This window comes from Ylistrum balloti, unplaced genomic scaffold, assembly GCF_031769215.1.
Source record: "Ylistrum balloti isolate Yb309-2 unplaced genomic scaffold, AGI_CSIRO_Ybal_v1 Utg370110, whole genome shotgun sequence".
In the NCBI taxonomy this organism is placed as follows: domain Eukaryota; kingdom Metazoa; phylum Mollusca; class Bivalvia; order Pectinida; family Pectinidae; genus Ylistrum; species Ylistrum balloti.
The window spans coordinates 1216075-1281733 of record NW_026782132.1 but is presented as its reverse complement, the minus strand read 5'-3'; the positions used below and the strand labels follow the sequence as shown (position 1 = coordinate 1281733).

Here is a 65659-nt window from a genome sequence, read left to right as displayed (position 1 = left end):
TTGACATTTGTACCACTACCAATGTGTGGAGGCTAATTTGTGATACACCGAGAAGATCACAGCCGTATACACATCGTGATGAAATGAAACATATCCTTTTGGTACGGCACACCACTAGAAGTTCGTGGTAATGAAAAGTGCATTTCCCAATCGATTTGGAAATGGTTTGATTAAATTTCGTTGTCAAGTACATTTATATATTACAAAAAGAAACCAAAATTATAAGACATTGTATGAAATGCAATACTTAACAGAATCTGTGATGTTATGTTTCAATCAATCGATATTGACATGTATGGAAAAATATTAGTACGAGGATGTTTTCACAAATCGATTTCATATCTCTTTGCTGCATACCAAGTTAGTTACTTTCCAGCTAGAATAAAATTCCTTTCACCAAACGTTTTGAAATGTATTCTTTTGACATGAGAAAGAGACTTATTTTATGGTATCTAATAACATACATTAAACGTTACGTAAATAAAAATGTTCAGGTTTTTTTTGTATCACTCCTTCTATATGGAACGCTCTCTTTAGTATCGAACCATCGAAACTAAACAGCATACATGAATGGTAATATCAATTTATTATCAAGGTAAATGAATTTCTGCGTGTTCATTATTCATTTAAGTTTAACTTTTTATAACATTTCTGTGTTTTCACGTTAACATGGAACGTGATGTTTGTCAGAGATGATCAAGCTTTGTGATCTTCTTTCAAATATTGATATACTTTTAACCACGTGGTTGATCAGAATAGACATGTCAATTAATGTGACTTATTGATGATCTGACAGGCATTCGATCGAATGATGCAATGAATTTTTCATATTTCACCGAAAAGATAGCCAATTACAAAACCAGCCTTTTAGCACAGCACGGAAAATGGGAAGTGCTTCAATGACAAATGTAGATGTCCTAGCAATAAAGCCAATCATTGCGGATAACAATTAGCTTTTAAACGAAAAATATCAGCTTATAATGTTATCTTTAATTCTTCTTCTCGTTGTCATTACAAGCGTATAAAAAACAGTGTTGGAAACCATTCACATCCTCTACGTTACCTGTAGAAGCTGACCAGGTAAGTACTTCATTTTCCATACCACAACATGAAAATCTTTATTATTCCTTGTTGTATACATATATGTATAAATGGTATATTCGTAAAAAACTCTTACAACATGCCTTGCACATAATCCGTGATCTCTATGTTAAATTTGGTTTAGTTCCGTTGCTGGTCTACAACTACATAACATGGCAGCCTAACCTTGTTGCCTTCTTAGATATATATTCTTATTATTATCAGTATTACAAGTTAACCAGTACTAAGTATTTATTTATAACTGTATAGTATAAGGTTCTTGTGACAGTGGTCGGGGTGAAACATTTTATAAAAAGAAACAAATCTGAAAACGTTTTGTGTGCTAGGAAACAATTTTTGGTATATGACTTATGTATTCATCAGTTTTATACGTGAAAATAAATGTGAATTGTGTTTTCATTATGTTTTTACCTACCGCAGAAAAACTGATATATTTGGGATATACAATCATTTCTTTTAAGAATAAGATAGAGTGATAAAGCAAAACAAGAGTACTGAACAGTCGACATATTGGATTACAGTGATTTTTGTTTTGAAGCTTTGCAATAATGATTCTTTCAAAGTTGAAACGTAACAGACAACCAAGATCGATAGATGGAACCAGACTTCATATGATTTGAAATTAAATAATTTATATTTCGACAAGTTAGCTTTGTTCAATGTCTCCTTGTGGTCAGATCATTTGATTTAGTCACGGTGCATTCAGCTCAGTCATTGTTTAGTCGCTTAGGTCATTAACATAAAAAATGAAATATTTGGATTATTATATATAGTTATAGAAATTTTATTTACAAGGTAACAGAATTTATATATTGATGCATTTAACGTTTACTTTTACATCTGCGTTTATAATTGGCTGAAAACTGCTGGCCGGGAAACAATACAAGTGCCATTGATAAAGATACTGCCAAACCTAGATACAGATGGATTGACTTCTTGTTAGTCTTTACTTATATCATATCAACAACAGTTCACATACAAGATCAAAAGCTGTGGCACAGTTTGTTACTTGAAACTGTATAGCAACGCCACCATGATGTTACCGACAGCTTGCTTAACAGTACCTCGAATAGTCAACCTGTAAATAATCCGGTCAGGAAAAGGTAGCCAGTTATTTGTAAAGTTGTTCAACATTGTACAAAAGACACTTAAGTGAATAACTCTTTTATAAAAATTAGAGTGATACATTAGAGCCAAACAACGAATCAAACTGCAACATGCAGCTGTTTCCTCCTTTCCAGACTCGTCGGTGATGCTTAGGACTTAAAATTTGGAGGTGACTGAGGAAAAATCCAATGTGATCGAAAAAAGTGAACGTTTTGGCGAAGAAGTGCACTAGTCAATGAAATTAATTTCTTAATTTTTTATATAGCCGACAATTTTCTTGTGTAAATTCTGAAGCGGGGATATAGAATTATTTTAATCTTTTCAATTATTGTTCGAGGAAAATCCATAAAAGTTCCGGAACAATAGAAACGAGACCGATTCAACAGAAACGTGTTATAGTTTGTTGTACTTATGAAGTCCATCTCGGGCATATGTTAAAAGAAATGAAATAAGAATTCATTGCATGCATTGTGAACTCCTTAAGTCGTAGTCACGAACCTAACCAAGGGTTTGTTTAATTGGCCTGAAAAAGTAATAAATATATGTTATTTTCTAACTATGTATTGCAGGTTTTAACCCCGAATATTTGGACAAGCATTTTACACTGATGACGATACATATTAAGTTTTAAACAGATGCATTTTCATACACTGAAATGTTAGATTTTAATAGCAATAATGGGAAAACTTTCTACTACTCATTTGTCTATCTATAATGGAAGTTAAATGCAATATGCAATTTTAATTGATTAATTTTCTATAAAGAAAAAAACGCATATTATGTTATATAGTTATATAATCCTTAGATCAGATTGCAGGTGGTAGACACCTGAACTATTTAATTCATTCGAATAGAGGCACCTGACGTTCTTTGTTATTTTGATATAATCTAATACATATATTTGAAAATTACGGTTCTTCAGATTTTTAATGTCAATCGAACACAATCTTTTTAAACCACCAATAAAAGAATTAAGTGTGACGTTTCGATGACACTGTCATCTTCCTCAGACAAATGACCACTGTGGAGTGGACTTATGTAGTGTAAGACCCCTTGCGCGCTTACATCCGGGCCAACAAGAGTGATAAGTAAAAGTTGAAATAACTTGTTTCGCAACTTTTGTAAAATAAATAAAGTTTACAGTTATGTAGTGTACGAAATGGTAAAGAATCAACCAACATTTTCGGCTGTACTGAATAATTCTATGTTCGCTAAAGAAGAGAACTGTGTTATAAAACTTTGATTCTATGCACCTATGTACTTTTATTTTAGTTGCATTACTGTAATCATTTTTACAGCACTGATATCCAACCCCTTTTCCGATAAAAAGAAGAAAATATCAGTGTCCCTTGCTTGACCCTAAAACATTCTTTTAGTTTGCAATGGCCTATGTTGTACCAAGAAGCATTTATCATTTTTATTAGTATAATTTCACATCAATTTCCATGCAAGCGTATAGACTATTTAACTTGAGAGTCATTTTAATTGCCACATTTGTGCAAAACTTTTTTTTACTCCTTTAAACTTTGTACAGTACTGTAACTGTACCTGGAAATTGTCACTTAAATCTACTTTTGGAGTGTGGTACAGCTCAATCTGTATAGATGAAAATTAATACAGGCAATCGGTATATTCATGGTCGACATCATGAACACATGTGCAAATACTCTGTAATGCAGGTTGATTTAAAACATTTAAAGTTTTACGGCCATTACTGTGATCTATTTCTTTATGCGAAAACAATCTGTACTTTTTTGATGCTCATTAGTCTACCTGTTGGTACCGTTGCTGTAAACGTTGTTTGCATTTGAGTACATAACATTAATTACTTGAATTGCACGAGATCTATACATGGCAAGTACTTGTATTCGATGACGCATAATGCAATTACTCTTCCGGAACAACTGGTCTTATCCTCCTATCTTTGTTGACATTGCCTGATAGACGTTTGATGTTTCGTCTGGTAACTACATTTGCAAGCCTGCTGAGAGCTTGATCAAGCATTTTCTAGGTACGATAACGACTCTCATAGTGAGTTTGATTATTACCATGCCATCTCCAAAACAAGTGTCTCATTGCCTGCGTTTATATTGCCCGATTATTTTTCCATTCCCCGATGTTTTCTAAGTATTACTGATACATTATTTATAGATAAAGCAGTCACCTCATTAATCGCCATGGAGATGTTCTGCCTTGTCGTCCTCTTGGCTGCTGCTCCGCAGATATTTCCAGACGTAAAAGCAGCGGATGCAAGAGATATCATTGGTAAGGGTCCGGTATGGTAATAGATAAACATATTTTATTTATTTCAGATAGTTTAGATTATTGCTTATTGCGAGAGTTTTCTTCAATACTTATTGATCCGGGCAGGAATGGCCTTATGTGTATTACATTCGTTATTCTAAGTACTGTCAAATTTTTGCTAAAAGTTTTATTATGTATCTGTTTTCTCAAGAATCGTAATAAATAGCATGTGGATTTTGAAGAACGCCAAAGAGCTTTGGTCAATCTTCTTCACACTCTTTTTAAAAGTATTTCTGCTATAAGAACATTTGATTTTTCCACCGTGTACACCACCATTCTAAACTGAAAAAACACCTTCGTTCTCTTGTTATGAGAGCTTTCTAGATCGAAGAAAGATGAACGACATTGTGCATGTATGGTTGTGAACTACACGTTCAAATCAAAGAAGAAATATACTACGGAGGACGAAATCATGAAAATGTTCGAGTTTCTAGTTGACAACATCTTCAACGAGTTTGGTGGTAAAATCTTCATACAGACTATTGGCATACCTATGGAAACGCACTGCGCCCCTCTGTTGACTAAGTTCTTTTTGTTTTATACGAGGCTGAATTTATGGAAGGGTTTATCAACGAAATGTTGTTTTAGATATAATGATGACGTCTTTTTTTTAAATAACAAGACATTTATTGACCACGCCCATTGGATATTCCCACCAGAATTGGAAGCCAATGACACGACATACAGCTGCATATCTCGATCTTTTCCTACAACGAAACCAACATGGACAGCTTTCCACCAAGCTTTATGATAAATGTAATCCCTGCCTATGGTTTTACATATCGCACCGTGGTGATCTCATTGAGAAATATTCTATTTCTTTGTGCGACATGAAGCTGGACGTGTTTGATGCTCGTTGATTCGCCTTTTGCTTCCATTGCTGTATACCTTGTTCTCATTTTGAGAACGTGACATTACTTGATTCGGTTGACTAAGCTTTACATAGCAGGTATCGTCGACGAAGCAGAAGACGCTTACTCTTCCAGAGCACCTGGTCTTATTCTCTTTGTACATGAGTTCATATTATGTCATAATGTTTTTTATTTGAACTTGATTTATTATTATGTTGGGTATTTTCTTGATGTTTTATGCTGTTTAAATGTATATCACATGACTTCCCATTTCATTCGAAATTATCGAAGGAGTTTCCGATTATATCGAGCCCTTGGCGACGTTTAATGAATTATTAGTGATGAGATTGATCATTGCAATATGAAAATAAAACACAAGTTTTACGTTTGCAAATATTCGTGAAAATAGCATTTTATACAACCAATATGAAATATATTCTTACACCATATCAGTTTCTTTCACTCGTAGCCATTACACTGTTGGTTTTATTGGGTTTATTTCACTGATACCAGAGTAGTTATGTCATAAACACAATAATCTCATTAACTTTACTGACAATGCATAAAAAAATAAAATCAATCGCTAAACATACAAAACAATCAAGTCGTCATTAAATAGTCAAGGATACATTGATAGTATTTACATTGATGCATGTAGCATGCCGTTTAGGAGCACCAAAATAATGTGCTTCATTCGCTAGGGTAATATATAATTTCGGTCACAAGTTAGGGATCATCAATTTCAGTATGCAAAAATAAAGATTTATCTTTCCTTTTGTGAAAAAAACCCCACCTTGTACTCCTTGCAATATCTCCTTTTGTGTTTAGTGCCGTATGCCATCAAGCAATACTCTCGTATCAAAGTAAGGTACCTCATAACATAACAAAGTTTGCATTGTAACCTGGAGCAGTGTTTGCAGTTGTAAAACAGGGGCATCATACACATACTAATACTGTATTGGCAAAAACGTTTCTCGAACGGTTTATGTGGTTTGACATACAAACAAGTTGCTGCATGTTTGAATGTCAGCAAGTCTCTTATTTCTTGGATGGTGCAGCGTCTGAACCACACTGGGCATATGTTTCCTCGGTTATACGTGGTATTGACATTTGCATACAGAACGGAACTCGTTGATAAATTATTCTTCTAAATCAAGGAACAAAATTTGGTAATTTAATTTGATGACGAACATCATTTTTAAATGATACAGAAAGTCCCCTTCAGTAAACTTCTTTTCCTGTCGAGTGTGTGTTTCTTTAGATTCCTATCTACTCTGTTGTGCTGTCATTTAATGTTGTTCTTAAAATGCATCGGACAAAATCAATCCCATATATAAGATTATTATTCATATGTGAAAATGTGACAATGGAATAAGTTAACATCATTCTATGTCACGATCGAAAATAATACTAGATCGTCTATAACTATACTTCACGGTTTTTTACAGATTTGTATCCGCTTGGTTTGAAATACTATGGTTTTCTCGACAAAAAAAGCCGACTCATTTACATGGTATCGACATATTCGAATAAGAAGAATTGGTACAAGTCTGTGGAAGAATGTAGAAAAGTTGATGCAGAAATGTTTAATTTAACACATGCGATCACCAATCTCAACAGTGTTGGTGAGTAGAATATACAATGTTACGTTTGCGTAAGGATGTAGAGTGGTTATATTTTGCCGGGAGTAGCGCATGCTTCAATATAAAACGAATTAAAAGTAGAAGTACTTCGTTACCTATCTATTTAGTGAAGGAAGAGCTCAATGTATGATTTTTAGTTAAAGTATGTGTTTGTTAACAGCGTAGTAGCCAACGTTATTCCATTAACTGCGTCACCAATTTCAAAGTTTGTTTTTCTTTTACGTTAATGTGTTTTTTTTTCTTGAGTTTACGTCTGGAAGTCTCGGGTCGTGTTGTAGTTTTCAACCAAATTTTGCATGAACAATCCAAATATGTTTGACATACGTGATTCTTAGCTTGGTGGATTATTTTTCTGGATCAGGTAGTGTCTTAATTCTGAAAAAAAAACGGGTAGTTTGGTGAAGAAGAATACATCGTAACACTTTTTACTTCTGAAAAAAAGTGTGTAAAATTGGGAAAATTAATTAAGACAAGGTTAATTTCAGAACGTTATCAAATTAGAATTTCAGTTATTTTTAAGCATTTTCATTATATTATGTGCAAATACACATCAACAAAAAAGTACATTTTGACCACTTGATCTTTATACATCTTTAAGGTATATTGGTAAAACTCCGATAAGCACTCGAAAAAAACCTGATATTGAATTTACCCATTTGTGAATCATCACATTTCAATCTTTATTTCATTCGAGCTTCTTTTGACTTTTTATATTAATTGACGCTTGCACTAATCAAAGAGTTTCCTGTATTTCTTTTTATATTTTTGAGATAAAGTAAATGAGTACGTCACCTTCTGCAGTCACAAACCTTTATAACATTTTTATCTGTCAGGACACCATTCACTGAGAGAAATTTGGTTCCTGTAGAAAAGCAACCTAATTAAATTTCGATGTTCAACTTACGTCAACTTAGAATGAACGGAGATATTTTGAAAATCGAATTTTAATTTAATTTTAATCAGATTGGCAGACCAATTGACTTTCGACACAAAATTTCATAAATTAAATCTACATTCCGGTGGTCAAAAACTAACAACACCATATGTGACGGTGTTCTGAATTCTGAAAAGAAATTGTATTATTTTGATTCCCGAATTTATTGAAAAACAATGATTGAAATTAAAATTCATATAATATCAAATGTATCTGAATCGTGCGCTCAGTTTTAGGTTCAGCGGTACATTAATGTATTTTACAGCATAGGAATTTCATTATTCGACAGTGTCTGTCGGTGTCCAATATATCAATTAGGTATGAATTCATCTTTACAACGTTGATTGAATGAAATTAATTATATTACATATCTGTTTTTATTTTAGTGAAGGGACACTACTATATAGATGGAATGCGGAAACCTGGTAGGTTAACTTTACTTTCTTTATTCGATACTAATGTTTTATTAAAGACTATATCATAAAAAGCAGAACATGTTACTCTAATTAAATCATCTGATTAATTATTATGAAAAATACTTCACCACACATTAAAAATACAATAAAAGGGAACATTTACCATAGGAATGCATGAAGTTCTTTTAACGGACCGGATACTATCATTGTTTGATTTGTAGGAGCACCAAATAAATATAGCATAAAAAACGGAATATGATGAAAATAGTATCCATTCCAATGTAGAAAATAAACAACATTAGGAAGCCTTGAATATGATGGTATTAAACCGTAGGTAAGAAAATTCCTACATCGAGAAGCCTAGATAGGTATAGATTGAAGACAGTATCAAACCAAATATAGGAAAATTCCTACATCGAGAAGCCTAGATAGGTATAGATTGAAGACAGTATCAAACCAAATATAGGAAAATTCCTACATCGAGAAGCCTAGATAGGTATAGATTGAAGACAGTATCAAACCAAATATAGGAAAATTCCTACATCGAGAAGCCTAGATAGGTATAGATTGAAGTTTCCCTGTAAATCTTTGTTAGGACGTGGGTTCACTCTGGTTATATTGATATATACTGAGAGGAAAAAGAAACGCAATTAGGAATTTCCAGGTCAACTAAGTATAACGACAATGAATCTCTGATGTCAGCAGTATCCGTGACATAATCAAAATCAAGTTAATATCCACCATACACTCCAATTCCTCACCAGATTCCAAATATGAAATAAGATTTATATATTGAGGGATAGAAAATTAAATATCATATTGGGAGGAAATAATGACAGTCACCTCAATAATGATCTAGGAGATAACTCTACCAGCTCAAGATAAATTTAATAATATAAATTGTTTATTACATGGCGTTCCTAACAAAATATCAACAGATTAATACGTCAGGAGTTTGATATCAAGTAATAACTTCACATGTAGAGCCTTCTTAACTCTCAACTCTTATATGCTCATATAAATGTAGTTGTGTTCGTTATACCATAATGTACAAAGTACAATTTTCGTATCTTAAAAAATCAACTACACCAACATGTTATATCAATTTTGTTCTACTATACAGGGCTACTAATATGATTGCACATAGTACATAAGGCAAATTTAGATACTTATAAATTTGAAGTAGTTGCATCATTAATTTGGTAATGATATGTATAATTACGTGTATAGCACCAGTGTATGTATATCTGTTCATGTAAGCATGTATATGATGAATAATTGGATGGATGTGTTGTTATTATTAAAATAAATTTCACAAGTTGATTATACAATGTTTGCATGATAATTGCTTTGTGTTCCGTCACCAGCTCCACCATTGCTGAGATTGCTATCTAGTCATCACATTATGGGGACTGGAGAAATACACACCCGCTTCACAATGAACCATATAATAGGCTTTAATCTACAATGTAGTTGCATTACTCAAACCTCCAGTATCAGAAATGTCCACGTGGCCTTTCAAGATATTGATTTCCCCCAATAAAATCCCTGTGAAATAAAATGAAAAAAGCCAGCAAAGTGCTTCATTACATGCATGTGCATATTATATATCAGATGACAGTCTGCATCTGAACATAATACATGTATTTAACCTGCGTTGCGCATCTTTCCAACGTTATTGGATATCTATTGAAAATTTTTGATACTTCTCTTTTCCTGATCGTATTTAAAATATCTTGTTGAAAAAACTCAAATTACAAAATATTTCGAAAATAATGTATCTGTAATTAGATATATCATCATGTATAGTATTAACATATATCTTTTCAATTAGATCTTTTGTTCTTTATTTACAGAAGGAAACTGGGTTTCACACACTGGCAAGAATCTGACATTCGATCTTACCTTATGGGGTCCAGGTAGGCACCTGTAACTATTGGTTTTATTTCATTTGGAAAACATTTGATCGTATTCGTATAAATTTTATCTGATTGATACAAGTATCATTTACTCTATAAAAGAACAAGAATATACCGACACGTCACACAATCATAATACAAATTCAAAACTATGACAAAACATGAACTGAAGGAAGAAATTTACAAGGAGATTCCTGAAACAATACAAGGATGATAAGATGAAGTGTTCCGAAAGAGTAAGCGTCTTCTGTTTAATCGATTACGCCTTCCTTGAATATCTTGGTCATTCCGAAAACCACCAAGAAATACTGTTAACAACTTGTATTCGCATGGTAGTTATTTTTGAATGAATATAATCATGGCATGCAGGTTACAGCAAACCTCGGGGATTAAAACTTTCACCAGCAATGATTGCCATCTGCAGTCTTGAAGATTAGGAAAATAAAAGGAACAAAAAAGCAAGCGCCTTTCAATTTAAATCAGTATTGATATAAAGCAGATCCATATAATGATTCACACAGCATCTGACAACTGTGTCGTTCTTATAGGACTCGTCTGTGATGTGCATCTTGTCCAACACAGTGCAGTTGTGATCGAAACTTCACAGGTTCAACAGCTTATGATTTTTTTATTCATGAATTGTTTTTGATATTACAATATATTTTTTCCTTTTCATTTTAACCAAATTAATTCCTTTTGCCTAGCCAGTCAGCCTTTGGGGGCAGACAATGTCAATATGTGCAAAAGTATAACACATTCAGTGAGGGACAAAATAGTTAAAATCGATCAACCTAGCATAACATTTGTTATTCTTATAAACTATTGTTGTAGGTATGTTCTATATCTCAGGTAAAAACATTTACTATGTCAGGTAAGACACATACTTTATATATATTAAAAGTACTTTTAAGTTAATAATGATGGGGTAGTATGAAAAGTGACCTAACAGCATTTCTCATCGGCTTTAGGTAATGCAAAAATAATCCATTAAGATACGTTCAACGGTTTCAATGATATGGCTCTGACAAGAAATCATTAGAAAAACAGAAGAAGCGTTGCTAATGCAAAATGTTTTCTTTCATTCGAAGGGAGGCATAACTACTTGTATGGCTTAAATAACCGTTTATCTTATTATCTCAAAATATTGCACCGTTACTTCATTCCCTGAAAAATGATTACTTCGACTGGAGTTCTATACTGGACACAAACTGTAAGAGATCATAGCTATATGTGATTGTTTCTGCCATTAAAACAGAATAAGCTTCTTATTGGGGTCAATGGATGGCTTGTTATTGGGCCAATGGAGGACACACCCACTATTGATAATGTTGTTTAACCCACTCTAACTTTGTTTAAGAGGGTTATAATTTTTTTTATATAATATACACAAGCTAGAAAGAAATTGTTTCAAAGTAGGCCAAAATTGCTTACTTATTGTTTGACTTCACTCTTGTATTTCATAGTCCAAAGGCTTTTACATTTTGATGCAAATATAGTTATCTTAAAAAAACTTTTTGTGTCCTATAAGGTTTGCTTGAGCTACTCTTCGACATTACAACTGTATTAAGTACTTTATTAAAATGATTTGTTTCCCAGTCGAAAACATAACAAGCTTTCACTATATCCCACAGTAAATCCCAAAGGATGGGGAACACGTATATTTATGCCAATGCCATGTTTGTTTTGAATAGGTTCAGTAGTTCTTGAGAAGATAAGAAAAAATGAACTGACACGGAATGACTGCCAAAGTCTCAGTGTGTGATGTGATTTCGTAAATAGATCCATTATAATATCTCAATGTTATAGGAAAATTGGATACTGAAAGATATTTTCCACATTGTCATTCATAGATTGTGGACAACACATTTCATAAATGTTATACTCAATTTAATGTAATCAAAACACTTATTTATCGCCAATATAGTCTAATGCTAAGTGTCAGTAGATTAATAAATGAATAATCTTTGTGATATAATTAATATGTGATGTCTATTCCAAATATTAAGCTACGTGTACATCATTTCGGATAATACATTTTTATCCTTGTAACTTACTATTTTCTGCTTTAATTGATGTTTGAACTCTTTGTTTTGTATAATATTTACAACACATCCAGCATCACATCAATCACTTTTCTGTCGTTTGGTCCCTAGGTACTAACAGTACTCCGATTATCGTTTCGTTAGCTAATGCTGATGTTACACATTTTTGTATCGTATCCAGATGAATGTGACAGCAAAACTTCAAAAAAGTGTAATTTTTTGTTACAAACACGTAAGATATTTAGAAATGACTGCTAAGACTTATGGTGTGTTCTATTCACTTCAGGTTTAATTTAACATTGAACTGTGAAACATAAGACGAGTTTTCCTCTCCCTCCAAGGAAATATCCTATCTTAGGGGGAAATGACGTAATTGACTGAATTTTGATGGTAATCAAGTGAATTTTGATGGTTACCATGTGAATTTCAATGGTTACCATGTGAATTTTGTTTTATAGAAAAAAGCGACATTATTTTGTGTGTTTCAGATCAACCGAATTGTGCAGGCAGAAATTGCTGTATGACACTCCGAAATATGAAGATATATGATTACTATTGTGCCGAAACAAACAGATTCATATGCCAAAGAAATAGTAAGTTTACAGGTTCTTTAAAACTGTAACTTCATCAAAGACAGAGGGAAAGTTGAACCTTGCGAGTAAATGGGAATATCATACAACAACATCCTGTCTATTGCTTACTAACGACTGTATGCTAACTGCCTACTACGTTCTGTACTATTTTCATTGCCTACGTCTTACCATTTGCTCTATTTTTACTGATGATTATTTACTGTCTGCTATATCATTTCTCCTTACTTCTTACTACTTACTGCCCACTGCTGACAGCCTTCTACCTACTGGATACTGTCTACTGGTTACTGCCTTTTGCCTACTGGTTACTGCTACAGTCTACCGCATACTGCTTACTGGTTACTGTAAATTGTCTACTACCTAGTCACATCTTCTTTACTGAGTTAAGCCTTAATGTGCAATGAGTAGGTAAGGATCAACTTTCTACATTGGTTAGATATCGGGAATCACTGAAATGGAACAACTGAATAGCTGTAGTTTTACTATAATTATAATGATACTAAACACCACAAAAGTTACAGACTCAATTACAAGTAGCAGTAGAAGTAGTTTGTTAGTAATAAGCAGCGAGCTGTTGGCAGTTAGCATTAGATAGTTGTTTCTTAGTAACAGGCATTGAAATGTAGGCAGTTAGCAGTAGAAAGTAGTTTGTGAGTAATAGGCATTGAGTTGTAGGCAGTTAGCAGTAGATAGTAGCTTATTAGTAAAAGGCAGCGAGCTGTTGGCAGTTAGCAGTAGAAAGTAGTTTGTGAGTAATAGGCATTGAGTTGTAGGCAGTTAGCAGTAGATAGTAATTTGTAAGTTATAGGCAGCGAGCTGTTGGCAGTTAGCAGTAGATAGTTGTTTATTAGTATTAGGCAGCGAGCTGTTGGCAGTTAGCAGTAGAAAGTAGTTTGTCAGTAACAGGCATTGAGTTGTAGGCAGTTAGCAGTAGAAAGTAGTTTATTAGTAACAGGCATTGAGTTGTAGGCAGTTAGCAGCAGATAGTAGTTTATTAGTAACAGGCATTGAGTTGTAGGCAGTTAGCAGCAGATAGTAGTTTATTAGTAATAGGCAGCGAGCTGTTGGCAGTTAGCAGCAGATAGTAGTTTATTAGTAACAGGCATTGAGTTGTAGGCAGTTAGCAGCAGATAGTAGTTTATTAGTAATAGGCAGCGAGCTGTTGGCAGTTAGCAGTAGAAAGTAGTTTGTTAGTAATAGGCAGCGAGCTGTTGGCAGTTAGCAGCAGATAGTAGTTTATTAGTAACAGGCAGCGAGCTGTTGGCAGTTAGCAGTAGAAAGTAGTTTATCAGTAACAGGCATTGAGTTGTAGGCAGTTAGCAGCAGATAGTAGTTTATTAGTAACAGGCATTGAGTTGTAGGCAGTTAGCAGCAGATAGTAGTTTATTAGTAATAGGCAGCGAGCTGTTGGCAGTTAGCAGCAGATAGTAGTTTATTAGTAACAGGCATTGAGTTGTAGGCAGTTAGCAGCAGATAGTAGTTTATTAGTAATAGGCAGCGAGCTGTTGGCAGTTAGCAGTAGAAAGTAATTTGTTAGTAATAGGCAGCGAGCTGTTGGCAGTTAGCAGCAGATAGTAGTTTATTAGTAACAGGCAGCGAGCTGTTGGCAGTTAGCAGTAGAAAGTAGTTTATCAGTAACAGGCATTGAGTTGTAGGCAGTTAGCAGTAGAAAGTAGTTTGTTAGTAATAGGCATTGAGTTGTAGGCAGTTAGCAGTAGAAAGTAGTTTGTTAGTAATATGCAGCGAGCTGTTGGCAGTTAGCAGTAGAAAGTAGTTTGTTAGTAATAGGCAGCGAGCTGTTGGCAGTTAGCAGCGAGCTGTTGGCAGTTAGCAGTAGATAGTTGTTTATTAGTAACAGGCATTGAGTTGTAGGCAGTTAGCAGTAGAAAGTAGTTTGTTAGTAATAGGCAGCGAGCTGTTGGCAGTTAGCAGTAGAAAGTAGTTTGTTAGTAATAGGCAGCGAGCTGTTGGCAGTTAGCAGTAGATAGTTGTTTGTTAGTAACAGGCATTGAGTTGTAGGCAGTTAGCAGCAGATAGTAGTTTATTAGTATTAGGCAGCGAGCTGTTGGCAGTTAGCAGCAGATAGTAGTTTATTAGTAACAGGCAGCGAGCTGTTGGCAGTTAGCAGTAGAAAGTAGTTTATCAGTAACAGGCATTGAGTTGTAGGCAGTTAGCAGTAGAAAGTAGTTTGTTAGTAATAGGCATTGAGTTGTAGGCAGTTAGCAGTAGAAAGTAGTTTGTTAGTAATAGGCAGCGAGCTGTTGGCAGTTAGCAGTAGAAAGTAGTTTGTTAGTAATAGGCAGCGAGCTGTTGGCAGTTAGCAGCGAGCTGTTGGCAGTTAGCAGTAGATAGTAGTTTATTAGTAACAGGCATTGAGTTGTAGGCAGTTAGCAGTAGAAAGTAGTTTGTTAGTAATAGGCAGCGAGCTGTTGGCAGTTAGCAGTAGAAAGTAGTTTGTTAGTAATAGGCAGCGAGCTGTTGGCAGTTAGCAGTAGATAGTTGTTTATTAGTAACAGGCATTGAGTTGTAGGCAGTTAGCAATAGGCTATATGTAGCTAGCAGTAGATAGTAGTTTGTGAGTAATAGGCAGTGGGCTGTCGACCGTAAGCAGTACATAACAGACAGTGAGCAATAACCAGTGAACATTTAAGATAAAGCAAGCATTAGGCAGGACGCTTTCTGAAACGGTATTTCATAGGATTGCCCCTTTAGAATTAACAACTGAAGTACCATTGAGAGGTAGTCTTATATTATTTTAAGTTGGGAGATATGATTCTTAAACGTTATCAGCATACTTTCATACCATTATAGTATGAATCAATATCCTGAATTAGCCTCCCCTATAATCAAATCAAAATCGTCCCGTTACAACATTCACAAAACCCAATATTAAACATCAAGGTACTGATCAATAACATTTGCTTGATTAATTTTTTTTGTCAGTTCTTCCCTTTCTGAGACTACCCAAGCAGAAAGGTAAAATAGAACTGCAGTATCAAGGTATATGGGGAAGCTTGTGTTTTGATCTTGGACTGTCAACAGACGAAACAGGACAAATCTGCCAGAGACAGTACAAGCTACTTTATACAACCTATAGGTAGGTCAGCCTCCATAACGACTTTTTGTATAGACATTTTGTATATTCACAGTTTTACAAATAACTGAAACAATTTACAGATTTTGTATTAACGTATCCCATGGTTCCAAATATAACGCCATGGGCTATAGCTATTGTTAATGTACATGCGAGTGTGCTGCTGTTTACAAACCATACACGTGTTCACTTTTCAGGAACGCCTACATCTATCCCATGACTGCTTATAGAGGAAATTTGTACGACAATTATCATTACATCTGTCATTCCACTGAATTACATTGTAAAGGTAAATATAATCAGGAAGAGTAGGAGGGTCTCGCCATATGTATCCACTGTATTCTTTATTATGTACTACTCAAACAATCGCATAACGAGGAGAAATGGAAATCGCAGGTGCGCGCTATCCAGTGATAGATGTTTCTATTTCGTTACGTTTGTCTTATACATTCAACTTTTGGCTCATTGCAACGTCATGTGTATAATGACGTTGTAGCTAGTCTCTCTTCTGATTTTATAATCGATCAAAAGTTAGTTGAATTGCAGAAAGTTTGTTATGCTACTACGTAAGATAAGAAACTTCATCGAATATGTTTGAATTATATCATCCAAGGACTGATATTCCATAACCAACACTTTGACGTAAGACACAAAGCTATTCTTAAAACTCTACGGTACATCTGGCACGTGCCATTATGATTTTTTGCTGTGCTTTTTACGTAAACCATTTTAATTTTTATGGTCGAAAATCCCGAAAACATGTATAAATATTCAATCAAAAATCATAATTTCATCCATATTTTACAAATACAACAGATGTAAGACCCAGTTTCACAATGAAATAGAGCACCGTATGGGACACCGGATAATTGAATATCGAATTTCTTCAATTTATCCAATTTTTCTGTTCTTGAAATGATGGTAACAACAGCAGAAATTTCTGATACTATGTAAAATGGTATTTTAGAACAAACTAGAGGGACGAAACAGCTGTATGATGCAGTTTTATTAATTATTTGGCATAATCTAATCTTACATTGTAATGAAAAATGCTTTCACTAGCGTGTCCTTTTAACGATCATCTAGAATACATTTCTGTACAACCTGCATAACTAACTTTGTTATTGAAACTGTGTAGATTCTTGTTTTGATGCAGTAGTATGGCACCTATTTATAAAATCTGACCAAAATTACCCTCCTATCCCATTATAATACTCTATTGCTGATCACTTTAAATTTCTGAAGCGCAAAGTAGATTGATCTCAAATAGAACAGAATATTAGAAATGTTAATTTCTGTAACTGAAGCAGTTAAGTGTGTGTAGATAATAAATCAGACAAGCCCAAAAATCAAGACATTTTATAAGTAAAACGATACTTCAACACAGGTGATCCGCCAGAAGAACCCGTTTTTACCATAATAACAACTAGTGATAAGATATATGCCGGAGAAGACATCATCCTTTCTTGCTCAGTTGACGGTGGAATACCTGAACCAGTCATTAGTTTGGAGAAAAATGGTCAGTATATGAAAACAGAGGAAACATGGCAGCATTCCCGCGATACAGTTGTGTTCGTGAGAAATACGTCCTTCACCTTATCATATGACGACAACAACGCCACAGTAAAGTGTATAGTTAATTACAATGGAGACGTCCTTTACCAGCAGAATGCCACTTTAAATGTGATGTGTAAGTAAGCGCGGGTGTCAGTCATTGTCAAAATTTTATCAATTTGTTTTTCAACGGATGTTTAACATTTATACATCAATATCTATAACAATAACATACCTGTTACCCCCATAGTAGTACTCCATTAAATGTTATTGAAATAGATCAATTTCAATTAATTTATTTTCATACTTTTTTTTATTACAAATTTGTTTTCGTCCGTATTTTTAATGATAAATTTCGAACCATAGGCAAACTGATATATTTGTTTCGATATATTTCGATATATATTTGTTTCGATATATATTTGTTTATTTAAAATTTTCTATTATGCCGGGATATTATATTTCAATATGATCATTCAAATTCTAGTCAATCAACAATGAACTTGCTTCAGATCCACCAATAATTACGGTACAAGACTATGTCGAGGTCAACGAAACAGACGACGTCGTCATCAAATGCACTGTTACTTCTAACCCCGCATCGCCTGTATGGTGGACAAGACCAAACTACACTGACAAATCAAACGATGGGACATTGAACTTGACAAGTATATACCGTAACGCAATTGGCAGTTACATATGCAATGCTGAGAATGAGATCGACTCAGTGCAGAATACAACCGTGATATATATAAATGGTAATCAATTATATGAAAATAAAAACTTAAATAGTGCTATTATATGTTTAGTGTTAAACATATATATTATAATGATGTGTAAAAATTGCTATATTGTTTGTTTATGTTAAACATTCCGTAGTATATCTGATTTGGTCCTTCTTCATTTTTCGGTTTTACATAATGTTTTTCTGGAGAGGGATGTCTGCTTTTGTGTCAGCCACGACAGTCCATATTGACTTCGCTCTAATGTTTATTTCTGGTGGTTGTTTATTCTTTGCGGTGTATCGATAGACCACCGACAACGTAGTGACACAAAAGTTACCTGTTAGTAGATAATATGGGAACCACTGAATCACTTTTCGGTAATGCGAATGTACAATCTTGGAAATATTCCAAATTTTTTTGTTCATATTTTGGCAAAAATTGTAAATAGTTTATGGTTATTTCAAAACGGTGAATCAAAATGAATTAACAACATTTGTATATATAAAAAAAACGATAAAAAAAACTTATATTATACATACACAACATTGATATGGTCCTCTACTAAGAAATACAATATATATCTCAATACATTGGTAACAATTGTTAAATCACATGGAAGTGGAAAACATGTTTTTGTTTTAACTCTTCCGAAGTTATGTCTGTATCAATGTAATTAATTTTAACTCCGACGAATCTAGGTATAACAATAATCACATAACTGTTTTAACTTCCTTGAAATTGTGGCAGGAACAAAAAACACATGTAATTAACTACGATAAAGTTATGTCTATAACAACAGATATGTCAATGCTTTAGCTCCACCGAAGTTGTGTCGGAAAAAATATATACCTAATTGTTTTAGCTCCACAGAAGTTGTGTCAGTAAAATATATAACTAATTGTTTTAGCTCTGCCGAAGTTGTGTCAGTAAAATATATACCTAATTGTTTTAGCTCTGCCGAAGTTGTGTCAGTAAAATATATACCTAATTGTTTTAGCTCTGCCGAAGTTGTGTCAGTAAAATATATACCTAATTGTTTTAGCTCCACCGAAGTTGTGTCAGTAAAATATATACTTAATTGTTTTAGCTCCACAGAAGTTGTGTCAGTAAAATATATACCTAATTATTTTAGCTCTGCCGAAGTTGTGTCAGTAAAATATATACCTAATTGTTTTAGCTCTGCCGAAGTTGTGTCAGTAAAATATATACCTAATTGTTTTAGCTCTGCCGAAGTTGTGTCAGTAAAATATATACCTAATTGTTTTGGCTCTGCCGAAGTTGTGTCAGTAAAATATATACCTAATTGTTTTAGCTCCACCGAAGTTGTGTCAGTAAAATATATACCTAATTGTTTTAGCTCTGCCGAAGTTGTGTCATTAAAATATATACCTAATTGTTTTAGCTCTGCCGAAGTTGTGTCAGTAAAATATATACCTAATTGTTTTAGCTCTGCCGAAGATGTGTCAGTAAAATATATACCTAATTGTTTTAGCTCCACCGAAGTTGTGTTAGTAAAATATATACCTAATTGTTTTAGCTCTGCCGAAGTTGTGTTAGTAAAATATATATCTAATTGTTTTAGCTCTGCCGAAGATGTGTCAGTAAAATATATACCTAATTGTTTTAGCTCCACAGAAGTTGTGTTAGTAAAATATATACCTAATTGTTTAGCTCTGCCGAAGTTGTGTCAGTAAAATATATAACTAATTGTTTTAGCTCCACCGAAGTTGTGTTAGTAAAATATATACTTAATTGTTTTAGCTCTGCCGAAGATGTGTCAGTAAAATATATACCTAATTGTTTTAGCTCTGCCGAAGTTGTGTCAGTAAAATATATACCTAATTGTTTTAGCTCTGCCGAAGTTGTGTCAGTAAAATATATACCTAATTGTTTTAGCTCCACCGAAGTTGTGTCAGTAAAATATATACCTAATTGTTTTAGCTCTGCCGAAGTTGTGTCAGTAAAATGTTTGTACTTAATTGTTTTAGCTCCACCGAAGTTGTGTCTGTATCAGTATGAAGCTACTGAGGAAAACCAGACAGTCCAGATAAAATGTTCGGGTACCGGAATTCCAACTCCGAACATTACATGGCATAACTCCTCTGAACTAATAACTGACATGGTTATTCAGACTGGTATCGATCCCAGCAACTCGTATTTAGTGGTCAGTGAGTTGAAAGTTTCTGTCTCTGGGAATGATGATATCGTTGGATATAGATGTATGATCACCAATGAACATGGCAAAGCACAGAAAACATTCAGAATCCGTGAGTATACAAGTTTTTTTGTTTTCCTCCAATATATCAGACTTCTGTATTAGACGTTTCTGGTGGTTGTTTTAACACCTAATAAATGTATTAGTAAAGTTGAACTTAACGTCTATTAGAGAAATATTGAACTTATGTTACTTTGATTTATAACGTAATTCCCGATAGATAGACATTATCTTGGTTTGAGCTTGAACTTAAAGAATCTATGTTGCACTTTTATACAGGTAGGAAGCTGAAATGCAGATGTCGTTCTAGGATTCTAAAGAACTGCGCACCATTGGAGTTTACACCAGTCGAACTAAAAGTGGAAATGGAAGACACTGAAAAGATACTTATGGTGAAAAAAGAAAAATTAACAGTTCATAAAATGAAAATGATCTCCGGGCATGATGGCCGATCTTCCTCTTTCCTGATTGGCACAGTGGGAGTTATTGTCCTGGTTACCCTTGGTGTCATATTGATTGTCTTTGATTTGTGTGGATACTTCGTCATCAACCGAAAAATCAAACCTGCATAAGAAAGGAACTCATGTTACATCAAGTCTAGCGTTTACACTTACAATGACAGGCTGATGGGGCCAACATTTACTGATGGAATCTACAGTGACTAGGATAGCGAATTAGTATCTTCAAAGAAAAACAAATATATATATATATATCTACAGTTACAATTGCCTACAAAGTTTTGATTGTTGGTTGGCAATGTTTGGTAATATAATCTTATTGTTATATATTTGTCTTTGAGTGGATCCAGGACAGGATTATGAATCGATGACAAGCTTTTGTTTAGAAACCTATTAAAACTTTGTGGAGTTACGAAAAAATTAAAAATGTGAGAACTGAGATTTGAAACAGGACATATGAATCGAAACTTGTGATTGCTTTGTTTATTGGGTGTTCAGGAACCTTTAACCCTTCAGTATCCGGGCCAATTGGGGTTTTCTCAACTAAAGAACAATCCTATAAGCATGATTTATTGTAAGTAAGAAGGAGAGTGCATGTGATGGCGTGAAAAAGAGTGAAAAGTGTTGTTGATTTTAAACTCGTTGGAGACACAAGATAATGTATCTAAAATATGCAATATCAAGGATATTTGACATACAGAGGTTTATAAGTGTGTCTTTAACACTGGTCTTTGTTGGGGTTTCGTCGACATGAAGAATCTTACTACAATCCAAAGGAAGGAGGACAATACAACAACCCAAAATCTAGGCTAAAGCATAGTTGTCTTATTAAGTGAAAGCTGAACTTTTCAAACATCTGCAATTCGTACAATTTGCTCTCAAGATACAATTTAAGTACTAGGTCCTTGGTTTCTTGTTAATAGTTGTTTTCCATTTGATCAATATGAATGTTTTATATTTTGTGAACTTAGTTTGTTTTGTGTAAATAAAAAATAATGGTAAAACATATCAACGACAGCTTTGTTGTTCTCGCTAACAAAATAAAAATGGAATTCAACGCTGATTTCTCAATGAATAAAAAGTAAAATCTGTTCTTTACAATGTATGTAACATTTGTAAGAAAGAAACATTTAAAATTAAAAAGAAAAAAAATTACACAAAAAATTGATTAAGCCTTGCATTGACGAATAAAATTCTATCCATACAGCCAATATTTACATATTGTAAAACGCAGTATTATATTAGTGATAAGATAAGCTGTCAAGGAATTCTACATTTATCACAAAGAAAAGACATTTTATTATATACCATGTGTGTCAAATAGATCTCTATAATAATGATCGTTGTTTTTTCAACAGAGACTAAACAGCACTGTCGTTGTAATCGACGATGTACTTATTTGAAGAATATACTAAATATTACTATGGAGCAAGCTAGAAATGCCATGGAACAAATAAAGAAGGAGCTAACAGTGGAACCAACGACGCTTACGAGTTACATCATAAAGAAATTATCCATGAAAAATTCCAATACCTCCTCCATTGGCTTTGGGGTCATAGCTATTATGATTATTATACTCGTTTTTGGGTTTCTGGTTGGAGGCGATATCATTAAACTCGCTAAATACCTTCATGATCGTAGGAGACTTGAATTAAAGGAAGTAAAAACCGTGAACAACACGCCGGAAAGCAAAGAGATTCGAGCTAAAACAAATAAACAGAGGAAAAAACGGAAACTAAAGAAATGCAAAGGAGACAAAGAGAACGTAGGTTTGAATCCCAAATATAGAACATTGAAAAAACTTTAGAAAATCATGCCGAAATCATGATATGGGACACAAACATTTTTTTCAAACCAGCACTTTACAATTACTGATGTCATAAGAAGATTGATATTTTGTCGGAAACTGCAAAGAAAAACAAGAAGGGGATTATCTGAAAGCAACTAACGTTTAAATCGATGTAATACCACCTTATGCTTTTTGTGTTGAATGCGAACTTCAGTGTTCTTCTTCATTACTCGTTTGTTCCAGGAGACTTCCATCGCGGTGCTACCTGATGCTTTTGTGAACAAATGAATATTCGGGAGAAAGCATCGGGCTGCATATATGTGTTTGATATTATGTTTGCAGTTGATTGTAATGTCCGAAAGAATAATATATGTTATAGAATGTTACAAATAGTTGAAAAGAGACTTTCCGTAGCCCATTGTGTATGAATATGTAAAAAGGAGCCGATCTTATTTATGAAATTATACTTATGTTCATTGATCTTGGGCCCATTAGGGTCTTGTAAGTTTGTTGTAGATGAAGATGTTTCATTAAACAAAATACATGTAAATTCAAGTGTGATTCAATGTTGTAACATGTTAATGAATTACTCTCGAACACATTTACACCACTTCACCATATATAACTACAACTTTATATTCACAACGCTATTAACTACCTGACTGTGGCGACATAAAAATGAATCAAAATTTATCAATAGTTCAACCACACTGTGCTTCTTTTTTGAAATATATAGTAATCGCATTGTTATTAAAAAAAATAAACTAATTTTGGATGCTTTTAAAATAGCGATTTGAAAGATCGCGGCATTATTTACGCAGAAAATTGCCGCTAGAGGGCTCAAACTCTTTTCGATATTTCAGCCAATGAGAAGGCCAGGATGGGTAAATTTTGTCTGAAAGGCCGTAGCAATAGGCTATGCGTACTGAGTACGTTCAGCCTAACTAGTAGTTTTACGAAGGGTTGTGTCCCTTTAATGGCTGATGTTATTCTGCAAGTCAAAACTTCGGTCTAAGTGACTTTCATACCTTTGAACTGTCATTTATTGAGTACAGAGATGCAACACCTTGACTTACTAGGAGAAAGTGTCAGTTCCTCAGTCTGAAAATTGTTCGAGAGAGTAACATATAGAGTGAAATATGCACCACTTTAATATTTAATTTGTATGGCAACCATTTGTTACAAGCTTTAGAGTGTAATAGTGATCAATTAAATCGAAACTTGAACAATTATGTAACCAGTCTGTTGTTTAATGGTGCGGCCCATGCAAAACTCGTACATTCAAATGAATTGAAACATGACATGCAGTTTATGTTATGATGTTGATACTCAGTAATCATTGACATTATCGCCGGGTTGAAAATTGAATATCGTCTTTACGTTTGCATTCACTAATAACCAGTTCGGGCGATATCCGTCACAGCAATTAACACAACGATCAAGTTGGTGAGTATCACTTTTAATTTTCATTGATTTATTTTCATTATTTGTCCGTTCTACAGTATAAGTCGTTCGCAGACAAAGATTTCAGGTCAGTTCGCCTTTGTTGGTCATACATCATTAAAAGTAATTTCCGTTTGTCTCTTTTATGATTGTCATTTGGATTGCATGGATATAAGTTCCGATGGTGATATTTTAGTCCCCGTATATACGAAACAGGTACCAATCCTATATTTTAATGACATATGATACAGGAGATTTACCAACATTATAGTTAAATGGTATAATGAACGGGATATGTACCAACATTATAGTTAAATGGTATAATGAACGGGATATGTACCAACATTATAGTTAAATGGTATAATGAACGGGATATGTACCAACATTATAGTTAAATGGTATAATGAACGGGATATGTACCAACATTATATTTAAATGGTATAATGAACGGGATATGTACCAACATTATAATCAAATGGCATATTGACATTATGACCTACAAGCGTAAAGAACAGAAAATGTATCAGACTTATAATTTAACGACATAAAGGACGGGAGATGTATCAGACTTATAATTTAACGAAATAAAGGACGGGAGATGTATCAGCCTTATAATTTAACGAAATAAAGGACGGGAGATGTATCAGCCTTATAATTTAACGACATAAAGGACGGGAGATGTATCAGACTTATAATTTAACGACATAAAGGACGGGAGATGTATCAGCCTTATAATTTAACGACATAAAGGACGGGACGGACATAAAGGAGAGATGTATCAGCCTTATAATTTAACGACATAAAGGACGGGAGATGTATCAGCCTTATAATTTAACGACATAAAGGACGGGAGATGTATCAGCCTTATAATTTAACGACATAAAGGACGGGAGATGTATCAGACTTATAATTTAACGACATAAAGGACGGGAGATGTATCAGCCTTATAATTTAACGACATAAAGGACGGGAGATGTATCAGCCTTATAATTTAACGACATAAAGGACGGGAGATGTACCAATCATATAACTCAATGACATAAAGAACAGGACATGTATCAATGTAATAATTCAATTACATAAAGCACTGGGGATAGGCCAAACATATGATTTTATATATAGAACGGAAGATATAGAGGATATATAATAATGTCTTCAGTAAAATATATAGCTTAAGGCACACGAGTATAATATATTTGTTTATTTCTGAAGGCTATATCAAATATTCTATTTATTACATTTTCACAAGCAAAATAGCTATATTACTGACATGTTAAAAACAAATATAAAATTAGGAAATTGGCTAAGTTCTCCGCGGACACTACTCACTCATTATAACTTCGCAGTACGACAAAATATAGTTCGGATTTTAAAAAAATCATTAAAATATGTAAACACAAAGATAAAATTCAATGTCATTTTATTTCTATATTAGAAATTATACTTATCAGGACATGTAACAAAGATGTAGAGGTATAGTGTAGGACATGTAACTTAGATGTAGAGGTACAGTGTAGGATATGTAACAAAGATGTAGAGGTATAGTGTAGGACATGTAACTTAGATGTAGAGGTACAGTGTAGGATATGTAACAAAGATGTAGAGGTATAGTGTAGGACATGTAACATAGATGTAGTGGTATAATGTAGGACATGTTATGTAACAAAGATGTAGAGGTACAGTGTAGGACATGTAACAAAGATGTAGAGGTATAGTGTGGGACATGTAATGTAACAAAGATGTAGAGGTATAGTGCAGGACATGTAACAAAGATGTAAAGGTATAGTATAGGACATGTAACAAAGATGTAGAGGTATAGTGTAGGACATGTAACTTAGATGTAGTGGTATAATGTAGGACATGTAACATAGATGTAGAGGTACAGTGTAGGATATGTAACAAAGATGTAGAGGTATAGTGTAGGACATGTTATGTAACAAAAATGTAGAGGTATAGTGTAGGACATGTAACAAAGATGTAGAGGTATAGTGTAGGACATGTAACATAGATGTAGAGGTACAGTGTAGGACATGTAACATAGATGTAGAGGTATAGTGTAGGACATGTTATGTAACAAAAATGTAGAGGTATAGTGTAGGACATGTAACAAAGATGTAGAGATATAGTGTAGGACATGTAATGTAACAAAGATGTATAGGTACAATGTAGGACATGTAACAAAGATGTAGGGGTATAGTGTAGGACATGTAACAAAGATGTAGGGGTATAGTGTAGGACATGTAACAAAGATGTAGGGGTATAGTGTAGGACATGTAACAATGATATAGGGGTATAGGGTAGGACATGTAACGAAGATGTAGTGGTATCGTGTAGGACATGTAATGTAACAAAGATGTAGAGGTATAGTGTAGGACATGTAACAAAGATGTAGAGATATAGTGTAGGACATGTAATGTAACAAAGATGTATAGGTGCAATGTAGGACATGTAACAAAGATATAGTGGTATAGTGTAGGATAAGTAACAAAGATGTAGAGGTATAGTGTAGGACATGTAACAAAGATGTAGAGACATAGTACAGGACATGTAACAAAGATGTAGTGGTATAGTGTAGGACATGTAATGTAACAAAGATGTAGAGGTATAGTGTAGGACATGTAACAAAGATGTAGAGACATAGTGCAGGACATGTAACAAAGATGTAATGTTATAATGTAGGACATGTAACAAAGATGTAGTGGTATAGTGTAGGACATGTAACAAAGATGTAGTGGTATAGTGTAGGACATGTAATGTAACAAAGATGTAGTGGTATAGTGTAGGACATGTAACAAAGATGTAGTGGTATAGTGTAGGACATGTAAGGTATAGTGTAGGACATGTAACAAAGATGTAGAGGTATAGTGTATGTAATGTAGTGTATATAATGACATGTAACAAAGATGTAGAGATATAGTGTAGGACATGTAACAAAGATGTAATGTTATAATGTAGGACATGTAACAAAGATGTAGTGGTATAGTGTAGGACATGTAACAAAGATGTAGAGGTATAGTGTAGGACATGTAACAAAGATGTAGAGGTATAATGTAGGACATGTAACAAAGATGTAGAGATATAGTGTAGGACATGTAACAAAGATTTAGAGATATAGTGTAGGACATGTAACAAAGATGTAGAGGTATAATGTAGGACATGTAACAAAGATGTAGGGGTATAATGTAGGACATGTAACAAAGATGTAGAGACATAGTGCAGGACATGTAACAAAGATGTAGGGGTATAGTGTGGGACATGTAATGTAACAAAGATGTAGAGGTATAGTGCAGGACATGTAACAAAGATGTAAAGGTATAGTAGGACATGTAACAAAGATGTAGAGGTATAGTGTGGGACATGTAACAAAGATGTAGTGGTATAGTGTAGGACATGTAATGTAACAAAGATGTAGTGGTATAGTGTAGGACATGTAACAAAGATGTAGAGGTATAGTGTAGGACATGTAACAAAGATGTAGAGGTATAGTGTGGGACATGTAACTAACAAAGATGTAGTGGTATAGTGTAGGACATGTAATGTAACAAAGATGTAGAGGTATAGTGTAGGACATGTAATGTAACAAAGATGTAGAGGTATAGTGTAGGACATGTAACAAAGATGTAGAGGTATAGTGTGGGACATGTAATGTAACAAAGATGTAGAGGTATAGTATAGGACATGTAACAAAGATGTAGAGGTATAGTGTGGGACATGTAACAAAGATGTAGTGGTATAGTATAGGACATGTAACAAAGATGTAGAGGTATAGTGTGGGACATGTAACAAAGATGTAGTGGTATAGTGTAGGACATGTAATGTAACAAAGATATAGAGGTATAGTGTAGGATATGTAACAAAGATGTAGAGACATAGTACAGGACATGTAACAAAGATGTAGTGGTATAGTGTAGGTATGTAACAAAGATGTAGGGTACATGTAATGTAACAAAGATGTAGTGGTATAGTGTAGGACATGTAACAAAGATGTAGTGGTATAGTGTAGGACATGTAATGTAACAAAGATGTAACAAAGATGTAGGTATAGTGTAGGACATGTAACAAAGATGTAGAGGTATAGTGTGGACATGTACATGTAACAAAGATGTAATGTTATAGTGTAGGACATGTAACAAAGATGTAGAGGTATAGTGTAGGACATGTAACAAAGATGTAGAGGTATAGTGTAGGACATGTAACAAAGATGTAGAGGTATAGTGTAGGACATGTAACATAGATGTAGAGGTACAGTGTAGGACATGTAACAAAGATGTAGTGGTATAGTGTAGGACATGTAAGATGTAGAGAGGTATAGTGTAGGACATGTAACAAAGATGTAGAGGTATAGGTAGGACATGTAGATGTAGAGACAGGACATGTAACAAAGATGTAGAGGTATAGTGTAGGACATGTAATGTAACAAAGATGTAGTGGTATAGTGTAGGACATGTAATGTAACAAAGATGTAGGGGTATAATGTATGACATGTAACAAAGATGTAGAGACATAGTGAAGGATGTATGTAACAAAGATGTAGAGGTATAGTGTGGGACATGTAATGTAACAAAGATGTAGAGGTATAGTGCAGGACATGTAACAAAGATGTAAAGGTATAGTATAGGACATGTAACAAAGATGTAGAGGAATAGTGTGGGACATGTAACAAAGATGTAGAGGTATAGTGTAGGACATGTAATGTAACAAAGATGTAGTATAGTGTAGGACATGTAACAAAGATGTAGGGACATGTAATGTAACAAAGATGTAGAGGTATAGTGTAGGACATGTAACAAAGATGTAGAGGTATAGTGTAGGACATGTAACAAAGATGTAGAGACAGTGTAGGACATGTAACAAAGATGTAGAGGTATAGTGTAGGACATGTAACAAAGATGTAGAGGTATAGTGTAGGACATGTAATGTAACAAAGATGTAGTGGTATAGTGTAGGACATGTAACAAAGATGTAAGATAGTGTAGGACATGTAGTAGAGGTATAGTGTAGGACATGTAATGTAACAAAGATGTAGAGGTATAGTGTAGGACATGTAACAAAGATGTAGAGGTATAGTGTGGGACATGTAATGTAACAAAGATGTAGAGGTATAGTGCAGGACATGTAACAAAGATGTAAAGGTATAGTATAGGACATGTAACAAAGATGTAGAGGTATAGTGTAGGACATGTAACAAAGATGTAGAGGTATAGTGTAGGACATGTAACAAAGATGTAGAGGTATAGTGTAGGACATGTAATGTAACAAAGATGTAGTGGTATAGTGTAGGACATGTAACAAAGATATAGTGGTATAGTGTAGGACATGTAATGTAACAAAGATGTAGTGGTATAGTGTAGGACATGTAATGTAACAAAGATGTAGAGGTATAGTGTAGGACATGTAACAAAGATGTAGTGGTATAGTGTAGGACATGTAACAAAGATATAGTGGTATAGTGTAGGACATGTAATGTAACAAAGATATAGTGGTATAGTGTAGGATATGTAACAAAGATGTAGAGGTATAGTGTAGGACATGTAACAAAGATGTAGAGGTATAGTGTAGGACATGTAACAAAGATGTAAAGGTATAGTATAGGACATGTAACAAAGATGTAGAGGTATAGTGTGGGAAATGTAATGTAACAAAGATGTAGAGGTATAGTATAGGTAAAGGTATAGTATAGGACATGTAACAAAGATGTAGAGGAATAGTGTGGGACATGTAACAAAGATGTAGTGGTATAGTGTAGGACATGTAATGTAACAAAGATGTAGAGGTATAGTGTAGGACATGTAACAAAGTTGTAGAGACATAGTGCAGGACATGTAACAAAGATGTAATGTTATAATGTAGGACATGTAACAAAGATGTAGTGGTATATTGTAGGACATGTAACAAAGATGTAGTGGTATAGTGTAGGACATGTAATGTAACAAAGATGTAGTGGTATAGTGTAGGACATGTAACAAAGATATAGTGGTATAGTGTAGGACATGTAATGTAACAAAGATGTAAAGGTATAGTATAGGACATGTAACAAAGATGTAGAGGTATAGTGTGGGACATGTGACAAAGATGTAATGTTATAATGTAGGACATGTAACAAAGATGTAGTGGTATAGTGTAAGACATGTAACAAAGATGTAGAGGTATAGTGTAGGACATGTAACAAAGATGTAGAGGTATAGTGTAGGACATGTAACAAAGATGTAGAGACAGTGCAGGACATGTAACAAAGATGTAGAGGTATAGTGTAGGACATGTAATGTAACAAAGATGTAGGGGTATAGTGTAGGACATGTAATGTAAGAAAGATGTAGGGGTATAATGTAGGACATGTAACAAAGATGTAGAGACATAGTGCAGGACATGTAACAAAGATGTAGGGGTATAGTGTGGGACATGTAATGTAACAAAGATGTAGAGGTATAGTGCAGGACATGTAACAAAGATGTAAAGGTATAGTATAGGACATGTAACAAAGATGTAGAGGTATAGTGTGGGACATGTAACAAAGATGTAGTGGTATAGTATAGGATATGTAATGTAACAAAGATGTAGTGGTATAGTGTAGGACATGTAACAAAGATGTAGAGGTATAGTGTAGGACATGTAACAAAGATGTAGAGGTATAGTGTAGGACATGTAACAAAGATGTAGAGGTATAGTGTAGGACATGTAACAAAGATGTAGACAAAGATGTAGTGGTATAGTGGAAGACATGTAACAAAGATGTAGAGTTTATGTAATGTAACAAAGATGTAGTGGTATAGTGTAGGACATGTAACAAAGATGTAGAGGTATAGTGTAGGACATGTAACAAAGATGTAGAGGTATAGTGTAGGACATGTAATGTAACAAAGATGTAGAGGTATAGTGCAGGACATGTAACAAAGATGTAAAGGTATAGTATAGGACATGTAACAAAGATGTAGAGGTATAGTGTGGGAAATGTAATGTAACAAAGATGTAGAGGTATAGTGCAGGACATGTAACAAAGATGTAAAGGTATAGTATAGGACATGTAACAAAGATGTAGAGGTATAGTGTGGGACATGTAACAAAGATGTAGTGGTATAGTGTAGGACATGTAATGTAACAAAGATGTAGAGGTATAGTGTAGGACATGTAACAAAGATGTAGAGACATAGTGAAGGACATGTAACAAAGATGTAATGTTATAATGTAGGACATGTAACAAAGATGTAGTGGTATAGTGTAGGACATGTAACAAAGATGTAGTGGTATAGTGTAGGACATGTAATGTAACAAAGATGTAGTGGTATAGTGTAGGACATGTAACAAAGATATAGTGGTATAGTGTAGGACATGTAATGTAACAAAGATGTAAAGGTATAGTATAGGACATGTAACAAAGATGTAGAGGTATAGTGTGGGACATGTGACAATGATGTAATGTTATAATGTAGGACATGTAACAAAGATGTAGTGGTATAGTGTAGGACATGTAACAAAGATGTAGAGGTATAGTGTAGGACATGTAACAAAGATGTAGAGGTATAGTGTAGGACATGTAACAAAGATGTAGAGACAGTGCAGGACATGTAACAAAGATGTAGAGGTATAGTGTAGGACATGTAATGTAACAAAGATGTAGGGGTATAGTGTAGGACATGTAATGTAACAAAGATGTAGGGGTATAATGTAGGACATGTAACAAAGATGTAGAGACATAGTGCAGGATATGTAACAAAGATGTAGGGGTATAGTGTGGGACATGTAATGTAACAAAGATGTAGAGGTATAGTGCAGGACATGTAACAAAGATGTAAAGGTATAGTATAGGACATGTAACAAAGATGTAGAGGTATAGTGTGGGACATGTAACAAAGATGTAGTGGTATAGTGTAGGACATGTAATGTAACAAAGATGTAGTGGTATAGTGTAGGACATGTAACAAAGATGTAGAGGTATAGTGTAGGACATGTAACAAAGATGTAGAGGTATAGTGTAGGACATGTAATGTAACAAAGATGTAGTGGTATAGTGTAGGACATGTAATGTAACAAAGATGTAGAGGTATAGTGTAGGACATGTAACAAAGATGTAGAGGTATAGTGTGGGACATGTGACAATGATGTAATGTTATAATGTAGGACATGTAACAAAGATGTAGTGGTATAGTGTAGGACATGTAACAAAGATGTAGAGGTATAGTGTAGGACATGTAACAAAGATGTAGAGGTATAGTGTAGGACATGTAACAAAGATGTAGAGACAGTGCAGGACATGTAACAAAGATGTAGAGGTATAGTGTAGGACATGTAATGTAACAAAGATGTAGGGGTATAGTGTAGGACATGTAATGTAACAAAGATGTAGTGGTATAATGTAGGACATGTAACAAAGATGTAACAAAGATGTATGTAGACATAGTGCAGGACATGTAACAAAGATGTAGGGGTATAATGTAGGACATGTAACAAAGATGTAGTGGTATAGTGTAGGACATGTAACAAAGATGTAGAGATATAGTGTAGGACATGTAATGTAACAAAGATGTATATAGTGTAGGACATGTAATGTAAGAAAGATGTAGGGGTATAGTGTAGGACATGTAACAAAGATGTAGGGGTATAGTGTAGGACATGTAACAAAGATGTAGGGGTATAGTGTAGGACATGTAACAAAGATATAGTGGTATGTAATAGGGTAGGACAAAGATGTAGTGGTATAGTGTAGGACATGTAACAAAGATGTAGAGGTATAGTGTGGGACATGTGACAATGATGTAATGTTATAATGTAGGACATGTAACAAAGATGTAGTGGTATAGTGTAAGACATGTAACAAAGATGTAGAGGTATAGTGTAGGTCATGTAACAAAGATGTAGAGGTATAGTGTAGGACATGTAACAAAGATGTAGAGACAGTGCAGGACATGTAACAAAGATGTAGAGGTATAGTGTAGGACATGTAATGTAACAAAGATGTAGGGGTATAGTGTAGGACATGTAATGTAAGAAAGATGTAGGGGTATAATGTAGGACATGTAACAAAGATGTAGAGACATAGTGCAGGACATGTAACAAAGATGTAGGGGTATAATGTAGGACATGTAACAAAGATGTAGAGGTATAGTGTAGGACATGTAATGTAACAAAGATGTAGGGGTATAGCGTAGGACATGTAATGTAAGAAAGATGTAGGGGTATAATGTAGGACATGTAACAAAGATGTAGGGGTATAATGTAGGACATGTGACAATGATGTAGGGGTATAGGGTAGGACATGTGACAAAGATGTAGTGGTATAGTGTAGGACATGTAACAAAGATGTAGGGTTATAATGTAGGACATGTAGCAAAGATGTAGGGGTATAATTAGGACATGTGACCATGATATAAATGTTTAATGTTGTCAATATAATTTGTTATAATATCAAACCAATGATAGTGATTGATCGTCCTGACAGATACATGAATTCGTTGTAATATTTTTATTTCTCCATACATTGCATTGGATATGACTTCCTTCTGTTTTAATAATTGATACTGAACCAGTTTTATAATGAACAGTATTCTAAAGGACAAGCGAGTAGCTAGATATATATCATTTTACTTCCTTGATGAAAACATAGATAATAAAACCTGTCTACCTGTTATTGACTTTTTTAGAAATCCCAGTTGATTGTATTACTTCATTAACATACACGACACCATTCAAGTGCATCACATAATAGTTATACACCGTAAAAGCAGTATCAGTGATACGGGAACATTATCGTACGTAAATGGACAAATTCATAGCAATAAATATAGGAGGGATAATAAAGCATATACTTACCTTACTATTTAATGTCATGCACACCATGTTGTTCTAAAAATTAATCTATAACTCCCGTTACGAACAACGCCTTCTGTCATCCCCTAATATGTCATATGTCCTATGTCATCCCCTAATGTGTCACGTATCATATGTCTTTTCCTAATGTGCCATGTGTCATATGTCATCCCCTAATATGTCATGTGCCTATGTCTTCCCTTAATGTGTCATATGTCCTATGCCATCTCCTGATATGTCATGTGTCATATGTCCTCCTTTAAATGCCATGCGTCATATCTCATCCCCTAATATGTCATGTGCCCAATGCCTTTCCTTAATATGTCATGTGTCCTCCTTTAATGTGTCATGTGTTCTATGTCAATTGTCCTATGACTTTCCTTGATATGTCATGTGTCCTCCTTTAATGTGTCATGTGTTCTATGTCAATTGTCCTATGTCTTCCCCTAATATGTCATGTATCCTATGCCTTACCTTAATATGTCATGCTTCATTGTCTTATCCTAACACGTCAGGGTTTTCGCTTATGTGTCACGTGTGCTATGTCTTTCCTTTATAAGCCATACCCTCGTCTTCTAATATATTATTTATGATGTTTTCCCCTAAAACTTTATGTGTCATATGCCACTCCCCTTATGTATTCCCTTGTGTGTTAAGTTTTCTACTAATTTGTCATCCTCCTATCTATTCCCCTAACATCCTATATGTCGTAGAACTTCCCGTAATATACCATGTGTCCCATTTCTTACCCTCATATCCCCGGTGTCCTATGTTTCCCCTAATATCCAATATTACCTGTGTGTCTTATATCTACCCCTATTATTCCCATTTGTCCTTTTCCTTCCCCTTATACATCATGCGTCCTATGTCATCACCTAACTTATCATGTGTCCAATGACTTCCCATAATATACTATGTGTCCTATATGTTCCCTCATTTTCTATGTGTTCCTATATATCCAATGTGTCACATGTCTTTCCGTAATATTCTATGTGATATGTTCCTATATATCACATGAGTCCTATTTCTTACCCTCATATACCATGTGTCATATATATTTCCCTTATATCCTATGTATGGTATGTCTTCCCTTAATATCCGAGGTGTCATATGTCTTCCTCGAATATCTTATGAGTCCTATGTCTTCATCTAATATCCCACCTGTCCTATTTCCATCCCAAATATGCCATGTGCCCTATGTCTTCCCCTAATAACCTATGTGTAGTATATATTCCACTAATATCCAATGTGTCCTCTGCATTCCCCTAATATACCATGTGTCCTATATCTTCCCCTGATATCCAATATGTCCCATGTCTTTAGCTAATATCCCATGTGTCCTATATCTTCCCCTGATATCCAATGTGTCCTATGTCTTTAGCTAATATCCCATGTGTCCTATATCTTCCCCTGATATCCAATGTGTCCCATGTCTTTAGCTAATATACCATGTGTCCTATGTCTTCCCCTGATATTCAATGTGTCCTATGTTTTCTCCTTATATCCCATGTGTCCTATGTCTTTTCCTAATATCCCACGTGCCGTGCTCTATGTCTTCTTATTAGGCCATTCCTACGATCTATTCTATGAATAAGTCATTCTTCCCACGTCTTATCCTAAGAAGTCACTCCTCATAAGTTCTACCCTAATAAGTCATGCTTCCTATGTCTCCCCCTTATAAGCCATGCCTTCTATTATTTATTTGCCTAATATGTTATTCCCCCTAATCTCCTCCTTAAATGTCATGTTTCCCATCTCATTCCCCTAAAATGTCAGGTCCCCCATGTCGTTCCCCTAAAATGTCATGTCCCCCATATCTTTCCCCTAAAATGTCATGTCCCCAATGTTTTTCCCCTAAAATGTCATGTATCACGTGTCTTTCCCCTCAAATAATATTTCCCTGTTACAATTTCATTGATACCAACAGCAATGGCGGGATTTGAATGAAGTATAACACGACTACGATTCTAGTTTCTGACATTATCGTGACATGATTTGGAGTTGGTATAAGCATGTATGTAACCAAAAGATGTCACTTGAAAATGAGTTAAATACATGCCGATGGAGTTTTCACTTTATACCAGACTTATTTACCTTAATTTCAGAAATAGCTACATCTGGGAATTCATTATTATTTATTTATTTAGCATTCACAGCGAATGAAAGGTGTGTAAATTTAGTCTGTTGTTTTTATGAAGTCGTGAATTCTTTGTGTGTTATTTTGTTTGTGGTCATTTTTAACCAAATATGTAAAACTTGAACGCTATTTGGCAGAATATGGCGACTTTTCTGAGGCTGGTGAATTTCTGTCTGGTATTCCCAAGGTCCAATCACTAGTTCAGTAAATCATACAAATCCTACAGACAGTGGTATTTACCGTTAGGAAGTCTTTCTGTCTCTATTGTATTTGTACAGTGGTATTTACCGTTAGGAAGTCTATCTGTCTCTGTTGTATTTGCACAGTGGTATTTACCGTTAGGAAGTCTTTCTGTCTCTATTGTATTTGTACAGTGGTATTTACCGTTAGGAAGTCTTTCTGTCTCTATTGTATTTGTACAGTGGTATTTACCGTCAGGAAGTCTTTCTGTCTCTATTGTATTTGAAGTCTTTCTTTCTCTATTGTATTTGTTGGTATATTTGGACAGTGGTATTTGTACAGTGGTATTTACCGTTAGGAAGTCTTTCTGTCTATATTGTATTTGTACAGTGGTAGTATTTACCGTTATGAAGTCTTTCTGTCTCTATTGTATTTGCAGAGTGGTATTACTATATAGGAAGTCTTTCTGTCTCTATTGTATTTGTACAGTGGTATTACCGTTAGGAAGTCTTTCTGTCTCTATTGTATTTGTACAGTGGTATTTACCGTTAGGAAGTCTATCTGTCTCTGTTGTATTTGCAGAGTGGTATTTCCATTTAGGAAGTCTTTCTGTCTCTATTGTATTTGTACAGTGGTATATACCGTTAGGAAGTCTTTAGGAAGTCTCTGTCTCTATTGTCTCTATTGTATTTTTACAGTGGTATTTACCGTTAGGAAGTCTCTCTGTCTCTATTGTATGTGTACAGTGGTATTTACCGTTAGGAAGTCTTTCTGTCCCTCTATTGTATTTGTACAGTGGTATTTACCATTAGGAAGTCTTTCTGTCTCTATTGTATGTGTACAGTGGTATTTCCATTTAGGAAGTCTTTCTGTCTCTATTGTATTTGTACAGTGGTATATACCGTTAGGAAGTCTTTCTGTCTATATTGTATTTTTACAGTGGTATTTATCGTTAGGAAGTCTCTCTGTCTCTATTGTATGTGTACAGTGGTATTTACCGTTAGGAAGTCTTTCTGTCCCTCTATTGTATTTGTACAGTGGTATTTTACCTTTCTGTCTCTATTGTATTTGTACAGTGGTATTTACCGTTCGTAAGTCGTTCTTTCGCTTTTTTTTTTTTACAGTTGTTGTATATTGACCGTTAGGAAGTCTTTCTGTCTCTATTGTATTTGTACAGTGGTAGCATTGACCGTTAGGAAGTCTTTCTGACTCTATTGTATTTGTACAGTGGTATTTACCGTTAGGAAGTCTTTCTGTCTCTATTGTATTTGTACAGTGGTATATACCGTTAGGAAGTCTTTCTGTCTATATTGTATTTGTACAGTGGTATTTACCGTTAGGAAGTCTTTCTGTCTCTATTGTATTTGTACAGTGGTATTTACCGTTAGGAAGTCTTTCTGTCTCTATTGTATTTGTACAGTGGTATTTACCGTTAGGAAGTCTTTCTGTCTCTATTGTATTTGTACAGTGGTATTTACCGTTAGGAAGTCTTTCTGTCTCTATTGTATTTGTACAGTGGTATTTACCGTTAGGAAGTCTTTCTGTCCCTCTATTGTATTTGTACAGTGGTATTTACCGTTAGGAAGTATTTCTGTCTCTATTGTATTTGTACAGTGGTATTTACCATTAGGAAGTCTTTCTGTCTCTATTGTATGTGTACAGTGGTATTTCCATTTAGGAAGTCTTTCTGTCCCTCTATTGTATTTGTACAGTGGTATTATCTTTCCTCTATTGTATTTGGAAGTCTTTTACCTGTCTGTCTATTGTATTTGTACAGTGGTATTACCGTTAGGAAGTCTTTCTGTCTCTATTGTATTTGTACAGTGGTATTTACCGTTAGGAAGTCTTTCTGTCTCTATTGTATTTGTACAGTGGTATTTACCGTTAGGAAGTCTTTCTGTCTCTATTGTATTTGTACAGTGGTATTTACCGTTAGGAAGTCTTTCTGTCTCTATTGTATTTGTACAGTGGTATTTACCGTCAGGAAGTCTTTCTGTCTCTATTGTATTTGCACAGTGATATTTACCGTTAGGAAGTCTTTCTGCCTCTATTGTATTTGTACAGTGGTATTACCATTAGGAAGTCTTTCTGTCTCTATTGTATTTGCACAGTGGTAGTATTTACCGTTAGGAAGTCTTTCTGTCTCTATTGTATTTGTACAGTGGTATTTACTGTCTCTATTGTATTTGTACAGGGTAGTCTTCTCTGTCTCTATTGTATTTGTACAGTGGTATTTTGTACAGTGGTTACCGTTAGGAGTCTTTCTGTCTCTATTTGTATTTGTACAGTGTCTCTATATGGTATTTACCGTTAGGAAGTCTTTCTGTCTCTATTGTATTTGTACAGTGGTATTTACCGTTAGGAAGTCTTTCTGTCTCTATTGTATTTGTACAGTGGTATTTACCGTTAGGAAGTCTTTCTGTCTCTATTGTATTTGTACAGTGGTAGTATTGACCGTTAGGAAGTCTTTCTGTCTCTATTGTATTTGTACAGTGGTAGTATTGACCGTTAGGAAGTCTTTCTGTCTCTATTGTATTTGTACAGTGGTATTTACCGTTAGGAAGTCTTTCTGTCTCTATTGTATTTGTACAGTGGTATTTACCGTTAGGAAGTCTTTCTGTCTCTATTGTATTTGTACAGTGGTATTTACCGTTAGGAAGTCTTTCTGTCTCTATTGTATTTGTACAGTGGTATTTACCGTTAGGAAGTCTATCTGTCTCTATTGTATTTGTACAGTGGTAGTATTTACCGTTAGAAAGTCTTGCTAACTCTATTGTATTTGTACAGTGGTATTACCGTTAGGAAGTTTATCTGTCTCTATTGTATTTGTACAGTGGTAGTATTTACCGTTAGAAAGTCTTGCTAACTCTATTGTATTTGTACAGTGGTATTACCGTTAGGAAGTCTTTCTGTCTCTATTGTATTTGTACAGTGGTATTACCGTTAGGAAGTCTTTCTCTCCCTCTATTGTATTTGTACAGTGGTATTTACCGTTAGAAAGTCTTTCTGTCTCTATTGTATTTGTACAGTTGTATTTACCGTTAGGAAGTCTTTCTGTCTCTATTGTATTTGTACAGTGGTATTTACCGTTAGGAAGTCTTTCTGTCTCTAGTTCTCTTGTGGTATTATCTATTGTTTTTGTACAGTGGAATTTACCTTTCGACTTATTCGAATTTCGACTCGATCGATATGTATGAATTAGATTAATGATATCCGTTTCCTGACGTTGATTATGGTTGAACGAAGTATGGATCATACGAGAGCACGCGAACAACGTAGTTTAATCTGTTATTAAAATGATAGCAAATAAACAAATAAATTTATTTTTATTTTCTCCTTTAATTATTTATTCATCCAAACATCAAAATATGTCATAACTCCAATCAAATACATTTGTACTCACGTCGTTCCGTCCAGTACGCGTGTACAATACCCTTACTGACCAAGCACATATACATAATATATTTTACGGAACGACAATAAAACGAAATTAAAATTTGCCTTTTATACGCTACAAGAAACATTACATAAAGCTACAGATCACATCAATATATGCCATTATAGCTAATAAGCTCACAGCTGTAGCTTCGGTTTTGTGATTGAATGGACTAGCCGCCACAGAGAGACGAAACGTGTTGCAAATACAATATTGTCCCATTAGAATTTAATTTCTAACGTAATTCTATCATATTATGGCAAACATTTTCGTGACGTCACTGGGCAAACTAACCGTTATCGTAAGGCGAACAATGTGTTAAATTCGCCAGGTTTCTATCTAAACTTGGTAATGATTTTAGGGGTAGTTAGAGAGACGTTTTGTAACGTCAACGTTACAAGCAAAATGAATTGCATTTTATGATGTACGGTATCTAATTATACCTTTCTGTATATTTGTTATAGAAAAGAAATGATGCTGCTTGTCACCGCCCTATTCATAGGGGGTATGTCAGTTCTTCACAACAACGGAATGATGGTGAGAGGGGAAATTAAAAGTGTTCGTAAGTTGATGATACTACATTTCATGTCTCTACTAATAGTTGTATGACGTTGCCTATAGGTTAAGTTGAGAATATCACATTTCATGTCTCTTCTGAAAGTTGTATGAATTTGTCTATAGGTTAAGATGAGAATATCACATTTCATGACTTTGAAATCCAACATAAATACATTCATCTGGTCAGTGTAGAACCGTGTTCCGTCATTTCTGTCTGGAGGGCTTCAGTTCTCTTGTGTGTAAGGAGGGCGAATTACCCATCGGTTCAAAAGCAGTCACACTAAGTATGACATATCAAATCCGATCCATATGATAAAGATAAACCTTATTGTATATCAGGCTTGTATAAAAATATCTGTAATGATTGTTTAAATGTTTAAAACAATTATACTAGACCATTATCTTGAGAAATAGTTTAAAACAAATTAGGAAAATATTTTCTATGTTATAACTAGTTCATATTTTATATTTTTCCACACCCTTTCCTTTTCTCATATTCATATAAAATACGACTGATGCTGAAATTGTTATACAAATACATCCATATTTTTTGGTATTTTTACGAGAAAAAACGAAAGTCTGAGACATGGTAGCAACAATAAAAAACCGTCAGTTTACTTTTAACTTAATTCAGAATGAAACACATCATATAACTAAAAAGATACATAAATTTATCCTCATTCATTTGTGTTAAATTATAACGAGTAGAACATATACTTTATGCCTGTCTACTACAGAAAACGTCATAATATTTCCTATATTTATCCACTCCAGAAATAATCATGATATTTCCTACACTTATCCATCCCAGAAAAAACATCATATTTCCTACACTTATCCATCCCAGAAAAAACATCATATTTCCTACACTTATCCATCCCAGAAAAAACATCATATTTCCTATACTTATCCATCCCAGAAAAAACATCATATTTCTTATACTTATCCATCCCAGAAATAATCATCATATTTCGTATTCTTATCCACTCTGGAAAAAACATGATATTTTTAATGGATGTACCCATCTACTAAAATATGCATTTCTTATACATATTCACTCCTGAAAAAATCATAATATTTCTTATACGTATCCACTTCAGAAAAAAATCATACAGAATTTCAATTATGTACAATTTAGCAGTAATTTGCTGATATATATAGCATATAGTTAACTTAATTTCTCAGCCATATTTTCGTACTTTTCTGGCAAACAACTTACTTTATTTTCAATTGTTTAACCGCTTAATGGTCGAACATAATTCCACAATTGACTGATATTAGTAAAAAAAATCGATATTGCCTTCTACTTCGGAGTTCTGAAACTTTTAAGTTTTGGGTTACTTTCTGAATTAATATATTATCAATATATGCTCCTGAGAAACATATTTGGTCTACGTTCCTGGAAACAGGAAGTTCCAAAAGCATGAGAATTAATGCTTCGGGGCGTCAAACACGGACTACTTGGTGAAAGATGAGTGCGTTACCACTGCGCCACCCGACCACCCAAGACACATTAATGAAATATTTACCAAGAACATAATCGAACTAGTCGAGAAACGCTGTCTATACGGATCATTTGGAGTTCTGAATCAAGGAGGAAAAACAGTCAAATAACCTTTACTCAATGCATGATCAGATTTTATCATTAGTTTCCATGTGTGATCTATAGGACATCACCAACAAGTCCGACATCCTTCACAAAGTAGTAGACTTACTTCCTGTAACTTCATATGACTAAACAGATCCCCTTGTATTCATACAATAACAAATATCAGTCGACATTCCAGGCTTCACTTGTTTTTAGTCGACATTATACTGACATAATGTATATATGTTTTCTTTCAGATATCAATACGTCCGAAAGTGCAAATTACAGAGGCTTTATCACCACAAATAATAATGGAACGCATAAGATGGTTATGGTATCGCGATTCGACGTCAGTTGCTTGCATGCAGATGAGAGTTGCAAAAACTTCGGAATGAAGATACCCGGAAACAATGGTATTTACTGGATAAAACGTAAGGCTATATCAATATTCCTCACTCAATCTTATAAGATGATACTCTATACGCATAGAACACTTCTAGATCGAAAAAAACATTATATCTGTCTTGCATTACCAAATACCATTACACTTCAAAATTTAAACAAAAGAGATTACCCTCATTTCTATCTAACTTTTATACACATGACTTCCTTCATAAAAATAACATCAATACACACAACACACTTCATCAATGAATAATCTTAAAACACACAACACCATTCAAGAATAATTTACCTCTATACAATCAACACTATTCACTGATAAATAACCTCTATACATAAAGCATCCTTCGTTAATAAATAACGCATATAAACTTTATACTTACAGCACCTTCCATTGATAAACAACCTCTATACACAAAACACTCTTCACTGATAAATAACCTCTATACACATAACACTATTCACTGATAAATAACCTCTATACATAAAAACACCTCTTCATTAATAAATAACCTCATATACAACACTTTATTGATAAATAACACCTCTATCATTGATAATAACCTCTATACACAAAACACTCTTCATTGATAATAACCTCTATACACAAAACACTCTTCATTGATAATAACCTCTATACACATAACACTCTTCATTGATAAATAACCTCTATACACAAAACACTCTTCATTGATAATAACCAAAAAACACACTTTCATTATACACATAACACTCTTCATTGATAAATAACCTCTATACACAAAACACTCTTCATTGATAAATAACCTCTATACACAAAGCACCTTTCATTGATAATAACCTCTATACACAAAACACTCTTCATTGATGAATAACCTCTATAAAAAACACTATTGATAAATAACCTCTATACACACAACACTCTTCATTGATAAATAACCTCTATACACACAACACCCTTCATTGATAAATGACCTCAATACACTCAACACTATTCACTGATAAATAACCTCCATACACACAACACCCTTTATTGACAAAAAACTCTATACACTCAACACTTTTCATTGATAAATAATCTCTATACACAAAACACTCTTCATTGATAAAAAACCTCTATACACATAACACTTTTCATTGATAAATAACCTCTATACACAAAACACTCTTCATTGATAAATAACCTCTATACACAAAACACCTTTCATTGATAAATAACCTCTATACACAAAACACTCTTCATTGATAAATAACCTCTATACACAAAACACTCTTCATTGATAAATAACCTCTATACACAAAACACTCTTCATTGATAAATAACCTCTATACACAAAACACTCTTCATTGATAAATAACCTCTATACACAAAACACTCTTCATTGATAAATAACCTCTATACACAACTCTTCATTGATAAATAACCTCTATACACAAAACACTCTCTCACAAAACACTTTCATTGATAAATAACCTCTATACACACAACACTTTCATACAAAACACTGATAAAAAACCTCTATACACAAAACACTCTTCATTGATGAATAACCTCTATACACAAAACACTCTTCATTGATAAATAACCTCTATACACAAAACACTCTTCATTGATAAATAACCTCTATACACAAAACACTCTTCATTGATAAATAACCTCTATACACATAACACTCTTCATTGATAAATAACCTCTATACACAAAACACTCTTCATTGATAAATAACCTCTATACACAAAACACTCTTCATTGATAAATAACCTCTATACACAAAACACTCTTCATTGATAAATAACCTCTATACACAAAACACTCTTCATTGATGAATAACCTCTATACACAAAACACTCTTCATTGATAAATAACCTCTATACACAAAACACTCTTCATTGATAAATAACCTCTATACACAAAACACTCTTCATTGATAAATAACCTCTATACACAAAACACTCTTCATTGATAAATAACCTCTATACACAAAACACTCTTCATTGATAAATAACCTCTATACACACAACACCCTTCATTGATAAATAACCTCTATACACAAAACACCTTTCATTGATAAATAACCTCTATACACAAAACACTCTTCATTGATAAATAACCTCTATATAAATAACCTCTATACACAAAACACTCTTCATTGATAAATAACCTCTATACACAAAACACCTTTCATTGATAAATAACCTCTATACACAAAACACTCTTCATTGATAAATAACCTCTATACACAAAACACCTTTCATTGATAAATAACCTCTATACACAAAACACTCTTCATTGATAAATAACCTCCATTCACACAACACCCTTTATTGACAAAAAACCTCTATACACATAACACCCTTTATTGATAATAACCTCTATACACACAACACTCTTCATTGATAAATAACCTCTATACACACAACACCCTTCATTGATAAACACAGCCACACTGTAGAGTATAACAAATAACAGTCTAGATAATCACAAAACACTATAAACATAGCCATCTGTAAATATAACAGTTATTGAATCTATAAACATAGCACACATGTGATAAATAACCTCTATACACAATAATAATAAATAACTATTCACACAAAACCTCTATACACATGATAATAACCTCTATACACACAAACATTGATAAATAACCTTATACACACAACACCCTTCATTGATAAATGACCTCAATAAACTCTTAATCTAACCTGTATACAAATAACAGTCAGGGAATATATAAACATAGCCACCTGTAGGGTATAACAAATAACAGTGAGTAAATCTATCAACATAACCACCTGTAGGGTATAACATATAACAGTCAGAACATCTATAAACATAGCCACCTGTAGTGTATAACAAATAACAGTCAGAGAATCTATAAACATGGCCACCTGTAGGGTATAACAGTCATGGAATCTATTAACATAGTCACCGGTAGGGTATAACAAATAACAGTCAGGACACCTATCAACATAGCCACCTGTAGGGTATAACAAATAACGGTCAGGACATCTATAAACATAGTCACCTATAGGGTATAACAATTAACAGTAAGGGAATCTATAAACAAAGCTGTCACGATTCATATTTCGTCCGTAAGTATTTAATATGTTTTCCGGATATTTTATTGGCCGTATCCAATACCCGGGACGTTAGGCACGCGCAGGTGAGAAATCGGACAGTCACTACGATAAGACGTGGCAATCTTTACTGGCCGAAATCCAGACATTGTTTACGCAGAAACTACCCAAGAAACGGGGTAAGCATTGACTCTTTCTTGAGTTTTCTTATCTTTGAATCTATACCTGTATTTTTCCTTATTTTTCTGGGTTTTAGTATTATTACATCGTATAGAGTGTGCGTGCATTGTTTAGGCTAGTAGGGTACAGGTGCGCGCTAATCATGCGTGACATGTTTACGTTTTTTTATTTCGTAAGAACAATACTATTTCTACCTTCTCATATATGCGATTGCCATAGTTTGTTTGTACTTTTGAATGGTAAATAGCTTTCTCCTAAGTCGATAACAAGGTTAATTTTGCTATCATGTATAAGAAATACTGGTCAGTTTAACTTGTATATGTATAGAATGAAGTTGATCAGTGTTAAGTCATTACAACCAAAGTATTACGTTCTCTTTCATGTAAACTACACTAATTTTCTTTTGGCATACATACTTGACTTTTGTTACGCTTATATAACCATGTTATAATGTCATATACTTACACATATGCGGTTAATAGTACATGTATTACATACATGTCTGTTATCATAGAGAATGATAGTTGTGTTTGGTGTGTCATTTTGTGATTGTTGTTTGGAAGGTGTTTAAAACATTAGGTATTTCTATGTCTTTATGACATCTGTATTTTACAGATGTCTGGTTTCAACGATGGGCCTTTGACTCGTCCACGAACGGCCATATGATGTGGATAAGACAGTCAGCAGTGGTTTTGTGAGACCATACTGGCTCCACGGTTTTATCTCGCCAGACTTCCTACCCTAAGTGCACGGAAGCAAGTAGGAGTCGGAGACTTAGGGACCCAAGAGCTGCGGCTTCAGTGGTCATCATAACTTGTCATGGAGCAGAACGACTTGTGTTGTCTTTGCCATCGCTGGTAATATGGACCGCGGGTACAACCAGGTTTCCGTGACGTCATTGTGCGGAGATACGTCATAGTGAGGTGCTTTTCATGATACATGTATACTATATGAGCTCAGTAACGGGAAGACATACTCCACGACTAGGAGGACTTAAGGACTTGACCGCACCACATTGATTCTTCGGACGGCCGTGGTTTTCATAGTGACATTGATATTTGCATTGTAAATATTCATCTGTGTGGAAGTCATCATTTAGATGTGTGTGTGTTAGTGGATGTGAAGAATGATACATTATGTATATAAATGTGTAATGTGTAGGTGTAAATAAATTATACATATTGTACGTGATTGTCTCCCTTGTTTGTATAAGTAGCGTCATCGCTCTCCTACACTACAATTTTGGTGGCAGCGGTGGGATGTATCGTTGATGTTACTTAATACGATCAGGTTCACGATCGCACCATACAGAAATTGAAGTTTAGGGTAGGTGTTAGGTTAGTAAACCCGAATTCTTTTCCTCTAAGCTGTCCCTACTTTACTCTCTACGAGAAGACATTAACCTCTTCAACGAAGCGGTACGTATAGTTGAAGGAAAAGAAGCCGTTCTTCATGGTAAAGGTAAGTGAGCATGCATATTTTCTTGCTTTGTTTTTTTGTAATTTCTTCTATGTGAACTTAGTGTTAGGTATTCTGTACTGTAGCTAGTAATAGCTGAAGGAATGGCAACTACGCAGGAACTGATCGCTCATGGTAAAGAGTTGAAGTTAGAGGGTGGTGCTTTACTAGAATTTGTAAGCAAACAGCAGGCGTTGCAACGGCAAGATAGAGCGGAAATGAGGGCACAACAACAGGCGGAAGCTGAGGCACAGAGAGAACACGAGAAACAGATGGAGGAACTCAAGCTGCAAAGAGAATTAGCCATTGAGAAGGAAAAGCGAGCGACTGCTGAACGAGGGGATTCTTTGCTTAAAGAGAGGCTGGAGATGGAGGAACTCAAGCTGCAAAGAGAATTAGCCATTGAGAAGGAAAAGCGAGCGACTGCTGAACGAGAGGATTCTTTGCTTAAAGAGAGGCTGGAGATGGAGCAACAGGCTGCCCTGAAGGAGCATTTAAGGAAGTTAGAGTTAGCAGAAGTTGAAGACAAGAAACCCCTTGGTTCGTATCAGGCAACGTCGACTTCTACTACGAAGGGTCCAAAGTTACCCCCATTTGAGGAGGGGAAGGATAATATGGATGCATACATCAGCAGATTTGAGCGCTATGCCGTAGCCCAGAAGTGGGAAAAGGCAAATTGGGGAGCCAATTTAAGTGCTTTGCTCAAGGGTCGTGCACTTGATGTGTTTTGCAGACTTCCTGTGGAACGTGCTTTGGACTATGATATGTTGAAGACAGCACTCTTGAAAAGGTTTGAGCTTACCGAGGAAGGTTTTCGTAAGAAGTTTAGATCTGCTAGACCAGAAGCAGGTGAGACGTTTTCACAGTTTGCCATCAGACTAGACAGCTATTTCCAACGGTGGATTGAGATGGCTGAGACCACAAGGGACTTCGCTTCATTAAAGGACCTCATGATCAGGGATCAATTCTTACATTGTTGTGGTAAGGAATTGTCATTATTTCTCAAGGAGAGAGTACCACGTAGTCTTAATGAGATGTCGAAGTTAGCAGACCAGTTCGCTGAAGCCAGGAACACTACATCAGGTTTGATGACTGGGAAGACTGGAAGTAATAGAGGGGACAGACTTCATGCTTCTAGTCAGAACAACACAGCCAAATCTGATAAAGCTGGGAACAGCAACAAGACTTGCTACGCCTGTGGGAAACAAGGCCATATGTCTTACGACTGTAAGAATAAGAAGACGGGAAACAAGCAGATAGCAGCTGTCAGTGCTCAGGATAAGCAAAATTTATCTGCTCAGAGGCACACACGATCATCCCCAAGAGGCAAGGGATCTGGCACACGTAAGGTGAAAGTTCGTGAGAAGACGGACGGCACTGTGATGAGTCTCAGTGACTCCTGTGACAGTGAAGGAGTGGTAAGGCGTCGACCCGTTACTAGGGGTTATGTTGGCGACCAGCTAGTGACAGTTCTTAGAGACAGTGGTAGCGAAGGTATTGTCGTACGGAGAAGCCTTGTAGAGCCGAGCCAGATGACAGGGAGGACACAGGTGTGTTACTTGGTGGACAAGACTCCTATATACGCGCCGGTGGCAAAAGTCTTCGTGGATACACCTTTCTATACGGGACATTGCGAGGCATGGACACTAGAGACGCCATTGTATGACCTTATTATAGGGAATATCTCCGGAGCTAGAGAACCTAGTGATCCAGATCCAGACTGGAGGGTGGAAAGGCATGTCATGCAAGCAGTTGAAACCAGGGCACAAAGGCGAGGTAATGAGGAAACCTACAGACCTATGAAGGTACCTGCTCCACTTGACGACGAAGTAAGTGTAGAAGAGCTTAAGAGACAACAGCAAAACGATCCTTCACTAGAGAAGGTTAGGACGTTCGCAGAAAAGGGGGATGTCTTTGAGAAGAAGCCAGGAATCTTGTCGTCGTATTATGAGCGGAAAGGGATTTTGTATAGAAGGTTTAAGAGTGAGAAGTTTGCGGGAGGTAAGGAGTTCAAACAAGTTGTCGTTCCAGATAAGCTGAGGGTTAGAGTGATGAAGATGGCACACGAGTCCATTTTAGCTGGACATCTCGGTATAAGGCGGACGGCACAGAGAGTATTGACGGAGTTTTTCTGGCCAGGACTTCAGGCTGATGTAACAAGATTCTGCAGGTCATGTGACATTTGCCAGAGGACGTTTCCAAAGGGCCGGGTACCAAAAGCACCGTTGGGTTCCATGCCGCTAATTGACACACCGTTCAAGCGAGTCGCCGTGGACCTAGTGGGACCACTTGACCCTCCAACACAACGAAAGAACAGATACATCTTGACAGTCGTAGACTACGCGACGAGGTATCCGGAAGCTGTACCATTACCAGGGATAGAAGCAGAGAGGGTGGCTGAAGCCCTTGTGGATATATTCAGCAGGGTCGGGATTCCATCTGAAATGTTGACGGACCGGGGCGCCCAATTTACGTCAGCTGTGATGGAGGAAGTCAGTAGGCTATTATCCTTTCGACGCTTAACAACCACACCATATCATCCTATGTGTAATGGCCTAGTGGAAAGGTTTAACGGAACGCTCACGCAGATGCTACGACGGATGTGCGCGGAGAGGCCTAGAGACTGGGATAAATATATAAATGCACTTCTGTTCGCTTACCGCGAAGTCCCTCAGGAAAGTATGGGTTTTTCGCCATTTGAGCTTCTCTATGGCAGGACCATCAGAGGACCTATGATGATCCTCAGGGAGTTATGGACAAAGGATTTGGATGACGACGAAGAAGTTAAGACAACATATCAGTATGTCGTCGACCTCAGGGAAAGACTGAATGAGACTTGTCGGATTGCCAGTGACAGCCTGAAGATGTCGAAAGTACAACAACGGAAGTACTACAACAGGAAGGCCAAGTTGCGGGACATGAAGAAGGGTGACAAGGTCTTAGTTTTACTTCCCACAAAGGCGAATAAGCTACTGATGCAATGGCGGGGACCATTCATTGTGGAAGGCAAGAAAGGTAGTATGGACTATCAGGTGAGAATGCAAGACGGCAAAGTCAAGACTTTACATGTCAACCTTCTGAAGAGATATGTAGACAGGGACACTTCAGAGAAGGCGAGACGCAAAAGAAAGAAGGAACCAGGTGGTGATGCTCAAGAGGGAGTTGCCTGTATAGGAGCTGTTGTCGTTGAAGAAGATGGCGATACACCAACGGAGATGAGACACACTGTGGTAGAAGCGTTTCCGAGACAGGAAAGGAAAGAGACTGTGGGTGATGTCGTAATCAACAGTGATTTACCTTCAAACCAGGAGGTTGATGTGAAGCGGTTATTGGAAGATTTTGAGGATATACTTACCGATGTCCCAGGACGCACAAGTGTTGTCGAACATGACATACTTACCACTACCAAGGATCCTGTAAAAGTCCGACCATACCCGATACCATTCAGCACGAAGGAGACGATAAAGGAAGAGATCGACAAGATGCTCGAGATTGGTGTAATAGAACCATCCTCTTCCCCTTACGCTGCTCCAGTGGTGATCGTGAAAAAAAAGGACGGGACTAACCGGTTTTGTATAGATTTCCGGCAGCTCAGCCGCGTCACAGTGTTTGATTCTGAGCCTATGCCGAGCACGGAAGACATGTTTTCCAGACTGGCAGGATACCACTACTTTTCGAAGTTGGATTTGACAAAAGGTTATTGGCAGGTGCCAATGGCTGAGTCAGCTAAGGAGAAGACGGCCTTTATTACACCTGTAGGACTTTTCCAATTTCGGGTTATGCCATTTGGATTGGTAAATGCTCCGGCTTCATTTTGTAGGCTCATGAGGAAGGTTTTGAAAGGATTGCAGAACACCGACAGTTTTGTGGACGATATCCTGATATACACCCGGACATTTGAAGAGCATTTGATTGTCCTGAAGGAACTTTTTGAGAGATTGCGAAAGGCGGGTTTGACTGCGCGACCTTCGAAGTGCTTCATGGGATTCCGATCACTGGACTGTTTAGGACATGTCGTTGGTGATGAGCGTTTGCAGCCACAACCGCAGAAGATAAGAGCGATAGAAGACGCTCCCAGACCTGGAACAAAGACGCAGCTGAGATCATTCTTGGGATTAGTTGGCTTTTACCGGAAGTTTATCGCAAACTTTGCTGCTATTGCCGTCCCACTGACAGAGTTGACGAAGAAAGGACTACCCAACAAGTTAGAGTGGGGAGATCCGCAGGAGAAGGCATTCTTGACTCTAAAGAAGGCTTTGACTTCGAAACCCATTTTGAAGCTGCCAGATCTTCACAAGCAGTTCATACTAAGGACAGATGCGTCCGATTCGGGGTTAGGCGCTATTCTTCTGCAGATGGAAGAAGACCAGAAAATGCCGATTGCCTATGCAAGCAGGAAGTTGCTAGCACGCGAACGAGCTTACGCGGTAGTTGAGAAGGAATGTCTCGCCATCGTGTGGGCTGTACAGAAGTTTGAACAGTATTTGTACGGGAAGGAGTTTGTACTCGAGACATCACCAGCCCCTTGTTTATCTCCAACGTGCTAAGATCGCAAATGGACGTTTGATGAGGTGGGCATTACTTCTTCAGCCATATCGCTTCAGAATTTCTGCAATCAAAGGAAAGGACAACATTGGTGCCGACTATTGCAGTCGAGTCTTGGAAAAGCCAGGAGAATACTTTTCTATTGCCCGAAATATGTCTCGTCTGATTTGAAAAGTGTAAAACACTTTCTTGGAAAAGGGGGATTTTGTCACGATTCATATTTCGTCCGTAAGTATTTAATATGTTTTCCGGATATTTTATTGGCCGTATCCAATACCCGGGACGTTAGGCACGCGCAGGTGAGAAATCGGACAGTCACTACGATAAGACGTGTCAATCTTTACTGGCCGAAATCCAGACATTGTTTACGCAGAAACTACCCAAGAAACGGGGTAAGTATTGACTCTTTCTTGAGTTTTCTTATCTTTGAATCTATACCTGTATTTTTCCTTATTTTTCTGGGTTTTAGTATTATTACATCGTATAGAGTGTGCGTGCATTGTTTAGGCTAGTAGGGTACAGGTGCGCGCTAATCATGCGTGACATGTTTACGTTTTTTTATTTCGTAAGAACAATACTATTTCTACCTTCTCATATATGCGATTGCCATAGTTTGTTTGTACTTTTGAATGGTAAATAGCTTTCTCCTAAGTCGATAACAAGGTTAATTTTGCTATCATGTATAAGAAATACTGGTCAGTTTAACTTGTATATGTATAGAATGAAGTTGATCAGTGTTAAGTCATTACAACCAAAGTATTACGTTCTCTTTCATGTAAACTACACTAATTTTCTTTTGGCATACATACTTGACTTTTGTTACGCTTATATAACCATGTTATAATGTCATATACTTACACATATGCGGTTAATAGTACATGTATTACATACATGTCTGTTATCATAGAGAATGATAGTTGTGTTTGGTGTGTCATTTTGTGATTGTTGTTTGGAAGGTGTTTAAAACATTAGGTATTTCTATGTCTTTATGACATCTGTATTTTACAGATGTCTGGTTTCAACGATGGGCCTTTGACTCGTCCACGAACGGCCATATGATGTGGATAAGACAGTCAGCAGTGGTTTTGTGAGACCATACTGGCTCCACGGATTCATCTCGCCAGACTTCCTACCCTAAGTGCACGGAAGCAAGTAGGAGTCGGAGACTTAGGGACCCAAGAGCTGCGGCTTCAGTGGTCATCATAACTTGTCATGGAGCAGAACGACTTGTGTTGTCTTTGCCATCGCTGGTAATATGGACCGCGGGTACAACCAGGTTTCCGTGACGTCATTGTGCGGAGATACGTCATAGTGAGGTGCTTTTCATGATACATGTATACTATATGAGCTCAGTAACGGGAAGACATACTCCACGACTAGGAGGACTTAAGGACTTGACCGCACCACATTGATTCTTCGGACGGCCGTGGTTTTCATAGTGACATTGATATTTGCATTGTAAATATTCATCTGTGTGGAAGTCATCATTTAGATGTGTGTGTGTTAGTGGATGTGAAGAATGATACATTATGTATATAAATGTGTAATGTGTAGGTGTAAATAAATTATACATATTGTACGTGATTGTCTCCCTTGTTTGTATAAGTAGCGTCATCGCTCTCCCACACTACAATTTTTGGTGGCAGCGGTGGGATGTATCGTTGATGTTACTTAATACGATCAGGTTCACGATCGCACCATACAGAAATTGAAGTTTAGAGTAGGTGTTAGGTTAGTAAACCCGAATTCTTTTCCTCTACGCTGTCCTTACTTTACTCTCTACGAGAAGACATTAACCTCTTCAACGAAGCGGTACGTATAGTTGAAGGAAAAGAAGCCGTTCTTCATGGTAAAGGTAAGTGAGCATGCATATTTTCTTGCTTTGTTTTTTTTTGTAATTTCTTCTATGTGAACTTAGTGTTAGGTATTCTGTACTGTAGCTAGTAATGGCTGAAGGAATGGCAACTACGCAGGAACTGATCGCTCATGGTAAAGAGTTGAAGTTAGAGGGTGGTGCTTTACTAGAATTTGTAAGCAAACAGCAGGCGTTGCAACGGCAAGATAGAGCGGAAATGAGGGCACAACAACAGGCGGAAGCTGAGGCACAGAGAGAACACGAGAAACAGATGGAGGAACTCAAGCTGCAAAGAGAATTAGCCATTGAGAAGGAAAAGCGAGCGACTGCTGAACGAGAGGATTCTTTGCTTAAAGAGAGGCTGGAGATGGAGGAACTCAAGCTGCAAAGAGAATTAGCCATTGAGAAGGAAAAGCGAGCGACTGCTGAACGAGAGGATTCTTTGCTTAAAGAGAGGCTGGAGATGGAGCAACAGGCTGCCCTGAAGGAGCATTTAAGGAAGTTAGAGTTAGCAGAAGTTGAAGACAAGAAACCCCTTGGTTCGTATCAGGCAACGTCGACTTCTACTACGAAGGGTCCAAAGTTACCCCCATTTGAGGAGGGGAAGGATAATATGGATGCATACATCAGCAGATTTGAGCGCTATGCCGTAGCCCAGAAGTGGGAAAAGGCAAATTGGGGAGCCAATTTAAGTGCTTTGCTCAAGGGTCGTGCACTTGATGTGTTTTGCAGACTTCCTGTGGAACGTGCTTTGGACTATGATATGTTGAAGACAGCACTCTTGAAAAGGTTTGAGCTTACCGAGGAAGGTTTTCGTAAGAAGTTTAGATCTGCTAGACCAGAAGCAGGTGAGACGTTTTCACAGTTTGCCATCAGACTAGACAGCTATTTCCAACGGTGGATTGAGATGGCTGAGACCACAAGGGACTTCGCTTCATTAAAGGACCTCATGATCAGGGATCAATTCTTACATTGTTGTGGTAAGGAATTGTCATTATTTCTCAAGGAGAGAGTACCACGTAGTCTTAATGAGATGTCGAAGTTAGCAGACCAGTTCGCTGAAGCCAGGAACACTACATCAGGTTTGATGACTGGGAAGACTGGAAGTAATAGAGGGGACAGACTTCATGCTTCTAGTCAGAACAACACAGCCAAATCTGATAAAGCTGGGAACAGCAACAAGACTTGCTACGCCTGTGGGAAACAAGGCCATATGTCTTACGACTGTAAGAATAAGAAGACGGGAAACAAGCAGATAGCAGCTGTCAGTGCTCAGGATAAGCACAATTTATCTGCTCAGAGGCACACACGATCATCCCCAAGAGGCAAGGGATCTGGCACACGTAAGGTGAAAGTTCGTGAGAAGACGGACGGCACTGTGATGAGTCTCAGTGACTCCTGTGACAGTGAAGGAGTGGTAAGGCGTCGACCCGTTACTAGGGGTTATGTTGGCGACCAGCTAGTGACAGTTCTTAGAGACAGTGGTAGCGACGGTATTGTCGTACGGAGAAGCCTTGTAGAGCCGAGCCAGATGACAGGGAGGACACAGGTGTGTTACTTGGTGGACAAGACTCCTATATACGCGCCGGTGGCAAAAGTCTTCGTGGATACACCTTTCTATACGGGACATTGCGAGGCATGGACACTAGAGACGCCATTGTATGACCTTATTATAGGGAATATCTCCGGAGCTAGAGAACCTAGTGATCCAGATCCAGACTGGAGGGTGGAAAGGCATGTCATGCAAGCAGTTGAAACCAGGGCACAAAGGCGAGGTAATGAGGAAACCTACAGACCTATGAAGGTACCTGCTCCACTTGACGACGAAGTAAGTGTAGAAGAGCTTAAGAGACAACAGCAAAACGATCCTTCACTAGAGAAGGTTAGGACGTTCGCAGAAAAGGGGGATGTCTTTGAGAAGAAGCCAGGAATCTTGTCGTCGTATTATGAGCGGAAAGGGATTTTGTATAGAAGGTTTAAGAGTGAGAAGTTTGCGGGAGGTAAGGAGTTCAAACAAGTTGTCGTTCCAGATAAGCTGAGGGTTAGAGTGATGAAGATGGCACACGAGTCCATTTTAGCTGGACATCTCGGTATAAGGCGGACGGTACAGAGAGTATTGACGGAGTTTTTCTGGCCAGGACTTCAGGCTGATGTAACAAGATTCTGCAGGTCATGTGACATTTGCCAGAGGACGTTTCCAAAGGGCCGGGTACCAAAAGCACCGTTGGGTTCCATGCCGCTAATTGACACACCGTTCAAGCGAGTCGCCGTGGACCTAGTGGGACCACTTGACCCTCCAACACAACGAAAGAACAGATACATCTTGACAGTCGTAGACTACGCGACGAGGTATCCGGAAGCTGTACCATTACCAGGGATAGAAGCAGAGAGGGTGGCTGAAGCCCTTGTGGATATATTCAGCAGGGTCGGGATTCCATCTGAAATGTTGACGGACCAGGGCGCCCAATTTACGTCAGCTGTGATGGAGGAAGTCAGTAGGCTATTATCCTTTCGACGCTTAACAACCACACCATATCATCCTATGTGTAATGGCCTAGTGGAAAGGTTTAACGGAACGCTCAAGCAGATGCTACGACGGATGTGCGCGGAGAGGCCTAGAGACTGGGATAAATATATAAATGCACTTCTGTTCGCTTACCGCGAAGTCCCTCAGGAAAGTATGGGTTTTTCGCCATTTGAGCTTCTCTATGGCAGGACCATCAGAGGACCTATGATGATCCTCAGGGAGTTATGGACAAAGGATTTGGATGACGACGAAGAAGTTAAGACAACATATCAGTATGTCGTCGACCTCAGGGAAAGACTGAATGAGACTTGTCGGATTGCCAGTGACAGCCTGAAGATGTCGAAAGTACAACAACGGAAGTACTACAACAGGAAGGCCAAGTTACGGGACTTGAAGAAGGGTGACAAGGTCTTAGTTTTACTTCCCACAAAGGCGAATAAGCTACTGATGCAATGGCGGGGACCATTCATTGTGGAAGGCAAGAAAGGTAGTATGGACTATCAGGTGAGAATGCAAGACGGCAAAGTCAAGACTTTACATGTCAACCTTCTGAAGAGATATGTAGACAGGGACACTTCAGAGAAGGCGAGACGCAAAAGAAAGAAGGAACCAGGTGGTGATGCTCAAGAGGGAGTTGCCTGTATAGGAGCTGTTGTCGTTGAAGAAGATGGCGATACACCAACGGAGATGAGACACACTGTGGTAGAAGCGTTTCCGAGACAGGAAAGGAAAGAGACTGTGGGTGATGTCGTAATCAACAGTGATTTACCTTCAAACCAGGAGGTTGATGTGAAGCGGTTATTGGAAGATTTTGAGGATATACTTACCGATGTCCCAGGACGCACAAGTGTTGTCGAACATGACATACTTACCACTACCAAGGATCCTGTAAAAGTCCGACCATACCCGATACCATTCAGCACGAAGGAGACGATAAAGGAAGAGATCGACAAGATGCTCGAGATTGGTGTAATAGAACCATCCTCCTCCCCTTACGCTGCTCCAGTGGTGATCGTGAAAAAAAAGGACGGGACTAACCGGTTTTGTATAGATTTCCGGCAGCTCAACCGCGTCACAGTGTTTGATTCTGAGCCTATGCCGAGCACGGAAGACATGTTTTCCAGACTGGCAGGATACCACTACTTTTCGAAGTTGGATTTGACAAAAGGTTATTGGCAGGTGCCAATGGCTGAGTCAGCTAAGGAGAAGACGGCCTTTATTACACCTGTAGGACTTTTCCAATTTCGGGTTATGCCATTTGGATTGGTAAATGCTCCGGCTTCATTTTGTAGGCTCATGAGGAAGGTTTTGAAAGGATTACAGAACACCGACAGTTTTGTGGACGATATCCTGATATACACCCGGACATTTGAAGAGCATTTGATTGTCCTGAAGGAACTTTTTGAGAGATTGCGAAAGGCGGGTTTGACTGCGCGACCTTCGAAGTGCTTCATGGGATTCCGATCACTGGACTGTTTAGGACATGTCGTTGGTGATGAGCGTTTGCAGCCACAACCGCAGAAGATAAGAGCGATAGAAGACGCTCCCAGACCTGGAACAAAGACGCAGCTGAGATCATTCTTGGGATTAGTTGGCTTTTACCGGAAGTTTATCGCAAACTTTGCTGCTATTGCCGTCCCACTGACAGAGTTGACGAAGAAAGGACTACCCAACAAGTTAGAGTGGGGAGATCCGCAGGAGAAGGCATTCTTGACTCTAAAGAAGGCTTTGACTTCGAAACCCATTTTGAAGCTGCCAGATCTGCACAAGCAGTTCATACTAAGGACAGATGCGTCCGATTCGGGGTTAGGCGCTATTCTTTTGCAGATGGAAGAAGACCAGAAAATGCCGATTGCCTATGCAAGCAGGAAGTTGCTAGCACGCGAACGAGCTTACGCGGTAGTTGAGAAGGAATGTCTCGCCATCGTGTGGGCTGTACAGAAGTTTGAACAGTATTTGTACGGGAAGGAGTTTGTACTCGAGACTGATCACCAGCCCCTTGTTTATCTCCAACGTGCTAAGATCGCAAATGGACGTTTGATGAGGTGGGCATTACTTCTTCAGCCATATCGCTTCAGAATTTCTGCAATCAAAGGAAAGGACAACATTGGTGCCGACTATTGCAGTCGAGTCTAGGAAAAGCCAGGAGAATACTTTTCTATTTGCCCGAAATATGTCTCGTCTGATTTGAAAAGTGTAAAACACTTTCTTGGAAAAGGGGGATTTTGTCACGATTCATATTTCGTCCGTAAGTATTTAATATGTTTTCCGGATATTTTATTGGCCGTATCCAATACCCGGGACGTTAGGCACGCGCAGGTGAGAAATCGGACAGTCACTACGATAAGACGTGTCAATCTTTACTGGCCGAAATCCAGACATTGTTTACGCAGAAACTACCCAAGAAACGGGGTAAGTATTGACTCTTTCTTGAGTTTTCTTATCTTTGAATCTATACCTGTATTTTTCCTTATTTTTCTGGGTTTTAGTATTATTACATCGTATAGAGTGTGCGTGCATTGTTTAGGCTAGTAGGGTACAGGTGCGCGCTAATCATGCGTGACATGTTTACGTTTTTTTATTTCGTAAGAACAATACTATTTCTACCTTCTCATATATGCGATTGCCATAGTTTGTTTGTACTTTTGAATGGTAAATAGCTTTCTCCTAAGTCGATAACAAGGTTAATTTTGCTATCATGTATAAGAAATACTGGTCAGTTTAACTTGTATATGTATAGAATGAAGTTGATCAGTGTTAAGTCATTACAACCAAAGTATTACGTTCTCTTTCATGTAAACTACACTAATTTTCTTTTGGCATACATACTTGACTTTTGTTACGCTTATATAACCATGTTATAATGTCATATACTTACACATATGCGGTTAATAGTACATGTATTACATACATGTCTGTTATCATAGAGAATGATAGTTGTGTTTGGTGTGTCATTTTGTGATTGTTGTTTGGAAGGTGTTTAAAACATTAGGTATTTCTATGTCTTTATGACATCTGTATTTTACAGATGTCTGGTTTCAACGATGGGCCTTTGACTCGTCCACGAACGGCCATATGATGTGGATAAGACAGTCAGCAGTGGTTTTGTGAGACCATACTGGCTCCACGGATTTATCTCGCCAGACTTCCTACCCTAAGTGCACGGAAGCAAGTAGGAGTCGGAGATTTAGGGACCCAAGAGCTGCGGCTTCAGTGGTCATCATAACTTGTCATGGAGCAGAACGACTTGTGTTGTCTTTGCCATCGCTGGTAATATGGACCGCGGGTACAACCAGGTTTCCGTGACGTCATTGTGCGGAGATACGTCATAGTGAGGTGCTTTTCATGATACATGTATACTATATGAGCTCAGTAACGGGAAGACATACTCCACGACTAGGAGGACTTAAGGACTTGACCGCACCACATTGATTCTTCGGACGGCCGTGGTTTTCATAGTGACATTGATATTTGCATTGTAAATATTCATCTGTGTGGAAGTCATCATTTAGATGTGTGTGTGTTAGTGGATGTGAAGAATGATACATTATGTATATAAATGTGTAATGTGTAGGTGTAAATAAATTATACATATTGTACGTGATTGTCTCCCTTGTTTGTATAAGTAGCGTCATCGCTCTCCTACACTACAAAAGCCACCTGAAGGGTATAACAAATAACAGTCAGGGAATCTATCAACATAGGCACCTGTAGGGTATAACAAATAACAGTCAGGGAATCTATAAACCCGGCCACCTGTAGGGTATGAAAAACAACAGGGAATCTATCAACATAGCCACCTGTAGGGTATAACAAATAACGGTCAGGGAATCTATAAACAGCCACCTGTAGGGTATAACAAATAACAGTCAGGGAATCTATAAACATAGCCCCCTGAAGGGTATAGCAGTAAGGGAATCTATGAACTTAGCCCCCTGTAGGGTATAACAAATAACAGTCAGGGAATCTATAAACATAGCCACCTGTAGGGTATAACAATAAGGGAATCTATAAACATAGCCACCTGTACGGTATAGCAAGTAACAGTCATGAAATCTATAAACATAGTCACCTGTATGATATAACAAATAACAGTCAGGGAATCTATAAACATAGCCACATGTAGGATATAACAAATAACAGTCAGGACACCTATAAACATAGTCACCCGTAGGGTATAACAAATAACAGTCAGGGAATCTATAAACATGGCCACCTGTAGTGTATCACAAATAACAGTCAGAGAATCTATAAACATGGCCACTTGTAGGGTATAACAAATAACAGTTAGAGAATCTATAAACATAGCCACCTGTAGGGTATAACAAATAACGGTCAGAACATCTATCAACATAGCCACCTGTAGGGTATAACAGTCATGGAATCTATCAACATAGCCACCTGTACGGTATAACAGTCATGGAATCTATAAACATAGTCACCTGTAGGGTATAACAAATAACAGTCTGGGAATCGATTAACATGGCCACTTTTAGGGTATAACAAATAACAGTCAGGGAATCTATCAACGTAGCCACCTGTAGGATATAACAGTAAGGAAATCTATCAACATAGTCACCCGTAGGGTATAACAAATAACAGTCAGTACACCTGTCAACATAGCCACCTTCATGATATAACAAATAACGGTCAAGGAATCAATCAACATAGTCACCTGTAGGGTATAACAAATAACAGTCAGGGAATCTATTAACATAGTCACCTGTAAGGTATAACAAATAACAGTCAGGGAATCTATCAACATAGTCACCTGCATGATATAACAAATAACAGTCAAAACATCTATAAACATAGCCACCGGTAGGGTGTAACAACTAACAGTCAGCGAATCTATTGACATAGCCACCTGTATGATATAACAAATAACAGTTATGGAATCTATAAACGTGGTCACCTGTAGGGTATAACAAATGACAGTGAGGGAATCTATAAGCATAGCCATCTGTAGGGTATAACAAATAACAGTCAGAACATCTATAAACATAGCCACCTGTAGTGTATAAAAAATAACAGTCAGAGAATCTATTAACATAGCCACATGTAGAATATGACAACTAACAGTTAGGGAATCTATAAGCATGGCCACCTGTAGGATATAACAGTTAGGGAATCTATAAACATAGCCACCTATAGGGAATAACAAATAACAGTCAGGGAATCCAGAACCATAGCCACCAGTAGGGTATACTAAATAACAGTCAGGGAATCTATAAACATAGCCACCTGTAGGGTATACTAAATAACAGTCAGGGAATCTATCAACATAGCCATCTGTAGGGTATACTAAATAACAGTCAGGGAATCTATCAACATAGCCATCTGAAGGGTATAACAAATAACAGTAAGGGAATTTATAAACATAGCCACCTGTAGGGTATAACAGTCAGGGAATCTATCAACATAGTCACCTGTAGGGTATAACAAATAATAGTCAAGGAATCTATAAACATAGCCACCTGTAGGGTATACTAAATAACAGTCAGGGAATCTATCAACATAGCCACCTGTAGGGTATACTAAATAACAGTCAGGGAATCTATCAACATAGCCATCTGAAGGGTATAACAAATAACAGTCATGGAATCTATAAACATAGCCACCTGTAGGGTATAACAAATAACAGTCAGGGAATCTATCAACATAGCCACGTGTGGGATATAACAAATAACAGTAAGAGAATCTATAAACATAGCCACCTGTAGGGTATAACAAATAACATTCAGGGAATCTATAAACATAGGCACCTGTAGGGTATAACATATAACAGTCAGAACATCTATCAACATAGCCATCTGTAGAGTATAACAATAAGGGAATCTATAAACATAGCCACATGTAGGATATAACAAATAACAGTCAGGACACCTATAAACATAGCCACCTTTGTGATATAACAAATAACAATCAGGGAATCTGTAAACGTGGTCAGCTGTAGGGTATAAAAAAAGTCATGGAATCTATAAACATATCCACCTGTAGGGTATAACAGTCATGGAATCTATTAACATAGTCACCTGTAGGGTATAACAAATAACAGTCAGGGAATCTATCAACATAGCCACCTGTAGGGTATAACAAATAACAGTCAGGGAATCTATCAACATAGCCACCTGTAGGGTATAACAAATAACAGTAAGTACACCTATCAACATAGCCACCTGTAGATTACAACAAATAACAGTCAGGGAATCAATCAACATAGTCACCTGTAGGGTATAACAAATAACAGTCAGGACACCTATCAACATAGCCACCTGTAGGGTATAACAAATAACAGTCAGGGAATCTATAAACATAGCCACTTGTAGGGTATAACAAATAACAGTCAGGGAATCTATCAACATAGCCACCTGTAGGGTATAACAAATAACAGTTAGGGAATCTATAAACATAGCCACCTGTAGGGTATAACAAATAACAGTCAGGGAATCTATCAACATAGCCACCTGTAGGGTATAACAAATAACAGTCAGGGAATCTATCAACATAGCCACCTGTAGGGTATAACAAATAACAGTCAGGGAATCTATCAACATAGCCACCTGTAGGGTATAACAAATAACAGTCAGGGAATCTATAAACATAGCCACCTGTAGGGTATAACAAATAACAGTCTATAAAATAGCCACCTATAAACATAGCCACCTGTAGGGTATAACAAAGAACAGTCGGGGAATCTATAAACATAGCCACCTGTAGGGTATAACAAATTACAGTCAGGGAATCTATAAACATAGCCACCTGTAGGGATAACAAAAAACAGTCAAAGGAATCTATAAACATTGCCATCTGTAGGGTATAGCAAATAAGAGTCAAGGAATCTATCAACATAGCCACCTGTAGGGTATAACAAAGACCAGTCAGTGAATCTATAAACATAGCCACCTGTAGGGTATAACAATAAGGGAATCTATAAACATTGCCACCTGTATGGTATAACAAATAACAGTCAGGGAATCTATTAACATAGTCACCTGTAGGGTATAACAAATAACAGTCAGGACATCTATCAACATAGCCACCCGTAGGGTATAACAAATAACAGTCAGGGAATCTATCAACATAGTCACCTGCATGATATAACAAATAACAGTGTAGGATATAACAGTCAGGGAATGTAAATAACAGTCAGGGAATATATAAACATAGCTACATGTAGGGTATAACAAATAACAGTCAAGGAATCTATAAACATAGCCACCTGTAGGGTATAACAAATAACAGTCAGGGAATCTATCAACGTAGTCACCTGTAGGGTATAGCAAATAACAGTCAAGGAATCTGTTAACATAGCCACCTGTAGGGTATAACAAATAACAGTCAGGGAATCTATAAACATAGCCACCTGTAGGGTATAACAGATAACAATCAGGGAATCTATCAACATGGCCACCTGTAGGGTATAAAAAATAACAGTCAGGGAATCTATCAACATAGCCACCTGTAGGGTATAACAAATAACAGTCAGGGAATCTATAAACATAGCCACCTGTAGGGATAACAAATAACTATAAACATAGCCACCTCAGGGAATCTATAAACATAGCCACCTGTAGGGTATACCAAATAACAGTCAGGGAATCTATCAACATAGCCACCTGTAGAGTATAACAATTAACAGTCAAGGAATCTATAAACATAGCCACCTGTAGGGTATAACAAATAACAGTCAGTGAATCTATAAACATAGTCACGTGTAGGGTATAACAAATAACAGTCAGGGAATCTATAAACATAGCCAGGTGTGGGATATAACAAATAACAGTAAGAGAATATATAAACATAGCCACATGTAGGGTATAGCAAATAACACTAAAGCCACCTGTAGGGTATAACAAATAACAGTCAGTGAATCTATAAACATAGCCACCTGTAGGGTATAACATATAACAGTCAGAACATCTATAAACATAGCCACCTGTAGGGTATAACAAATAACAGTCAGGGAATCTATCAACATAGCCACTGTAGGGTATACCAAATAACAGTCGGGGAATCTATAAACATAGCCACCTGTAGGGTATAACAATAACAGGAAGAGAATGTATCAACATAGCCACCTGTAGAGTATAACAGTTAGGGAATCTATAAACATAGCAACCTGTAGGGTATAACAAATAACAGTCAGGGAATCTATAAACATAGCCACCAGTAGGGTATAACAAATAACATTCAGGGAATCTATCAACATAGCCATCTGAAGGGATTAACAAATAACAGTCAGGGAATCTATCAACATAGCCATTTGTAGGGTATAACAGTTAGGGAATCTATCAACATAGCCACCTATAGGATATAACAAATAACAGTCAGGAAATCTATCAACATGGCCACATGTAGGGTATAAAAAATAACAGTCATGGAATCTACAAACATAGCCACCTGTAGGATATAACAGAAAACAGTAATGGAATCTATAAACATAGCCACCTGTAGGGTATAACATATAACAGTCAGGGAATCTATAAACATAGCCACCTGTAGGGTATAACAAATAACAGTCAGGGAATCTATAAACATAGCCACCTGTAGGGTATAACAAATAACAGTCAGGGAATCTATAAACATAGCCACCTGTAGGGTATAACAAATAACAGTCAGGGAATCTATCAACATAGCCACCTGTAGGGTATAACAAATAACAGTGGGAATCTATAAACATAGGTAGGGTATAACAAATAACAGTCAGGGAATCTATAAACATAGCCACCTGTAGGGTATAACAAATAGCACTCAGGAAATCTATAAACATAGCCACCTATAGGTTATAACAAATAACAATCAGGGGGTATAACAAATAGCAGTCAGGGAATCTATAAACATAGCCACCGGTAGGGTATAGCAAATAACAGTCAAGGAATCTGTGAACATAGCCACCTGTAGGGTATAACAAATAACAGTCAGGACATCTATAAACATAGTCACCTGTAGGGTATAACAAATAACAGTCAGGGAATCTATAAACATAGCCACCTATAGGGTATAACAGTCATGGAATGTACAAACATAGCCACCTGTAGGATATAACAAAAACCAGCCAGGACATCTATAAACATAGTCACCTGTAGTATAACAAATAACACTCAGGGAATCTATAAACATAGCCACCTGTATGATATAACAAAATAACAGCCTGGACATCTATAAACATAGTCACCTGTAGGGTATAACAAATAACACTCAGGGAATCTATAAACATAGCCACCTATAGGTTATAACAAATAACAGTCAGGGAATCTATAAACATAGCCACCTGTAGGTTATAACAAATAACAGTCAGGGAATCTATAAACATAGCCACCTGTAGGGTATAACAAATAACAGTCAGGGAATCTATAAACATAGCCACCTGTAGGGTATAACAAATAACAGTCAGGGAATCGATAAACATAGCCACCTGTAGGGTATAACAAATAACAGTCAGAGAATCTATAAACATAGTCACCTGTAGGGTATAACGGTCAGGGAATCTATAAACACGGCACCTGTTGGGTATAAGAAATAACAGTCAGGGAATCTATAAACATAGTCACATGTAGGGTATAACAAATAACAGTCAGGGAATCTATAAACATAGCCACCTGTAGGGTATAACAAAGAACAGTCGGGGAATCTATAAACATAGCCACCTGTAGGGTATAACAAATTACAGTCAGGGAATCTATAAACATGGCCACCTGTAGGGTATAACAAAGAACAGTCGGGGAATCTATAAACATGGCC

The 65659-nt window shown here is 36.6% G+C and overlaps 2 protein-coding genes across 2 annotated transcripts; both read left to right on the top strand.

The window, feature by feature from the left end:
* The first annotated feature begins 6873 nt into the window (after positions 1–6873).
* On the top strand, positions 6874–21070 carry LOC132550193 (peroxidasin homolog). The gene is made up of 6 exons (XM_060214225.1): positions 6874–6988; positions 10213–10275; positions 17392–17694; positions 18071–18316; positions 20272–20550; positions 20778–21070. Exons 1-6 carry the CDS (start codon positions 6874–6876, stop codon positions 21068–21070), a joined length of 1299 nt encoding a protein of 432 aa, XP_060070208.1.
* Positions 21071–53479: 32409 nt separating this feature from the next.
* On the top strand, positions 53480–58051 carry LOC132550192 (uncharacterized). The gene has a single exon (XM_060214224.1). It carries the CDS (start codon positions 53480–53482, stop codon positions 58049–58051), a length of 4572 nt encoding a protein of 1523 aa, XP_060070207.1.
* Positions 58052–65659: the final 7608 nt, after the last annotated feature.

Coding starts and splice junctions, on each gene's coding strand:
- LOC132550192 (XM_060214224.1), top strand. CDS start 53,480: ATGGCTGAAGGAATGGCAACTACGCAGGAACTGATCGCTCATGGTAAA.
- LOC132550193 (XM_060214225.1), top strand. CDS start 6,874: ATGGTATCGACATATTCGAATAAGAAGAATTGGTACAAGTCTGTGGAA. Junction 6,989..10,212: donor CACCAATCTCAACAGTGTTG/GTGAGTAGAATA, acceptor CTTTATTTACAG/AAGGAAACTGGGTTTCACAC. Junction 18,317..20,271: donor AACCGTGATATATATAAATG/GTAATCAATTAT, acceptor TAATTGTTTTAG/CTCCACCGAAGTTGTGTCTG.